The following is a 72,089-nucleotide window of genomic DNA, read 5'->3' on the forward strand; positions in this document are numbered from 1 at the left end:
CAGCCTATCCTATTACCAGGGATAGATGTGGATTCACTCAAATGCCCTTTTCCCATTGTAGTTATCAAGTCTTTCTAACACTTTCCAGGTGTCATTCCCATATTATTACCAAATGATGTCTGGATTATGTAATGGTATCTCTGAACCCCCAGTACATTGTCTTTTTTATAGATTCAGAATTACCATATGTTATTAAAATAGTTCTTGAGGTAATTTTATCTTGATATAATCTCAGAGGTTTTCTGGGGTAGTGTGTTACTTTGATTACATCATTCCTTATTGATTAAACACTAGAAACATATTAAAAACTCTACAATTTTTGGTAAATTGAAATGGGATGATTGCACAAAAGAAAATAATTGCAACCTTCTCAAAAAAAATGAATCTAAATGTAGAGGTATGCCCATAGGTGTATTGTTGCAGAGCTTTAGTTTTGACTGTTTATTAGCAGACCTAATGTCTTTAATATATCATCTAAGATGACTCTGAGAAGCATCCTCTCTAAGATTTTTTTTTAATTTGTATTTATTGAGTTCAAGTTTTACCTTGATGCTACATCTGATCATCTCATATGACATAGATGGAGTTATCTTACTTATATTCTAGAGCTATTATGTATGAAAGAAGAACAACTTTAAAATATGGATGTGTTTCTGACATAAGAAAGTCCTCAATAGAAATGTTGGTCATTACCTGTACACTCAGAAAAATTAGAAATTATATCCCATCTGATTCAAATATATGATATGTCAAGATCATTGTGCTGACATGTATAACTAATTTAAAAAAATGTTGGTCGTTATGTTTTAATTTTTCAGTTTCTCATATATGTGACTTGGGAGATTTAAATCTCTTGTTTTAATAATGGTTACATATGTTGCTGTTTCAAAATATTTTCCATGATGGTAGAATATTCTAGCAATATGTGTAGAAAGCCCTTTGGCAGTATTTTAGTACTGTTTTTGAATTCCTAATGTAGATAATCATCTTACATATATGTTATTATCATGAACAGGAAAATTAGCTTAAGTGGCCAAAGTGCAGCTATTGAATATCAGGAGAGATATATTATTATTGTTTTATCCTCAGTCATCTGAAATAAAGGTGGTAATTAAAGACTCAAAGTCATTCCATTGTAAGGTTTTTAATTGAAGAAAAAAAATTTGACCCAAGCCTAAAAGATGAATTTCCTTAATAGTCCCAATATTCATCTGCTCAAAGTAAGTAATGAATTTCTCCAGTAAAGAAACCATGCATAAAGTTGATACAAAAAATTGATGTTAATCTAATGGAATACTTTTTATACAAGGCATGTTGTGTTTTAACTCAAGTGTCTAAAACAGTAGGTATGTATTTTAAATTGTTTCCAGCCACATATTAAAAAATACCAGTCATCAGGGCTAAGATTGTGGCTCAGTGGTAGAGTGCTTGCCTAGCACATGTGAGGAACTGTGTTCAATCCTCAACATCACATAAAAAATAAAATAATTAAATAAATTGTAAACAAGTTTTGAGAAAAAAAACAGCCATAATAAAACCATGTAGATGAGGCTACATTGTTCCATGACTCTTTAGAACTTATAGATCTAAAAGACATGACATTAAGAGAAACCAAAATAATAAAACATTCATGAACATAGGATACCATTTAAAAATCTGAGGTGATAAAGCTATTTGGTTAAAACATCAAAGAGTTGATTTCTGTTCATTTGAATTTTTAACTGGAATCTACTATTTGTGCTTGGATATGAGACCCATTATTATAAATCAACATGTGTATATAGTTTGTAATTATCAGACCAGGGTAATTTTCATCTCATTAAAATTATCATTTTTGTTTGAAATCTGCAAATTTCTGCCTATTTTTATTTATTTAAATAGTTATTATAGAATTCAAACACCTAATTTTGCTATAAAATCTATTAGTTACTTTCTGGTCTTAATTGTTTTTGGCACTGCTTACACACAATCAGTCTTTTTCTCATTCTTATCATAAATATAAAAGGATTTTCTGTTCTCAGTTTCTGTGTGACCAACTTTCAGCTTCAACACATAAATGCCACATGCAGTATTTGTGGGAAATAAGTGTCACTACTAGGTCAATAAAATATTATCCTCAATTAATAACTAGGGAAATTGGCAAAATTCTCTGCATTCATTCATTCAGTGTTTTGAGCTTGTCTACAATAATAAGTCTAGAAAAATAATAAAAAGATATAAATCAAATGTCCATATGTGTTCCAGATTCTATGGGTCATATTTGATCACTAGGAGTAAGTTTAGTGACATTTATGTTTATATAAATGGCACATGCTAATTCTTATAAATTTATTTATAAGTGAATATATTATATGTATGTTTTATATTACAAGTTTAAATAGACCCATATTACCATGGAATAATTAACATTTAAAATTGTATTAGATTTGGCACAGTGGTACAGGCCTGTCATCGCAGTGGATACTGTAGGCTGAGGCAGGAGTATTGGGAGTTCAAACCCAGACTCCTTAACTTGGTGAGGTCCTGAGAAACACTTTAATCCTGTATTAAAATAATAAAAAAAGGAAAGGGGAGCCAGTCACAGTGGCAAACACTTGTAATCCCAGTGGCTCAGGAGGCTGAGGCAGAAGAATTATGAGTTCATAGTCAGACTCAACAATGGTGAAGAACTAAGCAAATTAGTGAGACTCTGTCTCTAAATAAAATACGGGGCTTGTGATGTTGTTTACTGGTGGAGTATCCAAGAGTTTAATCTCAGTAGGACAAAATCCAGTAAATAAATAAAAGGTGCTGGAGATGAGGCTGGACATGGGTTCAGTGGTAGCACAATTGCATGGCATGTGTGAGGCACTGGGTTTGATTCTCAGAACCAAATATAAGTAAATAAAATAAAGATCTACAAAGAAAAAAATATTTTTAAAAAAGACTGGGGATATATCTCAGTGGGTAACCACCCAAATGCACTCACGCTCTACCCCTTCTCCACCTGGATTGCCTAACCCAACACACATGAAAGAAGGATGTCTTAGCATAGCCACATATCCAGCAGTTCTCCTTATTAGCCCACCATAACCCATTTAGATCTGTGCCTATCTTCATTTGATGGGCATTCTTCCATGCAAATATGAGCCAGCCTGCACTGGCTCTGCACAGAGTCACCTCAGCACAACTGGTTGCGAAGGTCGAGGTGCAGGTATCTCTCATTCATTCCACTGGGACCTTATTTTTTTTTAATGGGTTGCTAACATTTCAAAATGACATGTTTAGGGCTGAAGGTACAGCTCAGTAGTAAACAAGTGTTTCACATGTGCCTGGCTCTTGGTTCCAACCCCAGCACCTAAAAAATAAAGCCAGGCAGGCCTGGTGGCACATGCCTATAATCCCAGTGGCTATGGATGCTGAGGCAGGAGGCTCACAAGTTCAAGGACAGCTTCAGAAACATAGTGAGGCCCTAAAAATCTTAGAAAGACACTGTCTCCAAAGAATAAAAATGGTTGAGGATGGTTGCTCAGTGTTTAAGCAACCCTAAATTTAGTCCCCACAACCAAAAACAAAGCCAAACCCAAACTAAAAGTGAAAAACAAACTGCATTCCCCAATATCCTTTGCAGGTAGAAGTCTCTATGATTCTGTGCTTGCCAATGATATATCAGTGGAAGTCACTGGGCCTCTAGCTCTTTGGTGTTTTTCTTCTTCCCCTTTTCCCTGATACCTATATTGAAAGTATGGCAGAATAAAAAACAGAAAGGGTCCTGGGGCACGATGGCATGGATGGATAGCCATAGATGGTAAGACTACAAACCACTGGACTATTTGATTTTCAAGTAAAATAATTTTTTTTTCAGTATTTGATGGGTATATTTTTCTAGTAGTGGAAAGACAGATGCATTGACTTTCCTGCCTGTCCTACTTTCTGTTCATTGTCCTCAGGTTCAGGAACAATGTAGGTCAAGAGAATCAGCCATCTTTGTCACCAATTCTTTTTCAGGTCTCTGGGCATAGGATAAAAGTAAAACACAAAACCTCTACAGTATCTAATCTGAGCCCTTGGGGCAGATTTAGGCCTGAGTCATCTTCAGGATCCCTCACCTGCCCCAGAATGTTCACAGAGAATGAGTATCATTCCTCTTGATGCCAACACTCAAGTCCAAAATCTCAGGGCTCCCATGGCTCTCCTGAGAACTGTTCCACAACAGACTAATACTGGTCCCAATCTCAATTCCTGCACTGATGGGCCATTGAGAAAGTGACTTTTAGCAAGCATTATTTTTCCCATTTTTGAAGTGGGTCTGCTCCAAAAAAGACTTGAATCTAAATGAACACAGAAGGAAGAAGTCAGGGTACAAGGACTGAAGATGAACCCTGCCTTCAGATAAACCTGAGATTTGACAAAATTTCCAATTAAAGTGAGGTGGCAGGTAAAGTATAGACCTTAACATAAAACAATAGTCTGACAGCAAAATGTCAGGTATGGGCATGAACATATTTGTGAGAGACTGACTTTTTACAGCCTCCACAACAGTTAAAAATGAATGCTAAAATTGTAATATGTAATATAAGAAAATAAAAACAATTTCTTCCTTTCTTTCTTTCTTTCTTTCTTTTTTCTTTCTTTTTTTTTTTTTGTACAATGGTTTGAATTTAGGGGCACATAACCACTGAGCTTCATTCTCAGTTTTTTTAATGGTTTTTTTTTTAACTTTTGAGATACATTGTTAATCACAATTTTGGGGTGTTCTTATATCAAACACTTTTGTCACAAAAAAATATTTCATGTTAGCAACTATGTATCTTTTACAGATTTTGTTTTTTCCTTTCTTAAATTCAAGTAAAAATGCTTTATTTTCACATTTAATTACTTTTTAAAATAATTTTAAACCATTGTTTTATTTCTATATTTTTTATACTAAAAGTATAAAGATTTTTATTAAGCATTGTAAGTTGCATTCAATAGCCTCTGGTATGCCACACCAAAATCCATGGACAGTCAATCAGACCCAACAGCAGTTCATACTTCACAATTCAGGAGTTAGGGCTGAACTCCCTTCAATTTACATTAAGATCCTACTGAAGCCAGATTTAAAGGTAGGCTCCTCCCTTCCACAGATTCCACCTCTTGGGTCCCCTTCTTCCTCCAGCAGAAGTCTTTTCTGCTTAATAAAGCTTCTACTCTCCACTCTAAAATTGCCTTGGCGTGCTTCCCTGGTGCTATACTTTGGCATTGGGGAAGCAAGGACTCCTCACGTGTAAATAGTGGTAACATTACTTAGCTCTTGTGGGCAGGGGTTGGGGAATTACACCTCATTTCTAATCACTAATATGATGAAGAGCATCAGAAGTATATGGAAATGATAAGAAGTGATTCTGATTTCAAAGTACATTGTTTGGAAACATTAACAAAAACAACAAAATGATAGAAGTATACCTGCTACTACTAAATTTTGATGGAAAAGTTTTCAAGAACAAGCAATTTGTTTCCTGCTACAGAAGGGGGGTGATTTTTTGAGATCAAAGGTTTTTTTTTTTTCTTCACAGAATTTCATATTTTGCTAATATGAAGGCATAAAACAGCAACAAAGAACAATAATGCACACAGCAGTGAATACACCAAGGTAATGTTTATATTTGAAAATGGCTAGATAATTTTGGGGGCATTTTAGAATAAATGCAACAGAGGTCAATAATCACAAAATTTTAATATTAGAGCAAGATCAGTCAATGACTAAACAGAGTTAACATCCTTTATAGGCCCATTACTTATTATTAGCATTTTTTTTTTTTTGCAAATGGGCACATACTGGTAAGAATGGAAGAAAGGACAATAACATGCAAATTATGAACTACACATTTTAAAAATTATGAACAATGCAGAAGTTTAGCTCAAGTAATATACTAATGGTCTACATCTGATTCAAAAACCACATAGTTCATTGATCACAGATGCATGGTATTAATCATTAAGTTTCAGAACACATTGTGTTGATTTTGAAAGGTCATTTGCATCTCCATTTAACTTGCTTGTAAAGTATTATGATGTACTGTGTTTGTAAAATCAGCAGAACAGCAATATTACTTTATAATTTTTTAGTTTCTATAGTTGCACTTTTTTAACACAAAAGAACCACATCAACAATGATAACATTTAATAAGAAAGAAAAACTGTGGTTGTGTCATATTTCTTTCATAATCATAAAAATCAAAGCCTTAAACAAAGCTTCATTGTGAAACAGTAATGCCAAACCAAATATAATGGCATACATATGGTGTGAAATGCTAAAAAATTATATTTTAAGCTATATATAAAGACTGCCAAAATTTGTTTTCTTTATACTTCAAGAACTACAACTATAAGCTTTTGTCATTACCAGTTTAAATTTTGTGTGTACTTTATTTTAAATGCGGGTGTCAAGTGCTCTTCATTTTTGTTCTCCCTTTTTTGTTTTATTGTAGCATTTTGATTACAACTGGTTATGAATCAAAATGTGTTGTTTAAATTTCTGAAATCAAAGAGGGATCTGAATTTCCAAAGTCCTAATTTTTCTTTTTCAGAAAGGACAAAATGTACATAACTGCAGGCTCTCTTTCTCTCCAGATATTTCTAAATTCTTACGCTTCCAGCATTCTTCACCCTCTATAAAATATAAGTTTACTCTTCTTTATTTAAGATATCTGCCACCAGAGCAGCCTCGCTACAGCAGGTGCTACCTATATTTAGTGCATTTCAATGAGGATTTGTAGTGCACATTTTAATCATTATTCAAGGCACTTTCGGAGTGGCTAGGGTCCCTGCTGTGCCCTGCACTTTCATTCATCTGGGACACTGGCTTCTCCTCGGCCATCACTCCATTTTCAGCCAGGGACCCTTGTGAAGACACGGCAGAGGACTTTGATTCTCCAGATTTTGACTTCAGCTCTTTGGCCACTTCTTACACTGAAGCAGCATAAGGAGGTCTGTGCTAAATCCTCCCTGGCTTTTGTAACCTCGGCCAGGCCATAGTGCCTTCCATCTCTACCAAACCTCTGTATCCCTGAGGTGGAAATAATTCCTCTTGGATGCCCTCTTGCTGGTCCTCCCACAGAGACCACTTGCAGTGGGAAGGGCCCTCTGACTCCACGGCCCCGCCGGCTTCCTGCCCAGTAGCCAACCACAGTGCCAGCAATTTCTAGTTTCCCTCCCTGAGAAGGTATAATTTGGACTCCACCCTGGGACTTGCTAGTCCTGCTGCTGTCACTGCCTGAGAAGGCTCCACAGTGTTCTGATGCTGCCTCCACCCAGAAGGCATGGTAAGGGCTAGTTGCTATGGTTTTCCCATAAGGGCAGCCAAAGCCACAGATTCCTGCAAAGCCTCTGCCCCTGCCCTGAGTCTGGGTTGGAGGAGATTGCCCCTTGTAAGCTGTCCATTCCTTCATGATCACTGGTGAGAATTCTGGTGAAAGTCTGTCCTTTCAAAAATCAAGTCTCTCAGTTTTCTTTCTGCTTTCTGCCAAACTAAACAGGACTCTGTAAACATACTGACAACCTGACCTCTAGAGCAGGGCAGCCGGAAGCAGGTCTTTGTTGGCTACATCTTCAATAGAAACAGCAATTTTGATTTCAGACTTCATCAAGATGTGGAAGATGTAGGGATACATCAGCTGCTTCTTGTTCCTGTGCTTGGCCACTCTTAGCACCTCAGGTGTGAAGGGGGGCAGGGGAGGTGTGGTGATGTCCATGTGGTTGTGGGTGGGCATCAACAAGAGTCAGGGGATTGGCTGGACTGTGCCCACCTGGATCCCTTTGCCTTCCAATAGCTGGCTTCCTGAAGAGGCAGTGGGGAAACCTTCTGCTTTTGCACTACCCTCATTGTTGTCTGACAGTGATGATGTAGAAGAGCCAGGGAAGTAGGCAGAATCCTGTGATTGGGGCAGCCACTCTGTGCTGGATTGATGGGGGAGGACCGCTCATAGATCGGTGTGTGCTTCCCCTCGTGAGGAATGTTGCTGAAGTTGTTGTGCTCTGTGAGGTTCTTCCCACTTGTTTCCAGAGTAAGGGCCAGCTAAGTGAGGTTGTATGGGTATAGACCCTGGCCCTGAGCCCCCCCAGGGCTTGACTATTTATTTATTTTTATGTGGTATTGATGATATAACCCAGCACCTCACATGTGCTAGGCAAGCATTTTCCCATTGAGCCACAAACCCAGCCCACATTTAATCTCATTTTAATAAAAGTTTTTTTTTCTTTCTTTCTACCCACCCCCCCTTTTTTATTCACCCTCCAATCTATGTGACTAGAAAGGCCTAGAAAATTGTACTGCGTAATGTTAATTCTGGTGTTTGGGGCACTGGGTTTTGGCAAGATTCCCACCCCTTGCCCAGAATTGCAGTATTTTTCTGTGTACTTTGAATTCTTTATAAGAGCCTGTACCATTTTCATAAAACAATGCAATCAGTTTCTCAAAATATAGCACTATTTTTGAAAGGTCTGGAGAATGACATGATGAGAAAAGCACCTGGCATAGTGTGGTTATGTGATTCTGAGAGGACACAAATTTCTTTATGAGGTCATACATGGTGTTCTTACATAGAATGTCCTTTTCTTTGCTCTTTAGCAAATTTCTACTGATCCTTCAATACCTAGTTGAATGAGAAGAATTCATATTCCCAGCCAGTACCTATACCCAGACAACTGCACTCCTTCTCTGAAGACTTAGAATCTGAGCAATCACAAAGTGACAGCAGAAAGACTCACAGTGTGCTCATATAGCAGCAGGCTCCAGGAAGGACTATAAAGGGGTTTTAGGCACTGAGATCACCTGTCAAAACCCAGCTCCTGTTTTTTTTGAACTTCGCCATCAGGTTCCCTTGACTTCCCTAGTGTTATCTTGTGCATTTTTAAGGCACCCAGGTCAATTTCTGCAGCTTGAAACCCAAGTCCTCAACTGCTGCCCTGACTCTACAGAATTGAGTCAGGTTGTCAGAATAAACCATAGTTATACATAAATCATTATAAAGAGGCTTTTCTTCTGAGACTGAAACTTGAGAAAAATGGCAATGGTCAAACACCTATGCTCCCTCATTCTGAGATGCCCCAGGCTGGCTGGAGAAGAGATCACATATGACTCTTGTTTGCCAAGTAGCTGTGCCCATCCTGTGCTGAAAGGGTAAGAGAAGGTGCTGAAGGCCACAGAGCTAAAGAAAAGCAGAAGGCCACATCCTTTGCAAATATGCCTTTTTAATTCTTGCTGGGCTCTTTCATATATAGGGCAGGGACCTTGCTAGTTGCTTGCCAGTGTCTCTTCTGCATCCATAATACAAAGACAGTGAGGAAAACATGCTCACATTTATGCAAAGTATTATCATTAGCTAAATTTTGTAAATTGAGATACTCTGACTCAGGTTAGTAGAGTTGTTCAAGGTGAACCATTGGAGATGAGGGGTCCAAACGGGACCAGAGCCCAAATGTAATTGTCCCTTAAACTCAGTGGTGTTACAACCATGGAAATCTGTGAAAGATTCATTTCATTCATTTCAGATGGAGTTTTAAAGGAGCAGTGGAGAGGCCAGATAACACAGGGTAGCTAGTGTAGGAGTGAACTTGAAGGAAAAGCATTGCTAACAAAGCTAACAAAGAAGAGCACAACCATTTGGTATGCTAGTAGATGTTGGTGGAATTGGGACAAGCAAGACTTCAAAAGGTTCCAGAGCTAGAGGGAAAAACCTGTAATCCCAGATTGTTAAATAGGCCATTGGAGGATGAGCCACCTGGACAAAATGCAGAGGATCAAGTGGGTGAAGTGGGCATGGCTCTGAAGAACAATACAGGTAAGAGGCCAGATGTTGGGTGGAGCACATGAAAGAAAGTGGAGAGGACCTAGTGGGGCTTAAGTATTCGGCAGAGCTAGTGAGGCAAAGTCAGGCTGAGGGGAGCCGAACCCATAAGAACAGTGGGTGGGAAGGAGACAGGGAAAGCACGTGGGAGGCAGCACCTCATCCAGGACCCCTTATGTGAGCACAACTAGGAAACAGGAGGCACAGTGGTGCAGGAGCAAAGGGCATGGTGGGTGCATCCACAGGAGGCAAAGGGAGTCAGAAGAGGAATCTGGAAATTCTGTTCAGAGTCACTGTGGACCCAGTGGGGAAGAAGAGTCTTTGGGCTCTAAGATAGAAATGTGACCTCAGGGTCTGCTCCACTGGGGGCCTCAGTTTCCCCACTTACACACTGAAGCAATGGAGGGAGGCTGAAGATGTCATGGCACAGCCTTTCTTTTTTCTCCATCTCCTGGGATGCTGTGCACTTTCTATATTTTCAGGTTGGTTGGGTTCTATGGGGTTTCTGGAAGGGGTCATGGGGATATTGCCTGACACGTTGCTTTTGGGGAACAACAATTTTTCAAACATGTTCACAGAAACTTCTCTTGGTACCTGCTGTGTATATACTGAGACCTGGAAATCCAGAGAGGGTAAGCTTGTAATGCAGCATCACTTGCTGGGGTCTGTTCTGGATCACACAGTTCACTTCAGTCACTTATTCACAGGCAGGGGTTTTCTAGCACTTGGGCAATGAACAAATCATTGATGGGGAAGGTGGCCTTGACTCTTTCCAGGGGCAACTTTGGGAAACTGTAAAGTAGGACACAAAGTGACATCTGCCTCTCAGGCTGGTGTAAGGCCAAGCACCAGCTGCGTGATTCTCTAAAAGGCAATTTGGCATGGATGGGGCAGGGGATCTTTTTTTGACAGTGCTATCATTTAGTTTTTTTTTTAATCTTTTATACATTTATTCTTTAGTTGTACGTTGACACACTACATTTATTTTATTTTTATGTGATGGTGAGGCTCGAACCCAGTGCTTCATCATAATAGATGAACACTCTACATCTAGGCATAATCACAATCCTCAATTAGTTTTATATATGGAAACATAACCTTTTGCATTTTAAAATAAAACTATTAATACAAGGTTCTGTTTTGAGCAAAGAGGACACAGGCATGAACAAAACAGCAAGGAAACTCTACTCCTATTATAGTGGGGGCTACCATTCTCCTGGACTGACCCAAGAATTCAGGCACTAAAGAGACATGGAGTACTAACCCCTTTTAGGCATCTGATCTAAAGTTAACATCCATGCATGTTTTACCTTCTCAACCATTCTAAAACACACCCAATCACTATGTCATTTACCTGCCCCAATCCTTTTCTACTTGTAAAATAAATGCCTAATTAAGAAGCCCTCTATTTCTAGGTTCTCCAGTTGCATCTCCCTAACCCTTATTGAGGTTTCAAGAATTTCAGTCTCATCCCTGCTTTTACTTATGGCACTGCTTAATGTTGCTACTTTCCCTTTGTTAGAAGTGCTAACTCCTAATTGGTCACTAGATGGTGCCAGAACTGTACTTTTGACTTTTTTCTAGTGTCCACCAGAGTATCTACCTACTTATTTGCTGGCTTGGATAGGAAACATTTTAGAAAGCCCTTCAGTACTTGTTTTACAAGCAGCTTTTTAATTTTTTTTTCATAAAAATCGTCATTAATTGTATGTGTGAAATTAATCATTCCCCTAAGGAAGGGAGTATTACACTCACTACCCAGTGTATATATGTATGTTTGTATGTGTGTTTGGTGTTTGTGTGTGTGTATATGTGTGTGTCTGTGTGTGTGTGTTTGTGTGTGTGTATACCACACACACACATATCTATATCTAAATCTATATATATTTTTTTTCCAAAATTTTATTCAGATGTGGGGTAAGGGTTTCTATTCAGTCGTGGCCTCTTCCTACACCTGTTATGCCTAGGATATTTCAGGACTCCTTACTAATATTGCTGGTATTTCTTTCTCTTTTCTATGTTGTGTTTATTATAAGCCAACAAATATAATAAATATATCTCAGAGATTCCAAGTGTTATCTCACTTGTAGTTGTCCATTGGGTATCTGTAGCCCTAAGTGAATAATCAGAAGTTTTTGGCAAAAGCAGCTTTAAAGTCCCTTGATATGAGGAGTATTTGTGGTCATTTAGAATAACCTGTACCCATGAGTATGATTATCAAGATAATATGTATGATGTAACATGATTGCATGACTTGGTAATAGTAATAAAAGTAGTTTAACCTGATTTATTTATATATAATTATATATTTTATAGATATTTAATATACATATAATTGTATTCTTATATATTCACAATTTTGAATATATGTGTCTCTCTCTCTCTCTCTCACATACATATATTTTTATAATATTTTCTTTAAGGTAAGCAGGGTTTGAGGATGGGTTGGGTGAGGGTAATGGTGAAAAGATCAAGGAAAATTGCTGAATTTTTTATTTGAGCACTCTAGGGTAGTTTCTGGTACCCAGTCCTGTATGGGGTAGAAAGACTACATGAGGCAGGAAACAGAGTGCTAGTCTTGAGGAAGGCTTTGCGTTGATATTTGTGATTTCTCTTAGATATCCACATGAACATGTCTGAAGGTTACAGGAGACAACTGGGAAGAAAATGGATATTTGGGAGACAGAGGAATTCAGAAAATACTGTCATGAGACTGAGCACGACCCTGAGTATGGGTAAATATATAGAAGTACAGGGAGCATTTTTCTGAGCTGGGGCTTAGAGAAACCTATATTTAACAATGTAGAAGAAAAATCTATGAAGAATACAGAGAGTGAGGGCATCCAGTTAAGGATATAAAAATCCAGGGAAATGTAATGACATGGATTTCTGGAAGAGATAATTTAAAAAAGAATGACAGAACCTCTTGTTCTGAAAACCACTAAAAAGTGAACTTCAGGGTGGCAAAGGAGATTTGGTGCCATACTGATTTCTGATGATCTCAATGAAACCCCTGTTCTTAGGTGGTGGGAACTGAAGCCAATCAGATGATTTATGGAAAAATTTAGGTCAGCATTGTGAAGGCACTAGCTGGAGATTGATTTTCTAATTGTGTACAATGAGATAAAGGGAGAATTAGCCAGGTGTTAACATTTATGGTCTCTGAGATGTGGGGAGAGTTCATTCCTGCAAATACTTGTTTGTGACTGCAGAAATCTTTTTTCTATTAACATGTTTGCCACCTACAACCTAGAGTTGATTTTTTAAAAGTAATATGGCAGCCCAATAGTAATTTCTGAAGAGTAGGAAGGGTGCTGGGGCAAGGCAAGGGATGAAAGTAGAAGATAGGTAATTAGATATGATCACTGTGTAACCATGCATTTGGAAATATTATGCTCAATTTCATTAACATATGCAATAAATATTTGTTAATTAAAAACAAATTAAAATTAATTATTCTATTTGCTCACTGAAAGGTAGGCACTCGACACTGAGGGATAGATTATCCTTATGATTTGTTTTCTGCTTGTGAAAATGGTCATTGTCAGTCACCTGTAAAGATAAATAATTAAATAATTTTGTATGGAATAGTATGGATTTGAAATGCCTTGTTATCCCAGCATGATGAGGTTACCTGATGGTCACTGAAATATTTGAAGTGCTACAGCATATCCATTGTCAAGGTAGTTTATTCCAGGTTTATCTTTGGGAATATAATACTTTTACCTTATTCATTCACTATTTGTTGCAATCAAGTCATTCAATCTGCTCAACCCATAAAATTACAAGGATACTAAACTCCACATGTAGGAGGGGATGCTATTTTCCTACATTGTTTTGAATCCTTCAATATGAAAGAGTTGTTTGTTCCCATTACTTATTGTCAATAAATTAAATCATTTTTTTCTTAGTTAATATATACTTATTTGTTGCTTTCACTTGTATTTTACCATTAAAGGTTTTTATTTTATTGCTCATATTTTTCCAGCTTTCATTCTTTCAGGATATTTTACCTTAGTTCTTATGTCATTTGTCAGGAATCCACATGTGAGACACCTTGGGAGACTCTCCTCTTACTCTTCCTTCTCTTCTTCCTACTATGTTCAGGCTCTTTTATTATTATTATTTGTTTATCTTACCAGATCCTAGAATCAGCACTTTCTCCAGGGAAATATACACATTTTTACAGGTATTTTTAGGGAAATTTGTGTAATTTGTCAGGGCCAGTGCAAGATAAAAATTTGGAGTTCCTGTCTAAAAGCAAGTGACCTGGGCCATTGATATCATGCCACCGAAATATATATACTTTTTTCTTCTGTGATCTCTTCACATGTCATGGTATATTTTGTCGTCTTTTAATTGTCCTTCTTATTACAGCATTTAAAATTATTAGCAAGACTTCTAACATTTATCTTTAAAAATGCTATATCAATTTTAAATTCAAACTTAGAAACAAGTCATATTGTAGAGGTTGAATATTCATCTTGTGTTCATAAATGCCAAAGCAGTGAATATGTTACACAGAACAAGTGCAATTGTTTTTACTACACCTTGATAACTGTGAAGGTTTCTCCACCTGGTTTGTTAATGAGTTTGAAAGAACTAGAAGAAAAGTGACTATGGGTCACCCTGGTTTCCCTTTTTCTTTACATTCTCAGCTGGAGAGGTGGGCTAACAAAGAGAAGTACCTTGAGTGAAAAAGCTGTCTTCTTTCTGTATTTGAATCTAATTCTGGTGGACATTACTGTGTGGCCTTCCTGGGTTTCATTACCCTCCCTTTTATTACTTACTTGTGCATAGGACATGGTCACATTGTACCCAACTTTCTCTTAGCTCCCATTTTTTCTTGGCCCACTGGAATTCTGTGATTATGGGAATGAAAACTCAGTGTGCATGAGGTGGCCAAATGCAGCATACCTGCAGGTTACATTTATGTGCTGTGTTCATACCTGTGGTCCATTGCCTTCTTGGAATTTACTTAAGAAAAATAAGTAGTAAGATAATATCAATAAAATTTATGATAGAAGTAGCAGAATATTCAATCAAGGACAGGTCCACTTTGAGCAGGAATCCTGACTGTGTAGGAAGAGCATCATGGGGCTAGTCCCCCTTTCCCTGCCTTCTGCCTCCTCCTCCCTCTCCATCATCCATCCCTCCCTTCATCCCTTTCTTCCTTCCTTCCTACCTTGCACAATAGTAAGAACACTAATTAGGATATAAGTACTTAGAAAACATAAGTGAACATTATACTATTGTAAAGTGTAAGTACAGAATTATTCTGCAAATAACTAGAAGTTGTTTATCTTATGCAATTAAAATTTTATATCCATTGAAGATCAGCACTCCAATTTACCTTAACCACATTTCTTTGAAAACAACAAGCTACTCTCTGTTTACATTTATTTTACCACTAGGGATTGAATCCACAGCACTTAACAACTGAGCTACATCCACAGAATTTAATTTATTTATTTATTTTAAATTTAGAGACAAGGTTTGACTCAGTTTCTTTTGGCCTGGCTAATTTGATGAGGCTAGTTTTTAACTTGTGATCCTCCTACCTCAGGAGGATAACAACTGGTATTAAAGTATGTCCCACTGTGCCCAGCTTGCTTACTGGTTTTTCCTCAAGTTTTTAATTTTAATAGAGTCATAGTGATTTTCTTGTGTGTTTTAGACTTTATACTCTTCTCAGGTGATGTGTAAGTAATTTCTTTCATTCCAACAGTTGGGTCTTTTTTCTATTCATGTTTTACTGTGCTGTGCAGAAGCTTTTGGCTTAATGAAATTCTACTTTTCTTTTTATGGTTCTGTCCCCTGTCCTTTTACTGTCATAGCCAAAGGACCATTTTCTAAAGCAGTGTTGTAAAGTTTTTCTTCTGTGTTTTGTTTTTATTGCTCACAAACTTATGTTCTTCTTTCTTTTTCAATTTTAGATTGAAAAAATAGCTACTTCGTCTGCTTGTGTGGTATAGCATGATATTTTAATACACGTAACACTGTATAGTGATCAAATCAGAGAAAGATCATATCTGTCACCTTAGTAGGATGGGAAGAGATTGGTAAGTGGGAACCCAGTATTTTCTTTCTTCCCTATGTAAATATTGAGTGTCATCAGCATCATCTGTAAAAAGACTATCCTTTATCCATTATGTATTATTAGATCCCTTCTCAAAGATGAGTGTGCAGTGAGTGTCTGGGCTTATCCTTGTTCTCTTTTCTGTGCATTGTTTTGTATATTTCCTTCTATTTCAGAACAACAGTGTTTTAGCTCTTATAGTTTATTCTATCATTTTTTGCATTTGTTACAATTAGTATAGAATTGCACCAGTTATGTAATTGTATAAGCATGCGAGGTAATGATATCTAATCCATTTCATAATCCTTCAAAATCTCATTTCTTTTTGCCTCCCTTCACTTCCCGCTTTCTAATCCAAAGTGCATTTTTTTCTTCCCTAGTGCCTTCCATTATGAATTAGCATCTGCACATTAGATAAAATATTCAGCCTTTGTAAGTTTGCTATTGGTTTGTTTAGCTTAGCCTGGTATTCTCAAATTTCATCCATTTGCCAGCAAGTGCATAATTTTATTATTTTTAGGGTTCAGTAATATTTCATACACACACAGATATATATATATATATATATATATATATATATATATATATATATATTCACATTTTATTTATCCATTCATCTGTTGAAGGGTACCTAGGTTGTTTCCATAGTTTAGCTATTGTGAATTGACCTACTCTACATTGATGTGGCCACCAGCAATGTATGAGTGTAGCTTTTGTCCCCCATCCTAATGAAAAAAACATATTGCTGGGGCTGGGGATGTGGCTCAAGCAGTAGCGCGCTCACCTGGCATGCATGTGGCCCGAGTTCGATTCTCAGCACCACATACAAACAAAGATGTTGTATCCACCGATAACTAAAAAAAAAAAAAAAAAAAAAAAAAAAAAAAAAAAGGATAGGTATTAAAATTCTCTCTCTCTCTCTCTTTCTCTTTTTCTCCCTCTCTCACTCTCTCTTTTAAAAAAATATTGCTTGTATTCTTGATAATTGCCACTATGACTGCAGTGCAATGAAATATTGAAATAGCGTTGATTTTCATTTCTATAATTGCTAAAGATGATGGTCTGTTTTATGTGTTTGTTGATCAATTATATTTCTTCTTCTGTGAAGTGTCTGTTCAGTTTCTTAGTCCATTTATTGATGGGTTATGTCTCTTTTTTGGCATTGTTTGTTGAGTTCTTTATATATCTTGGAGATTACTGCTGTATTTGATGTGTGGTGGTAAAGATTTTTTTTCCCATTCTGTAGGCTCTCTCTTCATGTTATAGATTGTTTCCTTTGTGAATAATAAGCTTCTTTCTTTGAATCCATCCCATTTATTGATTACTAATTTTACTGTTTGTATTTTAGGAATCTTATTCAAGAAGTCAGGTCCTAAGCTAACATGATGAGAATGTAGACCTTCTTTTTTTCTGTTAGTCATAGGGTTTCCATTCTCATGTCTAAGTCTTTGATCTACTTTGAGTTGATTTTTGAGCACAGTGAGAGATAGAGTTTTAATTTCATCTTTATACATATGGATTTCCAGTTTTACCAGCACCAATTGTTGAAGAGGCTATCTTTTCTCCAATTTATGTTTTTGGCATCTTTTTCTAGTATGATATTTGTCTACATGTCTGTTGGTACCTTTTTAAATGTTTTTTTTTTTTTTAACTATTTCTCTGTAGTATAGTTTAAGGTCTAGTATTGTGAGGCCTACTGAGTCACTCATTTTGTTGAGAATTGCTTTGGCTATTGTGGCTCTCCTATCTTTTTTAAAAATTAAGTTAATGCTTGCTTTTTCTAGTTTTATGAAAAATGTCATTGGATGTTTAAAAGGAATTGCATTGAATCTGTATAACTACTTTGTTAGTATGGCTGTTTTGACTATGATCATTCTGCCTATCTAAGCGCCTGGAACATCTTTACATCTTCTAAGACTTTCAATCTGTATTTTTAGTGTTCTGTAGTTTTCATTGTAGAGGTATTTTAACTCTTTTTAGATTGATTCCCAAGTATTTTGTTTCATTATATCTCTCTTTTTTTGAGGCCATTGTTAATGGGGTGGTTTTCCTAATTTTTTTAAAGTGGATTCATTTTTAAAGTATAGAAATACATATTGTTTATGGGTGTTTGTTTTGCTAAATTTATTTATTAGTCAAGAAAGTTTTCAGGTAAAATTTTTTGAATTTTCTAAATGTAGAAGCAGGTCATTAGCAAATAGTGATAGTTTGAGTTCCTCTTTTCCTACTCATTTAACTTTCATTCTTTCTTCTAATTGTTTTGGATAGAGTTTCAAGGATGTTGTTGAATAGAAGTGGCAAAAAAAATTGACAAAAAAGAGTATCCTTTTTTTTTTAAATATAGAGGGAATACTTCAAATTTTTCTCCCTTAAGAACAATGTTTCTGAGGAGCCGCTGCAAGAGGGCCAGGCACAGCGGCCCAGCCATTCCCCTGCCTCCTACTGGTGCTTTGAGGTCAGGGGGGAGCCAGAGGATAGAAAAACCTCTCTAAGGCGATGAGGCCCTGAGCCTGGGTAGTAGCACCAGTGGCAATGGCAGCAACTTAGCATCCCAGGGCTGCTTCTGAGGCGCTGACACTGAGCCTGAGTGAGCAAGCAGATGTTGCGACTCCAGACAGCGGCTGGGATACCTCCCCCTCCCTGGGCGGGATGGGCGCACCCAGTGCAGTGGCCCCCGGCCTTTGCCCTCCTCACTTGACCTGGAGCTGCTCAAGCTCGCCTCTCCTGAGCTGGAGCGCCTCATAATCCAGTCCAAAGGGCTGGTAACCACCACAGGCAAGCACGCAGTTCCTCTACCCCAAGGTGGCAGACAGGGAGGAGCAAGAGTTCACAGAGGGCTTTGTGAAAGCCCTGGAAGATTTGCACAAACAGAACCAGGTTGTTGCCGGTAGGGCAGCCTCTGCTGCTGCACGGAAGGAAGACCCTCTGGCAGGGCATCCACGCTTAGGCCCCCCATTCACCCCACTTTGGGGAGATGGCTATAAGGAGGCACCGCTCTAAGCTAACCTGAGTAGCTAGCGGATGGCTGGAAGGGGTGCTGGGTGCTGCCACTGTGGCCTTCACCACTGATCCCATTCCCTTCCCACTGCATCTGCCCGGTAGCACTGGGGCAGATGTCCCTTTGTACACACCACTGTGGAAGGGGCTCTGTGGGGCGCAGCCATCAGCCTGCCTTTTCTTTTACTTTATTTATTTATTTATTTGTTTGTTTATTTATTTATTTATTTATTGCCATTGGAAGAAAGAAGAACAAAGTGTTGATTCTGCCCTATTTATGTTTCTACTCTGGAACAAATGGTTGTGTGTGCATGTGTGTTTCCTTGTTTTGTTTTGTTTTTTGTTTTTTTGTTTGTTTTAGTTTTAGTTTTTGTTTTTTTAAGAAATGGGAAGAAGAAAAAAAATACTATGACTTTTCCTAGCTCTGGCTACCCTCTTCTGTCCTTCTGACCACAACTCCCTGTTTGTTCTTTTGTTTTTGTCTTTCTTTTCATTTTGCTAGGAGTCCACATTCCTGTTTGTAATCCTTTGTTTGTCCAGTTTTCTGTTTGCACAGTCTCCTTATGCCAAAAAAATATAATAAATAAATAAATAACAATACAAAGAAAAGAAAAAAATAATGTTTCCCTGTGTTTACCATTGACAGCTTTTATATTTTATGATATATTTCTACTATACATAGTTTTCTATCGTTTTGATCATGTATGTAGTCACGTTTTTTCTGCTATTATTTAGATAATTTTCTGATTCTTGTCTTTACATCTATTTACTTAAAAAATATGTTTATTGATTTTCATGTTTTGAACCAACCCTGCATCCCTGGGACAAACCCCACTGATCATATTGCACTATCTTTTTAATATGATTTTGTATGCTGCTTGTCATAATTTTACTGAGAATTATTACATCTCTGTTCATCAGGAATACTGGCCTGAAATATTCTTTCCTCGATGTGTCTGTCTGGTTTTTGCATTTGGTTGATATTAGTTTCATAGAATGAGGTTAGAAAGGTTTTGCTATTTTCTATTTTATAAAATAATTTTAGAAGAATTGGTGTTCATTCTTTTTTCAACTTCTTGTATAACTGGGCTGAGAATTTCTCTGATACTGGGTTTTTCTTACTTGTTAGGCTTATGATAAATCCTGGCTTGGGAGAATTAATGTAGTACATTCAAGACTTCATACTTTAGAGGAGAAATGACTACCCTAACATTAGCTTTGACAAATGTTAATCCTCAAATAACAATATTTTTAAAACATTGTTTTGCTTTCCCCAGGAGAGGACTGACACCTCCAAGACTCCTTTTTTTAAATGTGTGTGTGTGTGTGTGTGTGCGTGTGTGTGTGTGTGTGTGTGTGTGTCCAGAGTTTTGTGGTCACTTGGTAAAATTGCATTAAATAACACAGCCATGACTCCATTTGGGGTACTTTATTCAAGATTTTTAGCTCACATGTTAATTTTTTTGATCTATAAAACACTTAAAGTAGCTATAATTTCTATCAGAGTCTCTATATGGAAGTATGGAATGATGAGATAAAATATTTTAACACTCTAACTCTCCAATGTTATCAAATTTATTTCTAATGGAATTTAATGTTATTCATACTCTTGACATAATGCTCCTTAAATAAATGTAAAAACCTTGAAATAAATAAAACACAAGAGGATCAGTCAAAGGAAGTGACAGACCCTATGAAAGAAGGATGAAGATTATGAAATACTTCTGTATTAATAGGTAAGTTCCATGAAAAGTGGAATCAACATGTTTCATGTGTGTGTATCAGGATAATTACTACACTAAGATACTTAGGTGTTTGTAAAGCAGGAGAAAATAAGATACTATTACAGTGTTAAGAAATAGGGAAATAAGAGGAACATTATCATAAACATCATGCTGAATTTAGCAGGAAACCCAAATGTGAAGCCTAGAGATGTTTTGTAGAAAGCAACAAAGGTAAGCAAATATCATCACTTCCCTTGCTGCTGAGGATAGAGTAGAAGGAAATAGTTTACAAACATATTTTTAATAAATTCAATAAAATGCTTCATTTCAAGGGAAATGAATGAACCAGGCTGGGTAGAAGGAACTGTCAAGTTCAACTTGTTAAACTGTCTTTGACACATCTATGGCCAAGATGGAAAAAAATGACTATTTCCCATGAATAAACTCAAATAACAGAAAGTCTTCTCAGGCTACACTTTGAATAATGCTGCAATGTTCATTAACTCTGGTGCTTCTCACAGAATAGTTGTTACCACTGCTTACCTGGAGTCTTTTCTTCCCCAATGCTGCAGTATAACACTAGAGAAGCCCACTGAGGCAAGTGTAGAGTGAAAAGTAAAGCTTTATTAAAGGGCAGCAGAAAAGACTTCTCCTAAGAGAAAGAAGAGGACCCAAAAGACGGAATCTGTAGAAGGATGAGGTCTTCCCTTTTTTATTGCTAAAGTCTTCTTTCAGTTTCCCACACTCATGTCTTTTGTTTCCCAGGTGGAAAGGCCCAAAAGGTGGGAGATAGGTGGGCTGGAGGAGTAATCTGGGCAGAAAGGGCCTGGGGCAGCTTTGGGATTAGCACTTCCCTGTTTGCTGGGAGCTGTTTCATTAACATTTACTTAGGATGGTCTCCAGGCTTAGAGGACATTAATATTTCAATTTCCCCAAGGGCTGCTCTGGTTTCCTGAACTCCATTCTCTACAATGGCCTCCATTTTATTTATCTTACTGGATATGAGATCGGATTTACCTAACTGCACTGAGGACTTATCTTTAAATCTGGCTTCATAGTCACTCAGTGCCTGAAATACTCATGGGTTAAAAGAAGTAGGCACCCAGGGCTTTGAATCTTCTTCAAAAAAAATTTCTTTTTTTTCCAAGTTTGACCATTCTGACATCAATATGTGAATTCAGATATTTAGGGTAAAGCTGTACTTTGATGATCCAATTACTTTTCTCCTTTAAAATTACAAAAATTTCTATAGAAAATGCATACATTTCCTGAACACCCAAAGTCCATTTTCATTGATTGAGTGAATTCAAATTGCCTTTGGAAAACATTTTTCCTTTAAAGTTTTCAGTGAATCAAATTATCCTTTGATCTTTGGGTGAAAAATCAGTGAAAATACCTTTGAAAGTTTAAATATTTTTCAGGAAGAGATAAAGTAACTTTCTCTAAATTATTATAAACTTCTTTTATTATAGAAAAGTCAGTAATGTGATAATAATAATTTGGTTTTTATTGATGTTGTCTTTTTTTCTGGTTCTCTTCCTAGCAAAACAATGTAGGGCCTTTCACTAGACCCAGGATATGTATAGCTTGTTGTATAAGAAAATAAATAAACAAATAAATAATACAAACTAATGTTTTATGTGAGTGTTTATACTCTTAAAATATATTTTTCAGGTTTTTCAATTGAAAACATTTCAGTGTAATGACACCCAATATAAATGGATATGCCTCCCATAGAGCTTTATTTTCCAAATTACTAGTTTCTGACAAGTAAATATGACGAGTGAACTGAGACATCTTCTCTTACACAGAAATCATGGAAGAAATGGAGAGTGAGAGATAAGAAGAAAATAACCAATGAAATGAAGAAGGAAGAAAGTAGAGAAGAGAGAAAAAGAAGGAACAAATTTTACTAATGATTTTTCTCATTTGGGAATGAAGACAGTTTAAAGCACCTTCTTCCTGAGGGAGCCAGTTTTTCTTCCAATTACCCCTTCCCATTGTAGTCCATCTTCTCATTCTCTCACCCTCATCATACCAATATTTAGCAGATATACATTGTCATTATGAACCAATCTGTGCTTGAAGATAATTTCTTCACCTTCTGTACAGTCCAGCTTAGCCATGAGCAGGTAGTTTAAGAACTGTGGAAAAAAAATGAACTGTAGATGCCAATCATGGAGGATTTTCTCTTTCCCATTCTAGAAACCAAAATGAGAACCTCTTTTCTGTTAATTTTGGCAGAGAAATGTAAAAGAAGGTCCTGACTTACCCTGTTCATGTCCAAATCTACTAAATATTATGAGCATAAGGGAACTTGATCTGGACAGAAATGACTCACAGACCCTGTTATCTGTTTCTGGTAGGTTAGTGTTAGTAACTACCACAGCTCAGAAATGCAAGATCTACATGGGAAGGGTTAGTTATTATAAAAGAAGAAGAATATAGATCTCTAAATATCACCAAATGCCTACTATTTATCTGATTAAAAGGACTGTGTTTCTCAGTAATATCACCCACAATTTATCTGACCCTTAATGTCTATCAGCATGCCTCTTTACTTTGACTATCTTCATTTATTTCAACCAGATATTTGTTGAGAAAGTAAAAGAAAGTACTCTCATTTTATAGATAGTATATTGGAGGTGAGATGGACTTAAACAAAATCTCAGAAAATTTTCTCATAAATATAAGTGTAGTAAAATAAGTTTAGAAAATCTTTTCTTTAGTATTCAATAATTACTAACTATGGAGCAGAGTGATAAATAATCATTTTTTTATTGATGTATAAGCATTTTTTTAATGCAAGGTACTAATTTATTCACTAAGGTCTTATGTTCACTGTTCTCTAAAAAGACAATGAAAATTGTAAAACTAGAAAAGAAAGAAAGAAAGAAAAAAAACAAGGCTTTTAAAAATTATTTATTCTCAGTGCAAATTTTATTGTTGAGGGCCAGACCTAGGGCAGGCCATGTTTGAGGCTAAAAAGATTACCAAGCCTACTGTGATTGTTTTAATGAACAGACTTTATTTTAAAGAGAGTTGTTGATTTACAAGAAAATGAAGCATATAGAACCATGTTCCCATATGCCTTCCCTTATTCAAATTTTTCACTATTTTTTGCTTGGTATATTACTGAGAAATATTTGATGTAAGCACAAAATCAAAATATTTTGTCAATAGTGATGGTATTAAATAATTATTAATGGTAATACATAGTTTAATTATTCATTAAAACACTAATTTTACAGTTTTTTAAGCATTGACAAAGAATATTCTCGATTTTCACCATGATATTGTCTTATTGATTAAATTCACCATGACAGAAATCCCTGTTCTTCCCTTCTTTAGCATCTTCTACTCCCCGTGATTTCTTGGCAATGTTAAACATTTTTAATTTTTTGACTTTTCCAGCATGTCACAAATTTGGAATCACAAAAAAATGTGCATTTCAGACAGTATATTCTTTTCCAACAATATTTATCTATGATGCCTCCATGTGTTTTCATGTTTAATAGCAAATTTCATTTTTAAAAAATTTTTGAATGACCCTCCAGTGTATGGATGTTTCATAGTATTTACATTAATGAGAGGTAAATAGCTACTGAAGTCTCTCTTAGCTGCTTCCTGCTCTTAGCAATCATGAATGAAGATTCTGTGCACATTTGTATGTGGGTTTTCTGTGGACGTAGCTTTCAATTTCATTGAAATAACCTGAGAAGTACAATTAGTGGGCCATACTAAGTCTATATTTAATTTTTAAGAAGCTACCAAACTGTCTTTCAGAGTGGCTGTTCAATTTTGTTATTCCTACAGCAATTTATAAGAGTTCTTCTTGTGCCCCATCTTTGCCATCTCTTGATATTGTCAGGTTTAAAATTCTGTAAATTTTTATAGGTGTGTTTAATTTGTAATTTCTTGATAACATATAATGTTTAGCATCTTTTTTCTATGCTTTCCAAATATATACTTGTTTTTCTGAGGAATATATGTATTTCTTTCATTTAAATTTAAAACAATTGTATTAGGGTAATACTGAAATACAATAAACTATATACATATATCATTCATACTTTTTCATGTTTGGACATATATATTTATCAGTTTAACAATGACCACAATCAAGCTTTAAACATTAATAGTTTATGAAGATGGCTTTGTTGCCCTGTTGTAATTTGTACCTCTTGCTTCCTCCTCCTACAGGTGGAGTTGGGGGGGGGAGACTGACTTTTAATTTTGATACATGATTCAGTAAATTGGAAATGACACAAACTAATTGTCAGAGACTTAGTCTGCAGTGATGGTGACCTCAAACTTAGTGTACTCATCTGTAAGATCAGAAGCCTTCCAATCAGGACGCAAGATACTGGAAAGATATGGACAAAGTAAATAATGAATCAAGAGTACTGCCTGACACAGAGAAGGCTCTTGAATTCTGGTATCTAGTGTTACCATCCACGCTTTATCTTGGTGATACATAGTACATGTGGGAGACTATAACTCCATAGTTTCTTTTTTTAATTTTAATTTATTTGTTCCTTTTAGATATGCATGATGTAGAATATATTTTGGGATATTATACATACAAAGAGTATAACTCATTGTATTTAGGATTCTATTTTTGTGGCTCTACATGATGCAGTTACTCTTGTAATGTGTTCAATACAAAGATAAGAAAGTTATGTTCAATTCCATAGTTCATTTCTGTCATCTCTAGCTATAATTCTATAGACCTAAGTGTTTTCAAGACTTTTTCCTTATTAGTGTTATTGAGTTGAATTCTCATAAAAGTGCCCATCAAAAATAAATTACGTAGTGTCATTTAAAATGTTGTGGTATAATTACAAGAATTACCTTGTTTTAGACATTTTAATTACTGAAAATAAGCCATGTAATCTGTTAAACAACCACTCGCTTAAATGGCTTCCAAGCCCCTGGCAACTTACTCTCTCCTTTCTAACTCCATGAATTCCAATTTTTGGATATTTGATATAAATATAGTTATAACACAGGTTAAATATCATGTCTGATTTTGCTTACTTTCTTAATATTTTTGATATTTGTCTACATGGTAGCCTGTATCAGTACTTCATTTTTATTGCAGAGTAATATTCAAACATATATATAGATGCTATATATAGATATGATTTGTTTGTATGAATATATCTATATGTACATGTACTTACTCAGACATGGATACATATAAATACATAGACACATTTGTTTAATATTTCTGATGAAAATTTGGATTTTCATATATCTCCTAGTGTAAAGGGTGATGCCATTGATATTCATGTTCAAGTGTTTGAATGTGTGTTTTAAGTTCATTTGGAAATATAGCTAAGAATAAAATTGGTAAGTTATGTGGTAATTCTATGTTTAAAATTTTAGCAATCATCAAATCCTTTTCTATACCTACTCTACCAATTATATTTTTAACAGAAGTGTGTGTAGCTTCCAATTCCTTTGGTCATCTCTAACTATAATTCTATAGACTTCAGTGTTTTCAAGACTTTTTCTTTATTGGTGTTATTGAGTTGAATTCTCATATGGTGCCCAACACTTCTATTTTTTAAAAAGTGAAGGCATTCTCTTTTTCATGGAGTACTCTTTCATGGTATTTGTTGGATTTCTGTTGTTCAGGTTGTTGTTGTACTAGTTTTGGTAAAGGAAAGTGAACACTAAAGTGGTCCAAGAATGATATACATCTCCTACCTGTTTTGTTCACAGGATGTCACTAAGTCACCCAAGGTTTCCACAAACTTGCAATACTCCTGCAAACCCCTGAATAGTTTTGATATGAGCACGCATATATTAATAGACAAAAAAGAAAAAAAAAACAGAAAAGCATCAATAATCCTCTAATAGAATTTCACTGAAAAAAATATCAGGAACTGTAATGCAAGAAGACAAAAAATAGACTCAATATAAATGTCTAAGATACAAAGTGAATAAAAATTATAAAAATTTATGATATTCTAATGGTGTCAGATATAGTGAAAATTAAAGCAAATGTTGAAAAACACATCCAGATACAGAAAAAAAAATCCAGAAGCTATTTGCTAGCTATTTAGATATCTTTGATCTAGTAGAAAATTTAATCCTACTTTATTGATTTTCATCAGAGGTAAAATGTTCTGAAATAGAGAATATTATTTTAATAAGAGTGACAAATTTGTTTTGTCAGAAGCTGAGCTTTTTTCCTCCACTTTGTCAGAAGCTGAATTTTTTTCCTCCTCCACACTTGCATAGTTTTATTATTTAAGTGTCAGCATTGATCAACACCAAAAGAGTGAGCATGCCATCATAATTGATTACAAGCCCTTTTTTTAAGAGAGGGAGAGGGAGAGAGAGAGAGAGAGAGAGAGAGAGAGAGAGAGAAATTTATATATATATATAAATATATATATGTGTATATATATATATATATATATATATATATATATTTTTTTTTTTTTTTTTTGGTTTTCAGCGGACACAACATCTTTGTTTGTATTTGGTGCTGAGGATCTAACCCGGGCTGCACGCATGCCAGGTGAGCACGCTACCACTTGAGCCACATCCCCAGCCCTGATCACAAGCCTTTTGAAGACATGTCAGGATGAGAAAACTTGTCCACACTATGCCTATTAATAGTGAAATAATGAAGTCCAAACAATACTGGATATCAAAGCTGATGATGAGCAGCAGAATGGTGTGAGTGGCTCTTTTTTTATGGGGAGCTTCATGGATAAAATCTGAAGCTTAGAAGAAACATGATTTTTGTTTTAAGTCTCTGAAAGAAAATTATTACGTATCTGCTTGAAAGAACCACACAGTCTCAAAACTAGAGATCACTGAATGCCATCAGTTAAAGAAAAGAGGCTCCTGTGCTTTTAGCTCATGAGCAGAAATGAATAGTGGTGAGTGATAAATAGAAGACCAAGCTAGATTTTATTTGGTGTTTGAATATCTGTGTTCAGTTCATTTGGAAATATAGGTAGAAAAGAAATTGGTAGGTCATGTGGTAATTCTATATTTAAAATTTTAGTAATCACCAAATTCTTTCCTATACCTGCTATACCATTTTATATTTTTAACAGAATTTTGTGTGGCTTCCAATTGTTTCATTGGTATAGGGGACATGGTGAGGATCAGTAAGAAAATAATTAGCCATGGGAAGATATTTGTGATTTTCAATTTGAAGCAGGCCCATGAGAAGCCACTGAGGCTGATGGTGATGGCCTAAAGCACACCCAACTTGTAGATGGTGCAGGTGGAGAGTTCTTTCATGACCTTGGCCAGGAAAACAAACACTTTGCATTTGAACTCACATGGACTGTCCTACTCTTCCCCAAAATTTGTCGATACCAAAAGTCTCATGGTGAGGATCATAAAGATGTGTGTTAGAGCCATGTAGTTATTGGGAAGTCAGTAAGCCTGGGCTTGGCCCTACAAAGACAGTGGCAATGTAAAGACAAAGCAGGAATATGTCTCCTGAGATTTCAGTGCCAGCTTGTGGATAAAAAGTAATTCTTATGGAAATAAAACTGAAATATTTGTTCATATTAATGGGTATTCTTGGAAGAAAAACAGGATCATTTTATCACAACAGGATTTTTATGAACATTCTTTCAGTCAATCTATTACTCTCCATAATCTTTATAATTATCATTTACCAAAACAACAGAAAAAATTGTATATAAATCAGTGTCATATTTTTTATATTAATTTCAAGTAAAGATCTGGTGTGGAGCTCTTTCTTCGCTGGCCTACCACAAAGAAAGCCCTTGCTGCATCCCCAAAAACAAAATTAAAAAAAAATAAACAAATAATAAATTTTAACTCAAACATCACTTATTCTTCAGAGGAATATTTTTGTTTACTCCCGTTTATATAGTGAAATTGCTCAGATCTTACCCTTGTCTTTGAGCCTGTATACACTATGTTTTCCTTTGTATCATAAGTTATATTATTTAATGGCCAGTGTTTGTTTGATTTTTAATCTTTCCCACAGACTTCATAAAATTAAAGATGGTGTCTTATTTGGCTTGGATCTACAGTATCTGAAATACTTTTGCTTACAATAAAATTATATACCAGAAACTGTGGATTTCATGTTTGTATAGGCAGAAAGAGTAATATTAGGCTGGGGTGGTCGATCAGTTGTAAAGTGGTTGTCTAGCAAGTGTGAGGCACTGGGTTCAATCTGCAGAACCACATAAGATAAAAGTGTTGTGTCCATCTACAACTAAAAATATTTTTTAAAAAGATATAGGAATCTTCTAGGAAAATAATCCCAACATGCCCATTTCAAAGTTTTTTTAAAATTTTATTTTATTCAAATGTTGTATTGTAAGAATTCACATTTTTTTCCTCCATCCAAAAGACCTTCATTGAAATCAGATCCTATAAAATTCAGAACATACCAAATTCAACCTGTCACATTGCAGTTAGAATATCCATTTCCAATGAAAATGTAAAAAAAAAAAAAAACTGTCTCCCATAAACAAGTTTAAGAAAAATTGGAAAACTTGTGTTAGTATGATAGTCGAATATTTGTTATATGACATTCCTTATGTGACTCCTCTTATATCTTATTCATTGAAGCACTGAAACACCCAGTGTATTGTTTCTTCTTTACAAAATCTGCCCATATTTTCAAACTTAAAGTCATTCTCCTACTAATGGCTGTATTTAAATAGTTGCAAACCAGTGTGCAAAACTTCACTCTTATGAACTAATTACCATTTTCTTCTTCATATAAACCAAATAAATTCCTGAAGGTTTTGGTTTATGTACCTTTATGAATAGGCAAATTTGACTGGATTGAAACTGCACTTGAAAAATATTTTTGTAAAAGAAAAGAATAATAACTCAGAATACCATTAGTCAAAATTTGGATGGAAAATAGAAGATAAAATAGTGCTCATGATAAAAGAAAATATATTTTCTCTAGGCTATTGTAAATTGCTCTTCTTTATTGCAGAAAATTTATTAAAATTATAATAAATCAATTTGTCATTTTAGTTATATAAACATTTATATATATAAAATAAGCAAAGGGCTTGAGTTGTCACTCATTGGTAGCATTCTTGCCTAGCACTTTTGAGGCTCTGGGTTCAATTTTCAGCACCACATTAAAAAAATAAGCAATTTTTAAAAATTATCAGGTATCTAATACATGACAGTAGGATGCACTTTGGTATAATAATACAAGCATGGAATATATCTCATTCTAATTAGGACCTCAATTTTGTTAATTTAATTGATGATGCTCTTCACTGTGGTAGATTCTTATATGTACTACCTAGGAAAGTTATGTCCAGTTAATTCTTCTTATTGAAAATTCTCATAATTATATAAATTATTTCAATAATTATACATTAGTAAAGAATAACTTTAAAGCTCTTAAAACAGCTGGGAGAAGAGAAGAAGTCTAGAAAATGTCAGGTATCAAGGAAAAAAAGATGTATAATACAGGGGGAAGTTTGCAGTATCCATTTAAATGAGCCTATGATTGTCTGTAATAATAGCACTCTGCCATGTCATGAAAAATTTGTTTGTTTTTATTTGATCACAAACTTAAATTTATTCTAGTGTTTTAGTGTGTATTCATATACTTGGAATTTTTAAAATTACAAAATTCAGTGTATCTACATGAAAGCAAATACTAGTAATAAAAAATTCTATTATCAAATTCTGTGTTCTTTCTCAAGGATTAGGCCTTCATAAGGTAGAACTCTAAAAATACAAGATCAACTAAAATATTGGCATTCCAGATTGATGTTGGATATAAAGAAACAACGTTTTATGATATATGAAATACTAAACTGAATGCTTGGCCTATGGTTGTGTATGCTAATAACACTATGCCAAACCATGAAAAAATAGTATGTTTTATTTTATTACAAACTTAAGTTTATTCTACTATTTTGCTGTCTCCCTGCATGACTAGTATATTTTTTTTTAAATTTAAATTAACCTCCATTGAATATCTAAGCTGTAGTAAAGAGCAAGGTAAAGTAATTTTTATATAGTAAACCAAGAAACATTTTAAAGGATGTAATGTCACTTATTTTATGTAAATGTATATTACACATTTTATATGAGGTTACTACACAAAATAAGATAATATTAGACAGAAGTTTTATCAGATGAGTTTGTGAGCTTGGGAATTGCCAAAAGAGGTTTTGAAATATTTCTAGTTCTAAAAAGTAATGCAAAGCTAGAAAATACCAAACTTTTAAATTATTATACCTTGTGAATATTTATGCTGGAAAAATTATTCATGTAAGACAATAATATTTGAGATATTATACATTTTAATAATACTATCAATTTAAAATGATATAATGAGAATTCATATAAATTATTGTACTATGAAAGTACTGTAGTACTAAAGAAGTACTGTAGCACATTAGGAATAAATACCTGTGTCTCATTTATGAAGCAGTAAAAGTCAGACATCAAAATGCATTCCTTCAGAGCCTCCACTGCTTCCTCTTCCACTCAGATTTGGAACTGAGACTTCCAAGATGAGGTTATATGGGAGAGAGAGCTTTAGCTCTTCTCTCAGTAGACTGGTAATTTTGACATTGCATCTGAAGTCTGACAGAACCTGTCTTATTCAGAGGGAATTTCTAAGTAAAAGATTAATATTCCTTTCATTATCAAACAAGGGTAACAAGCAGTATCTAGATGAAAACTTTTTTTGTTTCTAGCTTTCATTTTCTAAGATCAGAGTAGCCTGGGTTGCTCTTGGCACAGCAGTCCTAGAAACAAAGCCAGGAAGGTAGCAATGGTGGGAGGTTAGAAGAAAGCAGAAGAGAAAATGAGTAAGAAAAGAAAGAACTCATGAGAGATGAGGTAGTTGTGGTTGATTTGGAGGTAGGGTTTCTCCAAGTTTCTTAGGGCATGGCTAAGTTGCTGAGTCCAGCCTTGAACATGTGATCTTCCTGTTTCCCGTCAGCCTCCCAATCTGCTGTAATAACATTTGTGCACAATAATTCCAGGCTATGCAGTTGTTTAAGTATTGGAAAAACATAATCTAGAATAGCCAGCATTATAGCATGTTACAAGATAGATTCAGTACCCCAAAGACCTCCAATTTTTACACTTTCCTAGTTGTCCTGAGTCTCTAGCAATAAAAAATCTTGTTATTGTCTGTTGTTTAGCCTTACCCAGAGTGCTATATACTCAGAATAACAGATGTGGCATTTTTTCCCAGCTGTTTTCCTAAACAAGGTGTGTTTAAAATGCCTGCTCATCTTTCCATGTTTGCTTGCTTATTATTGTTTTCTGGCTCAATTATGTTTCAATTCATTGATGAGTTCATTTTTTGATTAATAATATATAAACAATTACTGAAGGATAACTTTATTGCTTTATGTTCTTGCAAAATATCAATAAATAAATTACAGTGTGTGTGTGTGTGTGTGTGTGTGTGTGTGTGTGTGTGTGTTTATGATACTGAGGATGAAACCTGAGTTCTCATGCTTGCTTGGCAAGTGCTCTACCAATGAGCCACATTCCCAATCAAAAAAAAAAAAAATCATCAACCTTTGCATGCAGAATTTTGTGTGGACTCCAGCTTTCAACTCCAATAAATAAATTCCTAGTATGATGTCTGTAGATATATGGTAAGAATATAGCTTAAAGCAATTGCCAAACTCTCTTTCCAGGTTGGCTGTACAATTTTGTGATTCCCTTAGCCATAAATAAGAGTTGCTCTTGTTCCTCTTCCTTTGCCCAGCAGTTTGTATTGTCAGATTTTGGAATTTCAGCCATGCTTATGGGTGCATTACTTGCAATCCAGTGTGATCCATGATGTTTAACATGTTTTCCTGTTCTTGTTTGCCATCTATATTTGTTGGTATATCTCCTCAGATCTTTAATTAATTAAAAAATAAGTAAAAATGACATACAATAAACTACATACATTGAATTATCAATACATTGAGTTTTTGTATATTTATATCTGCATAAAACCATCACCACAATCAAGACAGTAAACATTGACATCACATCCAACGAGTTCCTTGTGTCCTTTGGAAATCCTGCCTCTTTCTTCCTCCTTTATATAGAAACAACCCAGAACAAAATTTTTATCATCATAGAAGAAAGAATAATTTGGAATTTATATAAGTACTCATATCCCTGGTCGAGGGTGAACTTTGGAAAATCTTCCCTAATTTAGTCATCAGTAAAAGCATGACTCTGCCTATCATGGTGGCACAGGACTGTAATTCAGGTGGCTCAGGAGGCTGAGGCAGGAGAATGATAAGTTCAAGGCCAGCCTCAGCAGCTTTGTGAGTCCCTGAACAACTTATCAAGAGGCCGTATCAATGGGAAAAATATAAAGAGCTCTGGATTGTCTTATTAGTTAAGCAACCATAGGTCAATCACTGATAGTAAATTAATATAAAAAGTGAGAATGTCTCTGAGCATAATGTCAGATCTTAGAGAAAGGTAAGGATTATATAAAGAAACTGGAATAGGTCTTGATATATAGTAGGCTTCAAATTCCTGGAGTTACCAGCCAAGATTTAAGTCAGAGATACAGAATACATAAGGCAATGTATAGATTCCCAGTGCCTTTATTTCACCAAGAGCTGGTATTCTCTACAATTAAGTAGACTTTTTTTCTGTCACTATTTTCTGGGCTTTTTGTTGTTGTTGTTGTTTATTTGTTTCTTTGATTTTGAGTTTATAGTCTGATAATAGTGATTCATATTATTGCCATTGAATACTTTTATCTTCTTCCTAATTTTTTCTTCACTACAACAAACCATGTATCCAGTAAATAAACACTTTTCTTCCTGCCCTCGCAGGCCTGGAAACCAGCACTTCATTTGGGTCTGTGAGTTTACATATCCTTGATAGTTCACTTGAATGAAATTATGCCATATATATATATTTTTTTTTCACACGGCTTTGTTTACTGAATTTAATGTTTTTGAGATTTATCTATGTTGTAGCATGTATCAACATTGCTTAGTTTACATGGCATATACACATATGCATAGCACATCTTGAGAAAACACTCTTTGGTTCAAGGATTTGGATTGTTCTCACTTTTGGCTACCATAAATGGTGCTGCCATAAACATCATATGCAAGTGTTTGTATGTACATTTTCAGGGCATTAAGGTATATAACTGAGAGTAGACTTGGTAAGTCATGTGATAATTATATGGTGAATTACTGAAACATTGAAAGTTTCAGTATACACTGTATACTGTATACACTGTATGCCATATTACATTTCCCAGAAATTTATTGGAATGCCAATTTCTTTAAATTATCACCAACTGTTATTATTTTATTTTATTTTTATATTTGTTTCTTAAATTGAGCTGTCCTGGTGGGCTTAATGTGATGTCTCACTCTTGTTTCAATTTCTTTATTTGCTACATAGGGAGCTGAGGATGTAACTGAGTGGCAAAGTACATGCTTAGCATGTTTCAGGCAGGTTATGTCTCCAAGTCCTACTACCAGAAAACAAGGCTATAGGGATGTGGACTCAGGGACACTTTACTTCTGAATATTCCCCATTGTTTTTTTTTTGTTTGTTTGTTTGTTTTTTGTTTTGTTTTTTTACCTGAGAAAGAGTCTCTCAAAATTTTGAGGGTTGGCCACCAACTTGCAATTCTGCTGACCTAGCTTCTCAAGTCAACTGAGGATATTGGTGGGGCACATGCACACATTACTGCTGAAATATTTTTAGAGAGAGGGCACTATGTAGCAACTTTTTGAAAATAAAAACGACAGTGTACTTTAAATAGGACTTCACTAAAAGAATTAATAAGAAATTGAAATTAGGAAGAAAGAAAACAACTATAGCATACTGGTGTCACATAAAAAATAAGTAGAAACTGAATAAAGGCAGAAACAAGATGAAGACAAAGGAAGAAATAACTCACACGGCCCTTCAAAGCCATAGAGGTAACTGTGATCTGATATAAAATTTTTTATTATTTACAATCATTATTTTTTGTACAAGAAAATAAATTTAAAGTGGGTTGAACACAGAACTGCATCCCCAGCCTTTTTTTGTTTTTCCTTTGGGACAGGGTCTTGCTAAATTACCCAGAGTGACCTCAAACTTACAGTGTTCCTGCCTCAGGCTGCTGAGTAGCTTGACCTACAGGTGTGCTCCAGATGCCTGGTTGCTACAATAAATTGTGAAATGACTATAGACAAAAAGTTCTACCTGAAGTAGACCTTTATTTAAAAATAATTTTAAGATGTAAAACATAGGGAAAAAAAGTATTAATGTCTTAAATATAAAATTTAAAAAAAAACTGTAAAAATTCATATATGCAAATCAAGACACTGATATAGATATATGGTAAAATTGTACACATGTCCTTATTAGTGATGTAGATTACTTACAAAAAAATGGAAGCCTATGAAAGTACTTAATAAATATTTTTCATTTAGGGATATATATATATATATATATATATATATATAATTTTATCATATATATATGATAAAATTGTTTTAATGAGAATAGAAAAGGTGCTTTAGATCAATTGTAACAGAAGCTGACTTGTTTCTCCACTTGATTTGAGAAACTTTTATTATTTGAGTGTCTGCATTGATCAGCACTACATGACTGAGCATGCCATCGCCATTGGTGACAAAATTGTGGATGCTCACAAAGATGGGGTCATTTCTCCACATCATTCTTATGAACAATGGCATGATTCTATATGTACAGTACAGGATGTCAAAACAGCTAATGAACAGCAGGATGGTTAGAGTAGCTATTTATTTTTTCTGAGGAGCTGCTTAGAGAAAACCTAGAGCTATGAAGGGACATGCATAATTGTTTATGCCTCTATAAGAGAAATATCATGTATCCACTGGAAAGAACCATAAGGTCCACAAAGAAAATAACTCTTAAAAACATCATAATGAGATAGAGGCTTCTGTGGATGTAATTCATGGTAGAAAAGTACATTAATCATTGAAAAAGAGAATACCAGGCTGGATCTTATTGGGTGTGGCTACAATATAGAAAAGGAGATGGTTATAAGTGGACATGGTGAGGATCCATAAGGAAACAATTAACCACAGGATGGTGTTTGTGGATTTAAACTTGAAGTCGGCCAAGCTGAGAAAGTGGGTCTGATGGTGATAGGGCCAAACTGAGAAAGTGGGTCTGATGGTAATAGCCTGAAGCATGTAGAGGATACAAAGACAAGTGCTTTGCATTTGAAGTCACCTGGAATGTCCTGTACTTCCCAAGTATCTTTAAATACAAAAAGCCCTATTGTTAGGAGCATGAGGATGTGTGTGGGGAGGTCGCTGAGCCTGGCCTTGTAACAAAAAAGGACATAGGGAATATGGAGGCAAAGCAGAAATTTGTTTGCTCTGATTCTAAAGTAAGCTTGGGTATAGAAGGCATCATTTCTTATGGCAATATAACTGAAACATTGGCTCATCTTCATGGCGATGTTGGAGCAAATGATTTGTTTTTAGAAAAAAAAAAATCTGGAGCGTTTGCAATTACTAACATTTTTATTAACATGTTTCCTGTCTTCATCTCACCCTTTAAGTCACTAGAACATTTTACTTAGATATTTTTATTTCAATTGGACAGGCAGTGATTTCCCTCTTCAATGTCAAGTCAAGGTATGTGTTTTGGCTAGTGGCAGAGGACTGGGCTAGAATTCAGGAAGCCCTGCTGTCATGACAGCACTGAAGTAATTAAATTAGTAAAACAAAAAACAATTCCACTCAGCTTCATTTATTCCTCCAAATCATGATTTTGTATATCTCAGCTGAGTTGCAAAGTTGTATTAACAACTTTGCTTTCTTTTATATTATAAATTATCTAATTTAATTGGTATCATTTATTTGGCTTTATTTGTTTTTCATGAAGGCTTTCTACAAGGGAAGACACTTTTATATCTGAATTTGTATGTTCAGATTCCAGAACAGACACATTGGTTAATTAGGACTGTTGGTTTCCATGTTAGACCTGTGGAAATAATAGCCTTCTAGGTAAACCATATCAGGAGCCCCAAATCTCATTGTTTATTGATGCAAATAAGAATTGTCAGGAATTTATTAGTATATATCTTTCTCCCTATGAGTAACTACTTTTATCTCATTAACATTGTGGATAAAATTAAATAATGATAATCATTTTTTTCATAGCATTGTTGGAGTAAGCAAGTGAACATAAGAAAGAATTTAGAAAATGATTGACATAATTTAACACAGTACAGAATTGTTAATTATTCATATGTGATTTATTAGTATATAACTCTAACTTGGGAGAATTCTTATAATAAATAAAGATTTCACATCTTACAGAAACAATCTTTAACACTAATATCTTTTGCACATATTATTCATTGAATACAAAATCTAATTGAGATTTTTTTTAGTCTTTCAATTCCATCAAGAAGTACTTTCAGATGTTTTCAATACTTTCCAGAAAAAAATATACTACAGCTGCTATGGCCTCCTTCTCCATTAACAGTAGTACTAAAATGAACATTTTATGTTTACATTATTTCTCACTTGTGTATTAGATAAAATAGCTCCATCATCTAAATGAAAATGGGTCATTATTTACAGAAACCATCCCTCATGCTCTAAAATTTGTTTAGCTAACTAGAGGTAAGAACTTCTATTTTCAGAACTCCTTCAGGTCATCTTTTATATGTAGACCTCAGAGAACTGCATGTACATGGTGAAAATCACACTAAATAACAGGGTCATGACACCAATTCAGACACTTTTCTTAATATATTTAATGAATGCCCTAAATGTTTTGATTTGTAAAAACACTATGTAAGTGGTCAAAACTGTGAAGAGATTTGACATGGAAAGTAAGAAACACAGAATTAATGATTTTTATGATCTACTGTCTTATTTTACCCAAATATATTTCTAATTGAAGGCAGAGTAATTAAGAGTCTCTATTCTTGAAAAAAATTCATAAACCAGGGCAAAGCTATAGAAAGAAATACAGAGAAACACAGTGGTCTCAGCCCCAGGAAGTCCAGAGTCCCTGCATGGATACAAAACAAGTACCACCTGAGCAGGATAAAAAGCAGGAGATATTGATATTTAAGTTGTGTTCAGTGATGAATTTGAAGCTGTATTCAATGATAAGTGAGCTAACATTATTTTTTGGTGTTGAGATACTATCTAGGGTGTTTGTGTGTTTTCTGAAGTAAGGAAACAACAAAGAGTACTGCAGATTAGGACATAAAAAATTAGAAGGATTGCTGTCATAAATACCAGGTGAAGATGAGGTTAAAACCCAAATGGGGAATCTCAGGATGTTTAAGTAGAAATCAAAAAAGTACAACTTTAACCAAAAAAAAACTCATCAGTTCACTTGCCTCTGAGTAGATAGCTGATGCAAATAAGTTGCACTACACTCTGTAAATGCAATTAAATATTTGATTCAAGGGAAATATATAATTCACACGTTGGGAGTAGGACCAAATTTCAACTTTTTAAGGTGCTATTGGCATATACATGACTGAGGATGAAAAGAGGCAGTCCACCATGAGTAAGGTTTAGAAAACCTGGAAATCATATTAGACTTGTGGCTATTTTTTGGATGATGGTACAATATTCACTACCTCAGACTCATCTTAAAACATATTCACCGAGGTGCTGAAAGACACATGAGTGTTCAGGGATAGCCACTCAGCCACTGAGTCTCCTATGGGGAAACTCTCCCTGTTTCCCAAACTTAAGACATCCTTCCATGAAAGCCTGAATTTAGATATTTGGGAACCACACTGAGAAATATCTCTCACTACTATAATCCACTTACCATTTACTATTCCTTCAAATTCACACTATGTCATGAAGGCAAATCTTGACTTACCTTATATAAACACCCAAATATGAAGTCTGTGATTATTTCATGACTGGCTTGGTATTGTACCTGAATAATATTTTTGCAAAAGAGGTTTTCTTTTCTAATTTTTTTAAAATTTATTTTTTAGTTTATAGGTGAACACAATAACTTTATATTTTTATCTTTATATGGTTCTGAGGATTAAATCCAGTGCCTTATGCATGCGAGGCACATGCTCTCCCTCTGAGCCACAATACCAGCCCTGTGAAGAAAGCTTTCAATTGAGATCATCTTCATTTGAGATTTGACAGGAAGGATTAGTGAGAAATCTTACAAGAAAAAATTTTTAAAATACTGATTTTTCTATAATAAATTGTTCATATTTATTTAAATATAGTGATATTCTAGCAAAGGAATAATTGTTTTTATTTATAAAGATTTTAGTAGTGTCATAGAAGCCCAATAACTTTACTATTTAAAGAGTTAGAAGGTATGCAAAATCCTGGTATTAAATTTATATCTTTTTCCCATAATAATGCACTAGTAATAAATTACTCTAAAATAAAGGAACAGCTGAGAGAAGATGGAAATTCCAGAATTTTGTAAAGTGTCATGAAAAGATGATTTCTTATATATATGAAGATATGAACTGTGGGAAGACATGTCTCAGTTTTCTATATTAATGTCATTCTACCACAGCACAGAAAAATAATATATTTTATTTGGTTAAAAGTTTAAATTTATCCTTAAAATTTACTATCTACTTCTCCACATCCCTGTTTTTTGACTAATTTTTTTTTATAGCTGATATTTAATTCTGGGGTTATTTGCCTCTGAGCTCCATTCCCGTTTCCTGTTTTTATTTTCTAAATTGATGCAAATTCCCAGTATGATGCTTAGAGGCTGGCTAAGTGTTGAGATTGGTCTCAAACTTCTAATCCTCCTGCCTTACCCTCCAGAATGGCTAGAATGACTGGCCTGTTTCATATTTCCCAGCCTTGGGACATTTTTGAATAAGCATAAAGGTGAATAAATTATATATATATATATATATATATATATATATATATATATATATATATATATATATTGTATTGAGAGAAAGATAAAGTAATTCCAATATAATCTACCTTGGAATATTACAAAACAATAAAATGTCATTAGCTTCATGTAAATATACTACATATTTTATATGAAGTTAGAAGTAAAAATAATATCATATTATGTAGAAGTTTAAGGAGGTATATCTTTGAGACTATAAATTGCCAAAGAAGGATTTGAAACATTTTAAGTTCTAGAAATTTATGTGAAGGTAAAAATAACTGGCTGTTGAATTATTATTCCTCAAGAATTTGTATACTTTGAAAATCATTTATGTAAGATAATAATACTTATAATATTATAAAAATTTCTTCCTTAAGCCCCTAACTAGAGGCCTTCTTTGCCTTCTCTTCCACTCATATTTGGAGCTGAGGCTTCCAAGATGAGGTATCATGAAACACACAGAGTTAACTGATGACTCAGTAGACTAGTAGTGTTGGTGATGCATCTGAAATCTGACAGTACCTGTCTTGGAGTAGTTAAAGAATGTGTTCTCAAAGAATAAACAAAACAAAACAAAACCTACTTCTTCCATCATCATACAATGGTAAATAAGCCCCATATGGATAAAAACATTTGTGTGTGTGTGTGTGTGTAGCTCTTGTTTTGCAAAGCAAGAAACCTTGGATTTTTTTTTTTTTGAGGGGTGGTGTGGTTAATGATTATAGAAAACAGATCTTAGTTCTCTTTGGTTAAATTATTCCTATGCATTTTATTTTTACATGCAAATTAAAATAAAATTATTAAAAAATTATGTTTATTTGCTCATTAATGGTTATATAAGAGATGATCTTATTAGTATTTATCTCATAATCTGTAATTTTGCTGAATTCATTATATATAATGATGAATAGATTATATATAATGATTATATAATATAATTCATTATATATAATGATCCTATAGGATCTGGTAGTGGTATTTTTTTTTACTCAGATACTTTGGGATATTTTATATGTGGGATCATGTCACCTGCAAACAGGGATAGTTTTACTACTCTCTATCAAATTTTAATTTCTCCTCTGTTTCTTTTTCTTGCCTAATTGATCTACCTAGAATTTTCAGTACAATGTTGCACAGCACAAGGGAAGTGGGGTATACCTATCCTCTTCCTTGTATTAGGGGAAATATTTTAGTTTGTCATCATTCAGGAAGATGTCAGCTGTGGGTTTTTTATAAGTGTGCTTTATTATGTTGAGAAGGTCCTTTTCTTTATCTAGTTTTCTAAGTTTCTTAAAAAGTAATTATTAACAAGTCTTTAATTTTTTCAAATACCTTTTCCATATCAATTGAAATGATTGTTGAGGGGTTTTTTGTACATTAATTTAGTACATTACATTTATTGATGTTCTAATATTTTATGATCTTTGCATTAATAGAATAAATTTCATTTGGTAAATATTTATTTCTCAAATTTTATAGTTCACATTAATCTTGGTTTTGAATATTTTATGAATTTTGGAAAACATATAATTATATTATCTTTTTCTTACTTCGGTATCAGACTAATTCTGCTTTATAAGATCAAATAGAAATTATACCCTACTACTTTTCATTTGAACGAGTTTGAGAAGCGTTGATGTTAATTCTTCCAATGTTTAATAGGTTTGACCAATAAACCCATGCAGTATTGGACTCTTTCTTTTTTAGAAATTTATTAAAAATTTTTTGGATTTTTATAATTCTTACATATCTGTTCCTATTTTTATATTTTTTTCACATAACTTAGAGCATAATGGGTATTGAGATCAGGATCATTTTACCACTGAGCTTCAAACAAGCCATTTTAATTTTTAATTTTGAGACAGGGTTTCACTAAGCTGTCAAAGATGTCCTGAATCTTCCCATCCTCCTGTCTTAGCTTCCTGAGTTGTTGCAATTACAAGTGTGTACCACAGATTCTTGCTCAATTTATTATTTTTCTTTCTAAAAGTCAATTTTGGTAATTTACATGTTTCTAGGGCAATGTCCTTTTATTCATTTCTGATTTTAGTTTATTTGCATCTGTCTTTTTGTTCCAGTGTGTTTAGGTAAAATTTCATAAACTTGGCTGACATTTTCAAAGAGTTTAATTTTGGTTTTGTGCTTTTCCTTTTCAGTTTTTTTTTCTACCTGTGTTATTTCTCTCTACTCTAATCTTTACTATTTTCTTCCTTTGGCTAAAATTGGGTTCATTTGCCTCTATTTTTAAAATTCCTTGAGGTATAAAATATTATTATTTTGATATTTTTCTTCAATTTAATGTAGGCTTTCACAGTTAAACAATAGTAAGTGGATCCTATTAACATTATGTTATGACCTTGTCTCTAGAGAGATTTTTAAATATATATTTTAGTTGTGGATGACCACAATACCTCTACCTTATTTATTTTTATGTGCTGAGTTTCAAACTCATGTGAGGCAAACACTCTACCATTGAGCTTCAACCCCAGACTGAGAGATAATTTTTGACTTAAAGTCTACTTTGTGTGATGTAGGTATATTCTACTCTTATTTATATGTGTAAACCTGAGTACATTGCTTATGTTCACATTATTTAAGCACTAAATACTAAGTAGTTTATGCACTCTTCCCCAAAACAAACAAACAAAAAAGCAAAAAACAACAAACCTCTGTCTGTTCATTGGGTACTCATGCCCTGTATCTACAAGACAAGTAAACCTGGGCATGGAAAAAGTCAGTGGAACAAATTATTCCACAGTTAATCTAGAAACAAGATGTTATTTAAGTCCAAGTGGTGTAAGTTGACTCTGCCTCAGTTTGATAGTTGATATTCATTGCAGGGTGACCCCGCTGTGCACACAGACCCAGAAAGCCACAGGATTAGCTGCTTTCTTCCTGGCTATGTGCAAACAGATGGTCTGCTGCGTCTGGTGTCTTCGACATTTTCTACATAAAAATACACATTATGTAAACAGGAATGATTCAGTTTCCTTTTTTCCTATGCAGGTGCCTTTTTTTTCTGTCTGTTACTGCTCTGAGTAGAACTTCCAATTGTACACTGAATAAGAGTGATTGAAACTAGTTACCTTGGCTTATTTGTGATCTTAAAGAAAATGATTTCAGCATTTCTTATTCAGCATTTCCCCAGTATAATGTTGACTATGTGGTTTTTTCTTATGTAGGTAGCATTTTGCATTGCTCTATATCTGTTTTAAGAGGTTATATTATCAAGAGATCTTGAGTTATATTGAATGTCTATTATTGAGATATTCCAATGGTTTTTGTCTGTCATTCTTTTTATATAGTACTTTACATTATTGATTTGTTTATGTGTAACAACCATCCTTGCATTCTTACAGTCAATTTCATTTAGTTAGAGTGTATAATATCTTTTATGTGCTGTTAGGTTCAACTTGTTTGTATTTTGTTGAGAAATGTTGCATGTATTCTCATCAGGGGTTTTGAATTGAAATTTTCTTGTGTAGTTGTCTGGTTTTGTTATGGGGATAATGATAAAAGCCAAGTTCAAGGAAAATTTATAAGCAAAATAACAATTTTATTTAAAGAAAATTGAATTAAGCAAAGCATGCTTTTTAACACAAGATCCCAGGATCAGCTTAAACATAAGGACCTTGCCAGAGGATAATGAATGTTATATACAAAAGGCAACAAAAAATGGCAGCAGATACATTTCCATGTATATTTTATGCTTACCATCTCATTTCTTGTTGCACTTCACCTATAAAACATAAGCACAAAGATGAATTAATAATTGCATAAGGACCCTCTGAGTATGGAGCCATGTGTAAACACCCATGCAACTAGCTTTAGTCTCTCTCTCTCTCTCTCTCTCTCTCTCTCTCTCTCTCTCTTTCAGAAAAGAATATTTCCCATGAAATACACCCTCTTATCAAACTTTTAAGTGCTACAACATTGACAACTCTAGGCCTAATGATATACATGAAATTTTTAGAAGTAAACTGAAATGTTATATACATTGACCAGAGTCCCATTCTGCAATAGCCTCTAGTAACCAGTACTGTACTATGCTCAGATTTCCTGAGTTTGACTCTTTTGGAAGCTTCTTTATTGGTAGATCTTCTAAACTGTGTCCTTCTTTGGCTCAATATTTTTCCTTAGCTAATAAGCTCCCATTTATTTTTATTGCCATTTTACACTATGTTTAAAGTCTGAGTAATTTGTTACATGTTCTTCTGTCTTCCATTGTGAATGTTAGGAATCTTTACATCTTGCCTATTCGGGGGTATGCTGTCATGAGTCTGGAATGCCTATTATTCTCTATAAATCTTGATTACAGTTCATTTTTATACACATATTCTGAAGGGGATAGGCTGCTCTATTTTAAATTTCCACCAACATTATACAATTATTAAAATTCCCCATATTTTCTCTATTAAGCTTCATCATTTGTTTTTCTTTATTCTTTGATAGCCTCCCTAGTGAGTATGAGATTATATATCATTATGGGTTTTATTATTTGTTCTTTAATTGACAAAATATATTTATATATATTTGTGGGCTACAATGAGGTGTTATTGCTACCTCATGTGGGCCGAGTGTCCCTAGGGAGTTTCTTGTCTAGGGTTTTTACATTCTGAACAAACAGTTGAAGAAGGTACAAGAGTTTGGCAGGAAAACCATAGGTTTACTGAAAGTAAAAGAATATACTCTGTAAGAGCAGAATGGACTGAGCTGCAAAGTAGCTCAAGGACCCTTCTGCATATACAGTGGAGTTTGATTTTATTGGGTGGCACTAGTTCTTCTCATTCTTATCTGGGTGTACCTGTCATTGCTTGGCACCTGTGTTTACAGCTGAATTTAACATCATTTTTTCTCTAGTGTCCATGCATAAAGTTTTTACTCAAAGCCCAGAGAAACATTTAGTGGGAGAAATCCACAGAATTCATGATATTTTAAGTAGCAACAAGTTAACCTTACTTTCATTCTTTGGGCTAATGAAATGTCCAAAATGGTAAACCACTCCTTCATGGTCTTGATTTCCCATTTTGGTCATCCTGATTCCTCCCTTTAGCCCATAAATGGCTTAGGTTTCCCTCAAAGAAAGAATGTAGGTGGGGCTGAGGAACCCTAGTCATTTCCCATGCTTATCTGCCACCTAACACTGTGACAGGACAGATTCATTAATCAAGTTTGATTAGCACATTCCTCATGTTTTTTATATGCATATCCCTGCGTATCTGCTCATATAGAGCAGCAACATTGCATTTTTGCTTTCTGTACATCTTCCCTAAGAAAATAATCTCTTCAGGTCATACATAATTGAGTTATTTATGCATTTCTGTAGAATTCTACGGAAGAATTCATTTATTGTTGGGTCTGTGGATAACTTGTCTCTAGGTGCTTTATTGAAGATCTTGGCCTTCCACCATTTTGTGATTTTTTTGCATCCTTGCTTTCCAAAAAAAAAAAAAAAAATACAACGGAAGGACCTGTTTTCTACTTGAGACCAGATAGAGACTAGTTTCATTCTCTGGTTCTTCACCCTGGGGAGACAGGATGGAAGATATCTCTTTTGGTGACATTATGTCCTGGCTTGTTGGAGGGTGATCACCTGGGTAAAGTTATATTACTCTTATTATCCTCCTCAATGCAACTCTGGCAAAGACAATCAACATAGGTAATAAATGATTGGATAAAAATCATGGGGCACAGATTCAGGAAGAAATAAAATGCTGACACTGTTAGAACACTTCCTCCTCCTCAATCTGTTGCAAAGGTGACCAGCCTCCATGAAATTGTTTCTCCCTGCAGGGTATTAAAGGAGTTGTTAATTAATGCCTACATTCCTGTCTGGATCACTCCACCATTGGCCCATCTTTTGGCCACTTGTCACCTAGGCAGAATTGGAGATAATGGACCATGAGTACAAAGGAATTCTAAAAAGTATATAAGGAGTAAAATATCCCACACCCTTGGATAGCCTTTCCTGGGACTTCTTATTTCAGGAGAGGTCTATGTCTGTTCTACAGAAGTGTATCTCTGTTCTATCCTTTAAAAAAACTTGCTTTTTACACTTTCCTCAGCATTTTAAGGTGTTCAACTTTCAACATCTGGAAAAATGAAACTTGCTCATGATTAATTCTAATGATGAGCTCACAAGTATTTTATTGATTTTTGTTCTTCCATGGTACTGAAACCTCACTGTATTATGAATTTCTAATAAAATTATCTTTGTCCATGAAATATTACATCAGTTTTATGTGTTGGGAGTGGGCTGTGTTTGAAAATGCAGAGTATGATAAGATAGATGGTAAGATAGATAAATTATTGTAACAAAGTCTTTGTCCTTGGGCCAGGAGCTTCATAGGGATATTTACATTTCAAAGAGAGAAGATTTTACTAATTGTATTCATGGTAATGGCTGCCAATTATAAGGAAGGACGAGTTAAAGAAGCTCTTTCTTCATCAGGTGCTGATTCTTGAAAAAAAAATAAAAAGATATATAATATTTCAACATTTACCACAGTACATATTTTGATGTATTAAGTGACGTAAAATACTGACATCTATTTAGAAATGCAACTTTAATATTTTTCTTTTCTTTATTAAAATAATACTATAAATCCATAATATTCATGGCATAAATTATTAAGGCTAGACATTTTTCATATATTTTTCTACTGTTTGAATTTTATATTTTGATTTCTTGTGAAACATATCACACAGAAAATGAAGAAACTGCTGCTACTTAAGGCAACATACCCTTGAAAGAGTGAGCAGCATCTACTGATGCTTAATTGGATCCATAGCAAGAACTCCTATTCCTTATTTGGATGAATTGCAATGTGAAACACACCTGTAATCTCTGTTACTTGGGAGATTGAAGCAGGAGAATCAAAAGTTTGAGCCCATTCTGTAACAACTTAGCAAGACTGTACGCAACTTAAGGAGACCCCATTTCAAATAAATAAATAAATGGGAGTGTGGCTCAATGGTTATTTATCACTGGGTGTAATTTGTGAGAGGGAAAAAAAAAGATTTGGACCCAATCCACTAAAATGCTTCAAAATTGTCAGAATGTATATACCTTTTATGTTGACATCTTTAGAATCATGACAGATAAACTCTTTTGTTAGTTTTGGGAAATATTTTCATAACGATTCATGAAGTTACTGGAAACTTTTTAATATATATTTTATATATGCATTTTATGGAGTAAAATAATAAAACTGATGATAATTCAGTATGTATGTGTGTGTGTGTATATATATATATATATATATATATGTATATATACACACATATATACATATATCATAATCATAGTATAAAAATAATTATTTTCATCTCCTTAAATGTTAATTATCTTTATATTTTGTAAATTTATTTATTTATTTATTTACTTAATTACTTACTTACTTACTTATTGTTGCTGGGGTTAGAATTCAGTGGTACTGAGCCACTCCTCCAGCCCACTTTTGTTATTTTATTTTGAGACAGGATTGCTGAAGCTAATTTTGAGCTCAAGTTCTTCCTGCCTCAGTCTGTGAAGTCAGTGCGATTACAGGCATGTGCCACCTGCCAGGTGTAAATTTTATTTTGAAACACATTTTAAGTTATTTTCAATAATAGTTACCCAACCATGCCATAGAAGTACCAGGAGTGATTCCTCCATTTTGGTCTTTGTGCTTCTCAATGAACTGTTTCAATCTGTCCATTTCTACACTTCCCATTCTCTTGTGATCACTATTCCATCCTGTTCTACTATATTTACTTATTGTTTTCTACAAATGATTGGGAACCTGTGGTGTTTGTCTTTCTGCAATAGGCTTATTACACTTAAAATAAAAAAGGTCATGGTGAACTTCATGTTTTGGTAAGATGCAAAAAACAGAAAATATACCATTTTGATCCTTTTTTAAAATTTATTTTAATGCCAACATTATATACATTCCCTGTCAACACCCAACCATGAGTAAGTCACCTTATATTACCTTATATCACATATATATCTCCACCCATTAATATTAGGTCCTATTCTTTGGGTTGTACATTTTGATGCTTTCTAATGGTACAGATAGGGGACAATAAGCATAATTGTACTATTATGAAAATATTCACCGTCAATTCCATTAATTTTTCTCAAAATATTACTGACAACTTTCTTACCTCCTGGTAACTGACATTCTATTTTCTGTCTGCATGAGTTTCTATTCTCAATTCCACCTTCTACATTAAAGTCTTTCAGCATTGGGTAATCCATGTCTGATAAGTTACTTGCAATAATTTTTCTTTCCAATCCATGAAGATGGAATGTATTTCCATTAATTTGTGTTCTTTTCAATTTAGTTCTTTTTTTTTTTTTGAGTTCCTTATATATTCTGGTATTAAGATCTTGTTGGGTGAAGAATTTGCAAATATTTTCTCCCATTCTTTAGGTTTTCTCTTCACTCTTTTTTTTTTATTTTTTTGCTGAAATGGTCTTTTTTTGTCAACGGCCATACCACCCTGAATGCGCCCGATCTCATCTGAAAATGGTCTTTTTAGTTTGATGCAATCCCATTCCCCCCCTCCTTTCTTTACTTTTGTTGCCTGTGTTTTTATTTTCTTTGTAAAAATCATTGCCCAGGGGCTGGGATTGTGGCTCAGTGGTAGAGCCCTTGCCTAGCATGTGTGAGGCACTGGGTTAGATTCTCAGCACCACATTTAAATAAATAAAATAAATGTCCATTGAAAACTAAACAATATTTTTTTTAAAAAATCACTGCCCAGACCAATGTCATGTAATGTTCCTCCTGTTTTTCTTCCTAATAGTTTTATAGTATCAGATCTTACATATGTAAGTCTCTAATCCATCTCAAGTTAATTTTTGAATGTAGTGTAAGAGAGAAATCTAATCTCATCCATCTATGTGTGGACATCTAGATTTATCGAAAGCATTTACTGAAGAGGGTAATTGCACATAAGCATGATCTTGGTGTCTTTGCCAACACTTTGATTTTAAGTGCATGAATTTATTTCTGGGTTTGAAAATCCTATTTTATTAGTCTTTGTCTATATTTGTGCTGGCACCACAGATTGTTTGGGTCCCTATAGTTTTATAACATATTTTGAAGTTGGGTTGTGTGATGCCTCCAGCTTTGTTCTTTTTGCTCAAGATTGGTTATATGAGGTCTTTTGTGATTCCATATGAATAGGACTATGAATTTTAGGATTTTTTTCTATTTCAATTAAGTACGACATTAACATTTTAATTGCATTCAATGGATAGATCATTTTGGATAATATGGACATTTTAGCACTATTAATTTTTCCAATCCATGAAGATGGAATGTCTTCATTTATTTGCTATGTTCTTCAGCTTCTTTTACTAATGTTTTATGGTTTTCAATGTAGAGATCTCTTGCTTCTGTGGTTAATCCTTAGGTATTTTTATTTTATTTGTAGCTACAGTGAATGAGATTGACAAATGATCTGAGCAGACATCTCAAAAGAAGATATACAAATGGCTAACAATTACATAAAAAACTGCTCAATATTACTGGTTGTCAGGGATATTCACACCAAAACCACAATGATATCTAAAAACCCAGTTAGAATCACTATAGTAATAATAAAGAAAAAACTCAAAAGGTAAATGCTGATGAGATTGTGCAGAATAGAAAACTATTATACACTATTATTGAGAATGTAAATTAGTATAGCCACTATGAAAAATGGCGTGGAATTTCCTCAAAAAACTAAAAGCTGAACCAGTATATATAATAGTAACACCATTACTATTAGCTATATATTCATCCAAAGGAAATGAAATTAGCATATCAAAGAGATACCTACACTTTCATGTTTACTAAAACACTATTTACAATACTCAAATAATGAATCAACTGTGTCCACCAATGGATGAATTGATAAATAAAATGTCAAACCCACAAATGAAATATCATTCAGCCATAAAAGAAGGGAATTCTGTTTTTTGTGGCAACAAAGATATGTTGGATATCATGTTAAGTGAAATAAGCCAGGCATAAAAAGACAAATATTGCATGATTTCACTCACTTGTGGAATCTTAAAAAAGCTGAGCTTATAAAACTAGAGGGCAAAATAGTGTTTATCAGAGGTTGGGAGAGTAGGGGAGATGTTGAGGAGGAGAGATTGGTTAATGTGTACAAAGTCACAGCCAGACAGCATAAATATAAATACATATCCTGAGTTATTCAATACACAATGTATCAATGTTCCAAACACCCATAAAGATGTGCAATTATAATGTCTGTAAAAATAGCATAAAGCAAAACATAAAACTACAACAAACCCAGTCTAAATATCCCTTAATATTCTTATGTAATATTTCTATAACCCACAGAGCATTTTCTTCCTATTACTATTTTGATTACTTTATCACAATTATGTACATCTTGTTTTCATCACCAGACTATCTCGTCTGAAGGGCAGGTATGTCCTTAATTCATTAGATTACCCGAAATGGTACCTAGGAAAAATAGAATCGGCACTACGACTATTTTGAATTGATAAAATCCAAAGGAATATGAAAGTGACCCACCATAGGATTTTAGGGTTGTACAATGCAATAACCAGCTCAGAGAGGATGCAGTACCTGAGGAGAAGGGGGCTGTGGGCAGTCTAGTTAAGAAAATCATTTTATGGCAATTAACTGAAATCTTTTTGTCATTTCTCCCTAAGAAAACAAAATAATCCTCACAAATTTTAGGACAAATCATTCTCTGAGCAATCAGTATTTGCATAATTTTAAATACTGATGAATTTCTTGGCCATGAAAAGTTATGAGAAATTTATGATCTATAAATCTGAAAATAGAACTAATCTGATTACTATACATCCTATTCACCACACATAACACTAAAATTTTGGGTAAGTAATCAGTGTGGATACCATAAGAGACCCATCAGAATAAGATTGACTTTTGTATCAAAGTGCACCCTGCTTTACTAGTATCCTCTGTGCCTTATTTTGAAACTTAAAAGATTTGTCATGTTACTATTTTTCTCTCGATGGATATAATTTCTCCTACATCCTGTGTCATGATCAGTGAAGCAGATTTCCTACTTCCCAAAACCTGCGTGCTTCCTAACAGACAGATGATGCTAAAATCAGGAAGTTTCAGGTGAGGCTGTATCCAGTCAGGTTTCTGTATGGACTGGTAACTGTTGTCTGCATGTAAACTTCATTTTCTTTAAATTCCACTAAAACTATAGAGAAGGCACAAATCTCAATTAGGAAATAAACTTCCAAAAGATAAACACAGAGAACTCTATCTAAAGCTTTTGGGGACACCTCATCCCCTAATTACTTGGCATGTTCATCTCAGTTATTTAGATTTTATTTTTGGAAAGTGACTGCCGGGTTCCCTTCATGCTACTTTTATTTCTTCTTCCTCCTTTTCTTTTTATTTTAGCAGGAAAGAGGAGATATACATAAACCATAAATTTCAAATTCAGAAAAACTTATATTTTACTACTTGTGACCATTAAACAATATTTAAAAATCATTCATTCAGGAATCACTTTGCAAAGACAGAATTGCATTCCACTATAATATATACTATGTGGATGTTGAACTTTAACAACATTTTAGTTTCAAACAATATTTTTCAAAAAAGGAACTTTATGGACATAGAGATATTTCCATTATTATACTTGGAAACCTATCTGTGGAAGTGGATGATAAAGACCAAAAATTGTCTCTACATGTTAGTTCATGAGTTAGACTGTATTTTTCTCCTTGCATAAATAAATATTTCAAAAAGAGAAGTAGTCTTGAAGTAGAAGAGAAAGAAAAAGAGGGCAGAAGAGGAAAAAGGGATATAAAGGGAGAGAAGCAGGAGGAAAAACTTGAGTCAGCTTGTCTTGAAGTGGCACTCTATGTATTTTATTTCCATGAGTATTGTATCTACCTTTTGGAAGATCAGTATATTCTTTTCTCTTTTTTTAATTGTCGTTGGACTCTGTAATATAATTTTACATCATATATTATTAATATTTATAAGAAATTCTTGAAATCATTTCATTGTGATCAGATCAAAGTATAAATTTTGCTCACAAGATACACTGTATATCACCTCATAGATTTATACATTTTATGATACAGAGTTAAAATCCTAACATGGTCACACCTCAATGTAGTTTGTCTTAAAATAAGGAAAAACCAGTATTCATGTAAACAGTACATTATGAGATGTAAAATTTGATTGATAACTCATATAACCTCAAATATACACAAATTATAAGATTATTCTACATGCTCATTCATTTTACATGTAAAGAAAGAAGACAATATTATAAAAGGCAACATTTGTTAAAAGGCCACTGTGGCTAACTTGGTGTCACTGGAGTCAATACTGCAGCCACTATTAATTTCCTGGATGTCTTGAGGTGAGGAGTTGATTCTGTCAAGGCAGACATCAAGTAATTCAACTTTGTCCAGATGACTGAACAGCCAGATTCCTTAACAAATTTTTTCAAATGCATTGTTTGGGTCAGGTTATTGTATTGCCAGGTCAATGAAGCATCAGAGACCTCTGTGTTGACCTGCATGGAAATGCTTGCTTGTGTGACTTTGAGGTCATTGTCATACTGCTGGTCCGGACCAAGGTAGCAGTCACTCATGAGATAGAGTGAGGATATACCTAGAATAAGAAAACAGAACAAAAAATGTAAAACTGTTTTTCTAATCAGAGTCACATTTAATTCTTTTATAAGTTTAGTGGTAAGATTCTGCTTACCTTCCGGATGTTTCAGGGGTAAAAAAAGAAAGGGAAGCAATGTGATGATTTTGAACATATCCTACTGGTTTTAAAGCAATAAGTTCTCTCTTGTCCACTTCTCCTAATATCAAGAACTATCCTTCATCTTTTGATTTGGGAAATCAAGGGGTAACTGCAGAGCTCTCTTACTTTCCCTATAAACCAGAGAAAAAGATAAACTATTGACTATGTCTACACTTTTCACATGGTTTGGGGGTCCTTAAAAGGCACTGCTCGGGGCTGGGATTGTGGCTCAGCGGTAGATCACTCATCTAGCATGTGCAGGGCCCTGGGTTTGATGCTCAGCACCACATAAAAATAAAATAAAGACAATAAAGGTATTGTGTCCAATTACAACTAAAAAAAAAAGGCACGGGGGTCTTACTGGAAGGCCATAAACACTTCCATTTGGGATGTCTTGAATTCCCTTCCTTTGTGGTGATTGATACGTTTTCGTATGTTTCTTCAGGACATACAGACAACCCTTTGAGCTATTCCTACCAGAATATTTGGCTCAGAAAGAATAAAGCTCTGAATCCTGACATCAAATTAGTAAAATCTCAAGTCATTCCTCCAATTAACCATATTAATGGTTATTGACAATACTAAAAAAAAAGAGGGATTAAAAATGTTTATTCCTATTTTTTTTAAAAGAGAAGCATCTATTTTAAAGTTTATGTGACTGTTAAGGTAGAAAACATTACTTAGGGATATAAAGGAAATCTGAAAAAAAAAATCTGTGATGCAATTGTTGATGTCAGTGTAATCCATTGACCACTTGTTATATAACACAGGGAATCCTGTAAGACTAGGGTTCCTTGTAGAAACAAATAGGGTTTTTTTTTTGGAGTGATTATGCTGAAAGTACCAGTTAAAATCACATATATTAAAAGAATAGAAATATTTTACCAACTTTATTCTTGCTTTTTAAATTAAAAGATATTTGTGAGTATTCAGTATCCCAACAGTACATGCTTAACAATGCTGAATGAACAAATGAAGGAATGAATCTTATATCCACGGAAAGTAGATAACACAATAAACTTTAGGACCTAGGTAACTGTAACCTTTTTTTAACATTTACAATTATGTGGTAATGTAACTCTTGGTCAAAACAACTTCTTTATTTTTAACATTTATTTTTTTTAATTGTAGTTGGACTCAATATCTTTATTTATTTTTATGTGGTGCTGAGGATTGAACCCAGGGCCTCGCACGTGCTAGGTGAATGCTCTACCGCTGAGCCACAACCTCAGCCCAAGACAACTTTTTAATAGCTGTTTTATCAGTTGTTACCTTCTAAGGTAGTTTTTAAAGTTACACAATGATTTTAATTTTAGTTTTCCTTTTAGTTCTTTTGTATATGGTATGGATTTCCTTATAAGCTTTAATTTTCTGTTTGCTAAGACTTCAGTGTTGCTGGTATATGTAATCAAATGCAGTAGCCCTGATGAACCAAACTATCACTTAGGAATTAAAAAAAAATAAAAATAAAAAATAAATCCAATGCAAAATTTCAATTCAACTCCAATCCTATAACCTGTCTTGTGAATTTGAATTATGCCTACAACTAGACTTCTAAAATTAAAATTTTCAAGCTACGAATTGTACTTCAAGTACAAATGATGGTCTATCTCCTCCTAGAACCAAAAGTCACGGAGTACAGAAGTTGCACCAATTAATATTCTAATATTGGCTGACACAGAAAAGTGGTCGAGGGAACACTTAAATATACAATTTCTGCAGAACATTTAATTTTGTGAAACAAAGCAAGTAACATTTACCACACAAAGCAGGACTTCATATGTTTTTGTAGTCGTACCATTAAATTATTTACCAATATGATGTTTTCTGATATTAGCAACTCACTGAGATTTTCTTTATAAAGCTTCCAAATGCCTACGTGCCTTATGTATACATATGACATCTTTTTGTAGGACTTATTATTATGTTTTAACTTATACTGTGTACACATATATTTATTTGGTATATATGTATATTTATGTATATAAAACATGAGCTTTTTAAAAGAAAGTGCTAAGATATTTCAATACCAGCCAAACATATTTATCTGAGGATTAATTCTCATCTATTAAATCAGGCAAGAGCACTGCCATGCATACAATTGTTTAATTAGCAGCCAAATCCTCTGCCAGACAGCAGCAGCCATTTCAGGCATACTGATGGGATAGGAGATGCAAATCTCACAGTCGTACTGCTTCTTTTCATTTTGACTGCAATTAGCACTTAAATTGATGCTTTAAACAAACTAATTTCTGGAATAATTCAGGATTTGTATGTTACCTGGGATCGCCTCACTGCAGAGCCTACACTAGATTGCTCTGCAAATTGAAGCACTTTTGAGCCAAATAACTATCATCATATCAGACAGAGCCAATTTGCATTTGGTTTTAAAGATAACAGAATGGCAATTTATGCAAATAAATTAAGTAAGTTTACTTCTGAGTTCTCTCTGAACTAATTATAACAATGTTCTAATTTTTCATCACATCTAAAACTTGGCTTCAAATCAATGTATGCTATATTAGAAATCTCTTGTTGCTAACAGAAACTTTGTTTTGATTTCAATATATTGCTTTTATTCATAATTTTAATGGTAATTTAGTTAGAAAGGTAGACATTTAATATAAACATTTAAATAACTATTTTTGTGCCAATTTAGGGTTCAACAGAAACTGAACAATCAATCATACATTAATGCCTGTTACACTTTTTCCAAGTCTTGTTCAAAAAAAAAAGTTTCACTTGGAAAGAAAAAGAGACATGCTTTAAAAGTTTCTTTAATACGTGCACATACAAATCAATATAATCAGGTTATAAATCCTGAACACTTACTTTGACACGTTTAGGGTAAAACTGCTAAGACTTAAAAGGCTAGAAAGCCAAGTATATCTGGCCTTGTTCATTTGGTTTTTGGCCTTCCAAAGATGGTTTAGATTTAATCTTCCATATAAGTTACATACTTAACAAATAAGGGGTTTATTTGAAAGAATCTCTTTGAATCTAGGAACAATAATGTGATTAAAATAAGAGTGGAAGATAAACAATAATTGAAGGAATTATATGAAAATATACCCTACCATAAAAAGGGCAAAACTACCTAGAAGAGATGGAGTAGGCTCCTGGGTAATGCAATCTGGTGATGGACAGGCTAAATGAAGCCTTCCAAAGCGAGCTTGAAAGCCTCATACTGAACAAGTTCTAATAATGCCAGTAATATTATTAATCACCATTACTATCATTTGTTCAATTATCATTTTATGTCAAGAACTATATAAAGCAGTTTACATAGTACTATTTTGCTTAACTTTCACAAGAATTTCATAAGATATATGTAATGTTTCCATGGTTAGTAAATGGCAAGAATTTAAACACAGGTGGGACTGACTTCAAAACCTATGCCCTCAGTTAGAGAACTCTTGATATGATTTCACAGAGTGAGGAGTCTTATCTGCTTTGTTTTGGTGGCCTGTAGCTCCTTCTTGACCATGGAGCTCAATATATGGTCTTTCCCTCCATAGGCATGAATCAGTTCAGGAAGGCACTCAATGGAGGTTTGGCACCTAGCATGTGAGCACTTTATAACTGGTTTCCATTTCCTTGGAAATTATATCAACACCAACAAAATAACTCTTTCAAAGCACAAGTAAGATTTTCTGATAACGTTGGTGTGTATGATATTAACAGTTGTTAAAAAATTAAGATACAATTCTTTATAGGCAATAATATTAAGTTTTAAATATTGGCTGACATTCTTTATATCAATCTAAGGCAGTATCACTGTCATTGTATGAAATCTGTAAACTGTAAATCATGTATCAGGCTCAGTAAATACGTAAAAGAGTTCATATGCAGTGGATGTCTTTCCATAGGAAGCACCGATGTGAAACAATGTTTCCATGGAGATAAAGTGCTGATGTGAAACCCTGACATGTTTTTGGTGAATGTGTGCAAATGTCTAATATAATTACTTGAATAAAATTTTAAATTTTAAGTTTGGGGAGCACAGAATTTAAAGTACACTTTGGAGATCTTGGAGATAATTTTAAGTTGTGCTAGATCACAGGAACATGAGCCACCTAAAAGTTATAATAAGAAGAAAATATAGTTTAAATTATATTAATATTAAATTTTTAAGGGTGATAAGAAAATGGGACCAAATCTTCTACACCCTCCAGCAGATTCCCTCATAGATGCTGTGTGAGGTTGTACCTTTAATGTGCTTTCTATATTGCTGAAATCCAACTCACATAACCTTCAGAACCTTACCAGAAGGGCTTCTGACAAGTTGTAGATACATCTACCTTCTCTCCATGCCACGTGTTGCCGATATGGCTCACTCTCTGAATGTGTCTGTTAGTTTCCAGGGACATCCTATGGTAGGAACTCAAGCATACCTGTCACCCTGTCACCCAGTACACTTGATTCAAATTAGGGATTTTTCTTAGGGGATCCCAGGTTTTCCTGAGGTTCTTGTTGGCATCTGTACATGGATGGCTTAAATAACTGTGATCCTCATGCAGGTGACAAGAGGTAGAGGGCGTATGATGGCAAGCCAGACTATTTTGGTTATCTCTCTAACTGTGAAATAACATTCTGGTTGCAAGGTATCTCAACTGCTGAGAAACATTGGTGTGAAAGGACATTTTCATTTAAACACTGTCAATGTTGCTTGTATATTGTACTGTTCTTTTCCTTGCTGAAACATTTGCAGTCATGTATGTGAGACCTAAGGGTTAAATTATTTGATACTAATATAAAGTCAGTACAGATTATATCTTGAACTCCCACTACACCTAACTATCTAGTTTTGGACATTTCAGATCCATAATTTACTATTTTTGAAAAACATTTTCTTTTAGTTGTAGTAGGACACATATCTTTACTTTATTTATTCATTTTTATGTGGTTCTGAGGCTTGAACCCAGTGCCTTGCATGTGCTAGGTGAGTGCTACCACTAAGCCACAACCCCAGCTCCCCACAGTTTACTTCTGACAATGGATTTCAGATCCCTCATTGTCTTCTACATAACAGAAGCTGGCAATTTATTTTGGTTTTACATCACAAAGCGCCTTAATAATGTTTTCTTAAATAAAGGTGATAATGTGAAGGAATAAATACAGTTAAAATAGAAACATATTTAATATTGCAAAGGGAGAACAGACAATTTAGGTAGGAAAATAAAATGAATTGTGGTTCAGCTTGGAACTGAGGGCATGTCTCCTTCTGGGAAAGGGGCATTTTTGCTCTAAAGAATCAATATTGTAGGCACCACATGAAATTCCAGTGTCTATATGTATTTTAATAAGGGAATTTGGGGGTATGTGGGGGTGTAGCTCAATGGTACAGCCTAGCATGCATGAAACCCTGAGTCTGATTCCCAGAAATATCCATTGCCTCCCAAAAAATCCATTGAAAAAACTTAAAACAATTACATTGCAAATTAAGACAATTACCTGAAAAGGTGAAGATGCTGTTCTATATTTGGTAGTGTAAGAAGAGAAGAATCTTTTCACCACCGGCCCTGGATCGACATCTGAACCAGGTTGGTGATATTCAGGGCAGTCACCAGCCAACCTTGGCTTGCAGCCACATCCAACATTGCCTGAATAGGCAAAAAGCACATGTTACATGAACATCAAGGCATTTACCCTCTCCCATTGGAAATCTTACATTAGCTTTAACAAAACAAAACAAAAAAATCAATCATTTTATCACTAAATTACTATTCACCCAAATAAAAACAAAATAAACTACAGTTGGATGGAGAGAGTAAAATGAATTTCCTGTAACATCCTACAGAAAGTCAAACTCTAAGCCAATTTTAAGAGTAAAAACTCATTGTGCTTTGAAAATACTTAATAATTCACTATATCAAGAATACTGGTAGCTGCATTTCTTCTTTTTAAAACAACTCTTTTTAGTTGTTGATGGACCTTTATTTTATTTATGTATTTATACACAGTGCTGAGAATTGAACCCAGTGCCTTATGCATACTAGGTAAGTGCTCCACCACTAAGCTACAACCCCAGACCCTTCACAGAGGCTTTTAAATTTAAAAACCAATGATGGTAAGGAGAGAGAAGGTTCTCTTGTGAAAACCTCATTTTCCCCAAAGAGCAAGTTAAGAATAGAGTCTTGTTCTCAAGGACAATAACACACCACATCCTAGGCAGAGGGGCAACTGTCAGTGGTACATGTGGAATGATGGAGAGCTATTCATATAAGACTATAAATTTAATCAAAAGATTTATGGACAAACAAAAGGCTGCATTTGCTTAAGGCAAAACTAACCAGTGAAATCTTATTTAAACAAAGGAGAAGTTTACACAGGCAAAGCCATTTCAATTAAATTAGATTCTGGAGAATGCTGACTTAAAGACACATAAGTTAATATTATGATCTTAGGCAGTTATTTCATACAGTTTTAAGACTCCACTCTCTTATTTTTGGAGGCACCTAGCAAAGCATTACAATGATACTTTAATGGTAAATATCTCACTGAGAGCAAAGTATTTATAAAATATTGAACAAAAATCTATTAATTTTGAAATGATTTTAAGCTATTCTAGTGCATCACAGGTTTACCCTCTCTGGACCTCCAGGTCTCAGTATGTACACAGCAGGCACTAAGAGAAGTCTCTGTGAACATGCCAGTAAATTTTTTGTTCCCCCAAAACAAAGTGTCTCAGGTGATATCCCCAGGACTACTTCCAGAAACCCCATGGAACCCCAAAACCCCATGGAACCTGAAATATGGAAAGTGCACAGCATTTCATGAGAGGGAGGAACCAAGAAAGGCTGTGCTGTGACATCTTTGGCCTCCCTACATTGCCCCAGTGTGTAAGAGGGAAAACTGAGACCCCCAATGGAACAGACCCTGAGGTCACATTTCTATCTAAGAGCCCAAAGATCCTGCTTCCCCACTGGGTCCACAGTGTCTCCTGACAGAATTTCCATATGCCTCACCTGACTCCATTTCCTCCTGTGGACACACCCACCTTGCCCTCAGCTCCTGCACCACTGTGCCTCCTGGTTCCTAGGATGTGCTCACCTAAGGAGTGCTGGATGGGGTGCTGCCCCCCACATGTTTCCCCTGTCTCCTCCCCACCCACTGTTCTTATAGGTAGGGCTCCCCTCACTCAGCCTGACTCTGCCTCACCAGCTCTGCCCAACATTCAAGCCCCACTAGGTCCTCTCCACTTTATTTCAATGGGCTCCACCCAACATCTTGCCTCTTACCTGCTCTCTTATGCAGAGCCACGCCCACTCCATCCACTTGATTCTCTGCATTCTGTCCACATGGCTTAGCCTCCACTGACATATTTAAAACTCTTGGATTGCAGGTTTTTCCCTCTAGCTCTGGAATATTTGCAGTCTGGTTTGGACCAATTCCACCAACATCCACTAACATAAAAAATGGCTCTGCTCTTCTTCATTATCCATGCTTTTCCATCAAGTTCACTCCTACGGCAGCCTCCCTGTGTCACCTGGCCTCTCTACTGCTCCTTGAACACTCTATCTGAAATTAAAAAAAAAAAACAAAACAAAAACGGGATCTTGCAGAGATGTCCATGGTTGTGACATCACTGAGTCTAAGGGACAATTACCTTTTGGCTCTGGTCACCTTTGAATCCCACATTTTTAATGTTTGACCTTGAACAATTCTGCTAACCTAAGTCAGAGTATCTCCATTTACAAAATTCAGCTGATGATAATACTTTATTTGCATAAATGTGAGCACGTTTTCAACACTATCTGTGTATTATGGATGCAGAAGAGGCACTGGCAAGCAATTAGCAAGGTCCATGCCCTTTGCGTGAAAGAGCCCAGCCAGAATTAAAAAAGCATATTTGCAAAGGATACAGCCTTCTGCTTTTATTTAGCTCTGTGGCCTTAAGCACCGTCTCTTACCCTTTCAGCACAGGATGGGCACAGTTAGTAGGCAAACAAAAGTCATCTCTGATCTCTTCTCCAGTCAGCCTGGGGCATCTCAGAATGAGGGATCATAAGTGTCTGATCATGGCCATCTTTCTCAAGGATGAGTCTCAGAAAAAAAGCCTCTTTATAATGACTTATGTATAACTATTGTTTATTCTGACAGCCTGACTCAATGCTATAGAGATAGGGCAGCAGTTGGGGACTTGGGTTTCAAGCTACAGAAACTGAACTGGGTGCTTTTAAAAAAATGCTCTAGATGACACAGGGGAGGTCAAGGGAACCTGATGGCAAAATTCAATAAAACCAGGAACTGGGTTTTGCCAGGTGATCTCAGTGCCCCAAAACCCTTTATAGTCTTTCCTGGACCCCACTGCTATATGAGCACACTGGAAGCCTTTCTGCTGTTGCTTTGTTGCTGCTCAGATTCTTAGTCTTCAGAGAAAGGGTCTGGTAGGCTGTGTATAGGTATTGACTGAGAGTATGAATTCTTCACATTAAAGGAGGTATTGAAGGATGAGTTGAAGTATGCTAAAGAAAAAATGGAAGGACATTATGGGTAAGAACACCATTTGTGACCTCACAATGATATTTGTGTCTTCTCAGAATCACACAACCACACCATGCCAGGTGCTTTTCTCATTATGTCATTCAATGTGCACAAACCTTTCAAAAATAGTGCCATATTTTGGGAAACTGTTTGCATTGTTCTACAAAAATTCTAAAGGCTCTTATAAAGAATTCAAAATATACAGTAGAATACTGAAAAACTGGCCGAAAATTGGGAATCTTGCCAAAACCCAGTGCCCCAAACACCAGAATTAACATTAGGTAGTATCCTTTCTCAGGCCTTTTTAGTCACATATATTGGAGGGTAAATAAAAAAGCAAGGGTGGGTAGAAAGAATTAAAAGAGTTTTATTAAAATGGGGTTAAATGGGGACTGGGTTTGTGGCTCACTGGGAGAGTGCTTGACTAGTGCACACAAGGTGCTGGGTTATATCATCAATGCCACATAAAAATAAAAATAAAATAAAATATGGCAAAAATCATAAAAAAGTTTTTAAATATGAAAATAAACCATTTTCACTTGAATTTGAGAAAAAAAAGACAAAATCAGTAAAAGAGAAGTAGTTGCTAACATGACATATTTATTTTGTGACCAAACTGCTTGTTTGATATAAGAATACACTAATATTGTGATTAACAATGTGTCTCAAAAGTTAAAAAATAACATTTAAAAAATCTGAGGATGAGGCTCAGTGGTATGTGCCCCTAGGTTCAAACCCTTGTACAAAAAAAAAAAAGAAAGAAAGAAAGAAAGAAAGAAAGAAAGAAAGAAAGAAAGAAAGAAAGAAAGAAAGAAAGAAAAAGAAAAAGAAAAAGAAAAAATGTGGTTCCTTATTCTTATGATATATATTGCAATTTTAACATTCATTTTCACCTATAGTGGAGGCTGTTGAAAGTCAGTCTCTCACACATATGTCCATTCCCACACCTGACATTTTGCTGTCAGGCTATTGATTAATGTCAAGGTCTATACTTTACCTGCCACCTCACTTTAATTGAAATTTTTTCAGATCCTAGGTTTCTCTGGAGGAAGTGTTAATCTTTAGTCCTTGGACCTTGGTTTCTTCCTTTTGTGTTCATTTAGATTCAAGTCTTTTTGTAGAAGACCCACTTCAAAAATTGGAACAGTAGTCTTGCTTAAAATCACTTTCCCAATGGCCCATAAGTGCAGGAATTGAGATTGGGACCAGTGTTAATGAGGCTGGCTTTGAACTCTCAATACTCCTGCCCCAGCCTCCACATTCACTGGAATGACAGGCCTGTGCCACTGAGCCAACTCTAATACAATTTTTTAAAGTTATTTATTCCATGGTAACATGGATCTATTTAAACTTACAATCCAAAAACATACATATAATATATTCACTTATTATAAATAAATTTATAAGAATTAGCATATGCTATTTTTATAAAAAAAGATGTCACAAAAATTACTCCTATTGACCAAATGTGACCCATAAAATCTTGAAAACATGGATATTTGATTTATATATATTTATTCTTTTTCCAGATTTATTATTATAGACAATTTCAAAACACTGAGTGAATGCAAAGAATTATGCCAATTTCCCAAATTATTAGTTGAGGATAATATTCTAAGAAAGCCTATGTACAGTGGGAGTACAACTACCATTACATAATCCAGACATAATTTGGTAATAATATTGGAATGGCACTTGGAGGATATTAGAGGGACTTGATAACTCAAGTGAGAAAAATGTGTTTTGGGTGAATCCACATATATCCCTGGTAATCGGATAGGCTGAGATTGATGAAGATGACACTATTTGAAACAAAGGCTTCTGCTTCATTTTCTCCTAAGATATATACTATTAATATGGAATATGAAAAAAGATGAAAAAGATCAACAAACTATATTATTTTATTAGTAAAAGAAACATTTTCCTCTGAAGTTTGTTTTTAGATTTCAGCTAACACCATAATTTTCTTCTGAAACTTCACATTCCTTTTCTAGCACAAGATCTAGCCCAAGAACTTTACCATTGGTATCTTGGCCCTAATACATCTAGGGATGCTAATAATTATGGGGTTCATAGTTACAGATGTTTTTGTCTCATAATTTTGGAGATGACATCAAATAAAAATTAATAATCTACTTTCACAGGGTTATTTTGGGGGGTGCTTCTCCATTTGTACCACCTGCCCACTGAGTGTTCTCTATGAGATCACCTTCAGCCCCAGAAGCTCCTGCTTGGCAAAGGTCAACCATCAATTCTCACATCAGAACCTGTGATTCCTTGTTCCTTGTGGGTATGCTACATGATCTTGAATGCTTGATTCTCATTCTCTTCTACTGCCAATATTAATGTGGCCTAACATGATCTTATATTTATTAGTGTATGCTGAACAATTTTACCAATGTATTACTTTCTAAGGCATTTATTTTCAATATTGGGGGTGTTCCAGGAAGTCGTTTTTCTAAGGCTCATGTCCTTGGGTCTTTCTAAAAGTTAATAATTGATAAAACTCTAACTAAAAAATAAATGATGTTATTACTATTAATACATGAACATTCAAATAAATAAACAATATTTAAAACTCTCAGCTCATAGGTATAAGGACTTAGATTACATAGATCAATTTGGTGTAAGACACAAAATACAAAAATGCATTGTATCCTTGGTGATCTTTGTACTGGGAAGAAATTATTGTTTTCAGCATTGAATGCTTACCAAGCCATGGGTTTATTTAGGGTAGGACACTGCTGTTTTCTTCTGTAACCATGACATGGTATCAATCATATGTAAAAAAATATTAATAATAACAGAATTTGGAAATGGTTCTCTCAGAATAAAAAGAAATTACAAGCACACTGTGATAATGCGCAGAATATCCAAAATGTGGCCTCTGTATACGGGGCATCTACAGAAAGCATGAACTTGTATACCTGCTGGGAGAAAGAAAAATGTTGCAACTCTCCAGCTAATTGGGCTTTATTGTTTGAAAGTATAAAAAAAATGGTAAAGCAATATTTCTTGCAGGACTGAACAGTGAATGTACATTTGCAAGAATATAAAAGAGATTCCCAGAGCTATTAAATACAGAAATATTGTTAAGAAATGAAATTCAGAAATAGCCTGAATGTCCATCATTGTTTAGTTCCAAATTTCGTCTATCTATATGATGGAAAGTTAAGATTTTTGCATATGTGGAGTGTTTTCCAGGTTGTTTCATTGAGTGAAAAATAAGGGGAAGAAAGAATATACAGGAGCACTCCCTTTTGGGTAAGAAAAAAAAATTTACATAATAACATATTATTGTAATTGCCCCCTACCAAAAAAAAAGAAACATTAAGAATATATACTAGAAACAATTAAATCAGTTGTTCATGAAGGGCAATGGTTAAAGATTAGTGGGGATGGAATATAGGTGAGTCTTCAGTGTATTTTAACATGGGTTTATATTTGAGCCACATAAACAAAAATCATGTTCAAAACATAGAATTAAATTAAAGGACAAAATCAAGCCCAACAGACAGGTAAGAGTCTGAAAACACAAACATGAACCATACTATTCTGTGACTAATTAATTTCTTAAGTTTGCATGATTTCCACGATCTTTTCTCCAATGTGAACAAAATGTTTACCTAAAGTAGCAATGCTTGCTGTGATGTAACATTTACTGATCAGTAATTGGCAATGAAGAATCACAGGATTCATATGCAATATTTAATGTCAGCACAGCAAAGGATAAGATGGGTTTTATGCTTTCTCCATTAGACTGGAGTTTACAAGAGAAGCACCCACTTCTTATGTAGTGTGAGAAGCCTGGTGAATACACAGATATGACTATTAATATACACTGAAGAATTCTTTGAAAGTTTAATGCCAAGAACACAGACAGAACTTGACAGTTACTTTTGGGTCCAGGTTTCAGAAGCTTGGTTATACACACGTGGGGAAAAATGACCAGTCCTAGACACTGTGTGAGTATGTATTTTAATGTTGTGGTAGTTTATCATGAGCCTAGGCAGACAAAGGTGGGGTCCTGCAGGTTATTAAGTCATGGGATAGGATTATTGTTATTTATTAAAAGAAAGCTGCAAAGAAACTTCTCAATTTATCCTGTGAGGACAGAGATGGTGTACTTCCTTACTCTCATCAAGCTGCTATAATAATCAATGGTAGACTGGGTGGTTTATAATCCACAGACACTCATTTTTTTACAGTGTGTAAGATCAAGGCACAAGGCAATTGAATGTTTGGAAAGGACATTTCTAATGGGTAGAAGCTTCTGGCTGTGTCATCATGTGGTGGAAGAAGCCAGCTAGCCTGTAGCACTGTTCATTAGAGCATTAATTCCACTGATGAAGTCTTCAGCCTCAGGACCTCAACACCTCCCCAAAGACTCACCTTCTAATACCATCACCTTAATGGAGAGGAGTTCAACCAAGGTACCCAAGGAAACACAAACCTTTAAATTAGAGCTGTCTATGAAAAAGCAGGTTCTCAATAGTCAATAAACCTGTTGGAAACTTGATCTTGGACATCTGAGCTTTCAGAAGTCCACAGATGAATTTTTTTTGCTTGTAAGGTATATGTTCCTAGTACTCTGTTAGAGCAGTCCAAACAGACTAAAATATATTTAAATGATAATTCTGTCTTTTCAATTGTTCCTTCAATATGAACTCTTTCCTGAATTTTACACAGGTTATCAACTATCTGGGCATCCCCCCATGTATGTGCCTATGTACATGCACATCCAAAAGCAAGGAGCTTGGGGCTTTCCACCAAGCCCAATCCTCATATCCTGCATTTCTACATGTCAAATTTGGGAACCACCCACTTGGCTCCATCCCTGCAAGGCAGGTGCAGGCCTCCTGTAGTATTACTCTCTGAGCTACCTCTTTAAGATAGGAGTGAAGCCTCCTTCTACCCTGCACTCTGGACTCTACTCTCACCTCCTCAGGGGCCCTGCCTGTATCCTGGTTAGAGCCAGGCCTCCCATTGAACCTCTACCTCATTTTCCTGCTCTATGACCTGATCATTATGTGCCAACACTTTACCATGCTCATCTGTGCATTTTTCCTCTGTTCCCAAAGTAAAAATGAAGCTGCCATTTGCTAGCTTTGTGACCTTAAGCAAGTTAACTCAACACAGCTGAGCAATCCTGTCCTGCAACATGGGTGTAAACAAGGATTCAACTCATGGAGTACTTATTGCCAGTGAAGAGGTCAGGGATAAAATTCTCAAAAACAATAGTCCAGTACATAGTCATCAATTGCTCCTGATGTCATTAAGTGTCACCATTATTAGCTGTCAATTCCACTTCACAACATGGGAAACATGAATCCTTGAAAAGTATAAAATAAAATAATTAATTTCATGTGGCCAGTGGGCCCAGGTCTGCTCTGTTTCTAGATTCCCTACCCCCAACCAGAGCTCAGGGCAGAATGAATACAAAGGTGCTGCATGAGGAGAGGACTAATGTAAAGCAGATAAAGGCAGTTTCATGAATGTTCAAAAGGGAAAGAATTGAGGGAAGGAGCCAAATCCTACATCTGACACTGGGAGAATCAGGAGATTTTACCTTCACATTGACTCCCTCCTTTTGAGAACAAAACTGTACTGAAAACAGACCACTAAGACAGGTTAGTCATCAATGCAGTCAATGAAGGTCACTCTGGAAGTTACCAGGCTGGTTGGTGCATGTACAAGTAGTCAGAGCCACAGATTGGAAGACCTCAAAATTGACGTTTTGCTTCCTGCATCTTCATTCCCTGGATCACACAATGGCAGGATGAGCTTGGACACTGAATGTCCTCCCTGCTGGCAGGTGACATCCCCAGAAAATAGCATCTACACATCTTTTCAAAAGTTTACTCATTCTACACAGCCATAAACAAGAATGGAATTATATCATTTGTAGGAAATGAATGTATCTGGGTAACATCAAATTAAATTAAATGAATCAGATGCCAAAAGTCAATTGTCAAGTCTTTTCTCTCATATGTGAAAGCTAAAAGAAAATTGGAGTTTAAAAACTGAGTGAATCTCAAAAAAATTGGAGAAAGAATAAGTATAGACTAATGGAAGAGAGAATAAGAGAGATGATTTAGGCACTGAGAAAAGACACTGGTCAATGATGTTATGCCCATATATGTATAAATCACAAATGAACATACTAATAAAATAATTACAGTGTCTTAAATTAAATGACATTTTGGGTACCAATGACTAAAATTCAGCATGCTTCACCATTGAGCAACATCCCCATCACCAGTGCTATTTTTGTATTTTATTTTTAAACAGGGTTTTGCTAAGTTGTTAAAGCCTTTGCCAAAAGAGCTAAAGCTGGATGCCCACAAAGCAAAAACACAAAGGCCTGACATCCCTCTAGCTTAAGGAGCACTCACTAGGAACTAAGTGCTAACTATCTATGACTTCATTTAATTCTCACTGTAGTCTTGTGAAGCAAGTGGCATTAGCCCCATCTTAAAGATAAATAAATAGAAGATAAATTAAAGAAATACTCAAGCTAAGTGAGGTGGCACATGTCTGCCATCCCAGCAGATTAGGAGCTTAAGGCAGAAGGATTGTGAATTCAAAGCCAACCTCAGAAAAAATGAGGTGCTAAGCAACTCAGTGAGACACTGTCCATAATTAAAAATACAAAATAGGACCTGGGATATGACTCAGTGGTTATGTGCCCCTGAGTTCAATCCCAAGTATCAAAGAAAAAAGAAATTATTTAAGCCTCTATGAATATATAAAAGCCAGAATACAAATGTATGGTATGTACTCAAGACCTTGGTCCATTAACATTTATTTTATACTAGTCATAACATCTAGGAACCTCCCTGCAAGCTTCATAAATCTAATGCATGAGAGTACTCCCCAGAGATTTTTGTTTCACTGACTGGAGCTAAAGTTAAGGTATCAGGGTAATTGAGTCTAATGCTCACAGTTAGGGATGCAATCACTTTTCTATTAAAAATCATGGAAACTTAGACAAAGAGATTGGATTCACCTGCTCAATGTGGTGCATCAAATCCACAGGAAAACTAGGTGTGTGTCTGTATTTCTGTAGCTCTCCAAAGAGCTCTCAGTGGCTCCAAACAAAAGAAGACTCCATGAAGCTTGGGGGGGGGTGGACACAAGCCAACCCCTCTGCCACAACTCACCCCACAATACTCCCAGGGAATAAGTGTACATAGAGGAGAAAATTCCAAGTGGTACCTTGGTGATCAATGGACAATGCCATACAAGAAAATCGGGCACAACCCACTTCAGCAAAGGCAGAGTAGTGGCTGGGCCAGGATGGGGGCTGGCCTAGAGGATAAACGTTTCCATGGCACATGAAGCTCGGGGCTTCCTCCACCCCAAATGAGCCTTGCCTTATCACACATATGCTTGTTTGATCAACTATTTATGCCCTTCTCCTATTTTATATTCCTCTTGTGCATGGCTTTGGAGGTCTCATGCTTTGGCATTTCTTATAAATTATTTTCTGCAGCTTTCAAACTGCTCCAAATTCAACCATGTGGAAAATTACCTGTAGATGTTACAGTTTTTATTTTATTTTATTACCATTTAATTCAAGTTTCCAAATCTCTCTCAAAATACCTTTTTTTCTTTTTTATGATACTTTTATTAACTCTTCACACATTGACAATTGTTGTGATAAAGCAGTATCTTCGGCTCCAACACTGGAATTTCAGTGACCTGCTTGAAATGTTTGTACTTCTTTTGATTCTACATCACAAGTCTCCATTTTATTTTTTATGCTTTATATAACTTTATATATAGTACAGACAAGACTAAGCTAATATTACATGGTTTGTCTCAGAGAAAGGGCAGGCCTCCCCTCTACCTCCATTATTGAATATGAGGGCTCATCACAGGTACCTTAGGGTTGCCTTTCAGCATGGGCTCTGACTCAGCTCCATGTTCAATCTTCCTGTGATCTCCTCAGCCTGTGGCCTTAAGTTCTTCTTCTTCTTCCTACTACTACTATTCTTCTTCTTCTTCTTCTTCTTCTTCTTCTTCTTCTTCTTCTTCTTCTTCTTCTTCTTCTTCTTCTTCTTCTTCTTCTTCTTCTTCTTCTTCTTCTTCTTCTTCTTCTTCTTTTTCTTCTTCTTCTTCTTCTTCTTCTTCTTCTTCTTCTTCTTCTTCCTCTTCTTCTTCTTCTTTTCTTTTAAAATTTCAGATTAATTTTAATATTTTACACAGAGCCTGAATCACAAAAAGCCAGTTTAGAAATGGTGGCATGCAGAAACAGCACTACCCAGAATTCAGGTGGTTCATGTGAGGAAAAATCAAGGGAAGAGGAGCCTATCAGACATGATAGAGAGAGCACCCTAAGAGCCATGGTGTAACCATGGGAGGTGCCAGAAATCCCTCACCCCAAAGTTGTGGCATTGTAAATTGTTTAGTTGGACTGGACTAATTTGATCTTATGGTCAGAGTAATAGCAATTTTGTTTGGACATGATTCCAATTGAGATGCCTTTCCAAATATGTCCAGAAAAATGTTTGGAGACCAGTCTCCCAGGATTGCTCTTATCCACCAAAGAAGAAGTAAAATTAAGAGCTTGCATGTTTCACTGAGAAAGTCACAGTTATGTGTTTACCAGGAAGATTTTTGTCATATTTCTCTAGACAATAGTATTATAGGCTGGCTGGGGTTGTGGGTCAGTGGTAGAGTGATTGCCTACCATGTATGAGGCACTGGATTTGATCCCCAGAACCACATAAAAACAAACAATAAAATAAAGTATTTTTAAAAATATTATAGGCCTGCAGAGACAGAACTTAAAGATCTTTCCATAAAACGTGCAACTCTTTAGGCTATTACCTGCACACATCATCCTTTGCATCATCCATCTGGATATGTGCCTCTGCATTCTTAGATTCAGAAGTAGTGTGCATTTGGGTCATGGAAAGGCTGTGGAAAAAGGAAATTTTAGCATACTAGTGAGGTTTCTTGTAGATGCAGAACAGAGACTTCAGCTCCAAGAGTTTTACTCAATCCAGAGGACTGTGTGCTGTATGATATATTGAGGATATTTTCTTCTAACAATGTTTGCTTCTTTAATTTATATCCTTTTAAAATGAGTCATTTTTTAATTGGTAATAATGATTAATTTTAGTTTTCCATTTGTTCTAAGTTTAATGAGTTCTAGTGATATAACTTACATATGGAATGTCATCTAGAGATTTTAGAAATTACTTACTTGTATACATATTATAAAAGAAGACATGAGTTTTAACTTGATATTTTATAAACTTTTATTTTATTTCATTTTTATGTGGTGCTGAAGATAAAACCTAGGACCTCACACATGCTAGGCAAGTGCTTCACCAATGAGCCATGTTTCAATCTGTAATTTAGCATTTTTATTTATAAACTTGCTTCTGTAATATTAAAGAGTAAAATATAACTACTATTGATGTGAATTCTATAATTTGAGTAATTATAAGTTTTTAAACTTTTAGAATGAAATGATATTCTATGTTCAAAACTTCATTTCATAGAAGGCAATATCACAATGCCATAAAATACTTGTATTTCTCATAAAGTCTTTGGATCCAATTTAACTCAAAACATTAAAAATTTCCTGATTCTGTACTCTTTCAGTTAGGAAATGATACATGAGAGGATCATGATAAAAGGTTTTGGAAGCACACTGAATATTTTTGAAAATCAAATGAACGAACTAGTAATTTCCCATTCATGGATTAAAAATACACAGGAATATAATTTCCAAGTTTAGAGGAGGAATATTTGTGTTCATTCATTCTTTATGTATTAGTTTCATGTGCGTATATGTGTGTTACTATATACATACATATATGCCCTTTCCAATTTCTGTCACAATGGAAATGTCTGAATCTAATTTTTCTTAAAGGAACATTTAGGTCAGTGGAATCTCATCCTACCCTTATCACTGTACTTAAATTTCTGATGTTTTCACAAACTCAGTTGCTTTTTAGTTCTTTTCTTTCTTGTTTGTTTGTTTTTGGTCTTTAGCATGAACAAATAATTGTGAACCTATCTCATTCTCTGGTCACTGAAAAACAAATAACAAGATGACACAGGAAAGCCAAAGTTGTGGAGAAGCAAAGCAGGACTTGAATTTTACATAACTACATCAATCAGAGGGACAGACTGCCCTCTAGGACTCCTTGGGTTTCCCAGTAATGACAGCTTGACATCTGTGAAGAAGCACCTTTCTGGCTTCCTATTTCTTTACTTTAAGATTAAACAGATCTTAACTTTATGAACCATATAAATTTATTGATCATCAACTATGTGAAAACTCTAAGGCTAGACTCTGGGATGAGGAGTTCTTTAAGCCACTGGGCATTTTCTAGCTTGCATGGTAATTGGTCTTTAATTTAGAAACTGTATGATTACCAAGAATTTCTAAAAAATATTCTATAATTAGAAGAGGCATATAACTCATAGACGCATATATTACATTACTACATCTGAATAAATGAAGCACGTGAGATCACAAAACAAAAACAGGAACCTAAAACTCCTCACATGGCTATAAAAAGTGCTGCAATTACAAAGCAAAATAACTGTCTTTTAGGTCCAAAGCATGTGTTTTCAAAGCCCTGTAGCTAATAAATATCTATACCTTCTTTATTCCAAATTTATTGCTGTGCATGCATTATCATAATTTGTTTGAAGGACCATGTGTTGATATAGTGTTTCATTTCAAAAAACTCTCTTAAAAGAACTAAGAATTTTTCTTGTAACATCCATCACTAATTGTATTAGTACCATAGTTATATGGTGAATTTTGAGCCTATAGGAGAAGTTTACTTAAAATTTAAAAATTCTGTTTCACTGAAAAGGTAGGGGATATATTATATTAAAGCTGACCTTATTGTCTAGGAAACAGAAATCTGTCAAAGGAAATATATCCAGGTATTTGGTCATTTTTGAGGTACTGATCTGTGTACAATAAGTAAAATTTAATGGTATTTGCAGATTTATGGAACTGTGATTCAAAATAAATGTGCCTTGAGAAATAATATTAGTGTATTTAACTTCTACATCTATGTCTAGAAAATATACATAATATCATAAAATTATGTGATTTGTGTAGAAATGCTATTCACTTTATAGTATTTTGAGGAGATTCATGGATTTGGTATTTTGCTTCAAATATGTTTTTTCAAAAATAAAGAGAACTTGGTTATAAAGCTTTTTGTTTTATATTATAACATCAATTTATGGTGACATAATTATTATCTTTCAAGCACAACTATATATAAAAAATAGTGATTCTTTTTCTTGGTGTCATGTTATCTTCCAAAATTCTTATCCTTTGTGAAAAACAATGAAA

At 34.8% G+C, this 72,089-nt stretch overlaps 1 pseudogene; it reads right to left on the minus strand.

Annotated features, from left to right (window-relative positions):
* Positions 1–6,645: 6,645 nt before the first annotated feature.
* LOC144256052 (constitutive coactivator of PPAR-gamma-like protein 1 pseudogene) lies at positions 6,646–59,584 on the minus strand (annotated as a pseudogene).
* Between the last annotated feature and the right edge of the window lie 12,505 nt (positions 59,585–72,089).

The sequence above is a fragment of the Urocitellus parryii genome, chromosome 7 (assembly GCF_045843805.1).
Source record: "Urocitellus parryii isolate mUroPar1 chromosome 7, mUroPar1.hap1, whole genome shotgun sequence".
NCBI classification, from domain to species: domain Eukaryota; kingdom Metazoa; phylum Chordata; class Mammalia; order Rodentia; family Sciuridae; genus Urocitellus; species Urocitellus parryii.